Here is a 51,352-nt window from a genome sequence, read left to right as displayed (position 1 = left end):
CCTGACTGCTCTCCCGGATTCTAATGTCTCCCAACCCCAGTAAATCCCACACACTGCTGCCCGAGTGAATGAATATCCCTACATGGCACCCCTATTTAAGAAACTCCAGTAACTCCCTCATTCCTTTAGCATAAACATTCTCTCTCTCTCTCTCTCTCTCTCTCTCTCTCTCTCTCTCTCTCTAATCTATAAACACCCCTGTTTAATTTTTCATTTTTGTTTAGGTTTTAAAACCTAAATACAAAATAGAAGAGAAGAAAAAACATTGTTATGTCCCCTGTTTAGCCTTTAAACTCTTTACAAGGTGATTCTAGCCTCTTTTTAAAGTGTTAAACATGGTAAAAATATATGTAAGTCCAACACGTGCAGACATATTTATATAATTATCGTGTTGCAAAAGAAAAATCAAATCAATAAGGAAAAAATGGAGAAAGAAAATAAAATGCAGGCAAACAACAACAAAAGTGAGAATGCTGTTGTGAGCCACACTCAATTCCCACAGTCCTCTCTCTGGGTGTAGATGAAAGTATTCTCTCTGTCTCTCTCTCTCTGTCTCTGTCTCTCTCTCTGTCTCTCTGTCTTTGTCTCTATCTCTCTCTGTCTCCTCTCTCTCTCTCCTGTCTCTGTCTCTGTCTGTCTGTCTGTCTCTCTCTCTCTCTCTTTCTTTTGCTGAGGCAATTGGGGTTAAATGACTTGACCAGGGTCACAGCTAGGAAGTATTAAGTGTCTGGAGCCAAATTTGAATTCAAGTCCTCCTGACTTCAGGGCTGGTGCTCTATCCACTGCTCCCAGCTTATCTTATTAACATGATTCCTATTTCCACATTCTGTGATCCAGCCAAACTTTCCCTCTCTCTGTTTTTCAAGTACTCTATCTTTGTATTTGTCTTTCCCCATGCTTAGAATACACTCTATCTTTACTTCTACTTTAAAGAATCCCTGTCTTCAGAACTGAACTCAAGCACTACCTTCTAAAGCCTCAAGTGCTCTCCCTTCTGAATTACCTTGTATTGATTTTGTTTATATTAATTCTGTATGTCGCGCTCCTTCTGGCTTTACTTAATTCAAACTGCATGTGAATCCACAGGCTAGATCCCCAGAGAGAGGGTGACTACCATCTCCCTTGGAATTCTAAGGAGAATGAGAGTTCTCTAGTATTTTTGATCATGAACTCCTATCATTGTGTTTCTCACTGATTATCAGTCAGATTTAGTTTTTACAAAAGGGATTTATTAAGAAGATATAGCCAGGACAATTTTTTTTAATACTTTTTTTTTTTTAGCTGAGGTTAAGTGACTTTCCCAGGGTCACACAGCCAGGAAGTGTTAAGTATCTGAGGTCAGATTTGAACTCAGGTCCTCCTGACTTCAGTGCTCTATCCACTACACCAACTAGCTGCCCCAGAACATTTTTTTTAAAACAACAATAACAACAATCGCCCCAAACCAGAGCACACTTTACTGTTGTACATAATTTCTTTGGGAACAGGGGACTCAAAACTTATAGTAAAATAGTAAGGAAATAATAAAATGTACAGTGAAATCACATGTGGTGAAGGGCAACTCATAATGGTTCCTGATTAGTGGACGTTCTTTTTTGTCTTCATAGGTTCCTCATGAAGTTCTTAGGATATCTGTCTGCTAGGGGCCAAATTTGGGTGACTTTTGAAAGTCCTGAAGTAGTATATATAGATATATAGATATGTATATATGTATATATATATATATATATATAATGTAGTACATATATACTGTGTATATATATATCACACACATATATAATATATATATACACACTATATATAATATAATATATTCTTTTGGAATATGTTTGGTTTGTCCTTGATGGGTCTCTTAGGTCCTGATTCTCTTCTGCTTGTGTTAAATTAGGCCCATTAACACTAAGATAACAGAGGTTCTCCAGCAACCAGCACCATATGCTCCATTAGTGGAACCATTGGTTACAGCAAACAGAGATGTGGAAGGCTTACCTTGGCAATATATCTTCCGGTGAGATCCACATGGAAATGAAGCTGATGTCCGTGTCAGGACATTTAATCACTTCTTTCTGAATTTTCTCCAGAAGATTCTGAAGTTCACAGGGAAGGATAAAGTACCAGACACTGAGGGACTTTCTGGAGCTGAGCTGCCGGGTATTCAGACCGTAATTCAGAGAGTGCAATTCTGATGGTTGGCCACATCACTCAATGCCCAAAGTACATTTGTCTACAAGACAATTTTGTGGAGAATTTATACAGGGCAAGTGCTCACATGAAAGTCAGAAGTGATCAAGGACACTCTCAAGGCCCCTGAAGAATTTTGGAATTGATTGTGAAATGTGGGAGACACTGGCATAGGACCACTTAACATGGCATGTCAACATTGAAAAAGGTGCTGGTTGTTTTTTTGTTTGTTTGTTTGTTATTTTGCTGAGACAATTGGCATTAAGTGACTTGCCCAAGGTCACACAGGGTGCTGTTTTTTTTTTTTTAATGATAACTAACATTTTAAAAAATAATGGTTTTTTATTTTCAAAATAATGCAAAGATAGTTTTTAACACTCACCCTTGCAAAATCTTGTGTTGCAAATTTTTCTCCCCCTCTCCCTTCTCTCCCCTAGACAGCAAGAAATCCAATATAGGTTAAATGTATAATTCTTCTAAATATATTTCCACATTTGTCATGCTGCTTGAGAAAAATCAGATCAAAAGGGAAAAAAAATATGAGAATGAAAAAAACAAGCAAACAAACAATAACAACAACAACAAAAGTAAAAAACACTATGCTTTTATGCACATTTGGTCTCCATAGTTCTCTCTCTGGATGCGGATAACTCCATCACAAATCTGTTGGAATTGCCTTGAATCACCTCATTGTTGAAAAGAGCCATAGCCATTACAATTGATCAGCACATAATCTTGTTGCTGTGTACAATGTTCTCCTGGTTCTACTCACTTCACTCAGGATCAGTTCATGCAAATCTCTCCAGATCTTTCTGAAATCATCCTGCTGATCATTTCTTATACAACAATAATATTTCATAACATTCATATACCATAACTTATTCAGCCATCCCACAACTGATGGGCATCCACTCAGTTTCCAATTCCTTGCCATCCAAAAAGTCCTGTTACAAACATTTTTGCACATGGGGGCCTTTCCTCTTTTTTATGATCTCTTTGGAATACAGGCCCAGTAAGGACACTGCTGGGTATGCAGTTTTATAGCCATTTGGGCATAGTTCCAAATTGCTCTCCGGAATGATTGGATCAGTTCACAACTCCACCAACAATGTATCAGTGTTCCCGTTTCCCACATCCCCTCCAATGCTGGTCATTTTCTTTTCCTATCATGTTAGCCAAGGTGTGAAGTGGTACCTCAGAATTGTTTTAATTTGCATTTCTCTGATCAATAATGTTTTAGAGCATTTTTTCATATGACTATAAATGTTTTTAATTTCTTCATCTGAAAGTTCTCTCTTCATATCCTTTGCCTATTTATCAATTGGGGAATGCCTTTTGTTCTTATAAATTTGAGTCAATTCTCCATATATTTTAGAAATGGGGAAAGGTGCTTTTTTTTTCTCTGAGTGAAGCAGAATTGTGGTAGTTCCAAAGAAGTATGAGATACATAAACGTTCACGTGGACTATTTGGGCCTGACTTGTGGCAGAGCCTACCAAGCTCATGTTGGTCTGATCAGCCGTAGTTGGACACACTGTACTTTGACCCTGACATAGCGTCCTCTTTTTGGTCCTCTTCGATCAGGAAGAACAGCCACCAACCAGGCCTTGGTGCAGACTCCGACAACAACCACGGTTTCTTTAGGGGGGCTGCTTCCTCCTCGGTGGAGGAATTTGCCACCAAAATTGAGAAGAACTCCTTGTCTGTTGTTCTTTCAAAGTTCACAAGGCTATAATCTGGCCAGTCCTGTCTCTGGATACTTTGGTCTTTTCTTGGGATAACTTCTCTTGCTTTTCTGCCTATTTCCACTCCCAGTGAGTGAATAGTCCAGCATTTCTGTTTATGTGACAGAAGGAGCGAGGGGTGGGAAGTCTAGAGATGCACATTTCCCTTCTCTTCTCCCTCCAAGTGATTTCTTTTCAGGGACTTGCAGCTCAGCTCAAGGTCATATGGCTCAGCTCCCATATCTGGAGCTCCTTCCCCTTGGATCCACGGGCTTTAAACTAGTTTGGTTTTAGACACAGGTTCACTGATTCTCTTCAGCCAATCCCAAGATATTTCCTGTGTTGAATCATCTATTTTCATGCAATGACCCAAAGCCACTACGACCCTCTCAAATTCATCCAGGACTGATTCATGGTCTTTACTTCTGATTGAGTCTTTTGAGATGTCTGGATCTTCAGGATATATTGGGGTGGAGGTAGATCCCTTCCATTTATAGTTCTACATGTATCTTCTGTCTCTCCTGTTAGATTGAAAACTTCTTGACTGTAGGAACTGTTTTATTTTGTCTCTGTGTCCCCAATGCCTGGAATAGGGAAAGACTGTGGATGTTTGTCAACTCATTGTTCTCCTGTCTCCATGCTGTTCCTCCTCCCTGGAATGCCTTCCCTTCCCACTTGAACACCTCTTATTCCCTTCAAGAAGTCTTCCCAGATTTTCTCAGTTGTAGATGTCCTCCCCCCCCCCCTTATCACTCCTTTTTTAAGGAAGGGGACCTGCACCTATATTTCCTCGAGGCAGAGAACTCCAGATCAGAGAACTCTAACAAGTGGAGTAGCGGGGGGCACCATGAATACAGTGCTGGACATGCAGCCAACAAGACTCAGTTCAAATCCTATCTTTGATCTTAACTAGCAATATGATCCTGGAATAGTCAGTTAACTTTCCTCAGCCTCAGTTTCCTCATTTGCCAAGTGATATTGCTGGATTTTTGAAACCATTGTTTTTGCTCCATCTAGGAAATAAATATTCTTTGGTAAAAGCTATTAGTTATTAAACGGATAAATGGATTTACTGAAAATAGGAGGAATCTGGCCAGTGAGTGTTTGTGAGGCTGAACCAATCACAGAGGCTAAACTAGAGGGAAGTAGCCACAGCCACCCCTCTGGGGACCCAAGTGACCAGTGAGAAGGAGCTTGCATTGGCTCAATGAGCCCCAAGAGGGCGTTACATGAATAATAACAAGATGAGAATAGCTAATATTTAGGCAGAGCTTTATGATTTGTAAGATGCTTGACTGATATTATCTCGTTATTGTAATCACTGTATAGATTGTTTTCTGGGTCTTGATTAGTTCATTCAAATGACCTAACACCACAGGGGCCTAATACTGTCTCCCTCAATTAGGTCTGGGGGAAGCATGGCTCATTCAGTGTCTACATGCCTTGGTCTCCTCAAGTTCCTGTACAAAGGCAATGAGTCCTACCCCTGAGGTCACTCCCAAAGCTCACCCCTTGCTCTTGATTCTAAGTTGGGCTGATGGTAAATCCAGCCCGGATTCTGACTTTGGGATTCCTGTGGCTCACTCACCAATCTTTGTAACTCCCAAGGTTGGGGACTGACTCTACAATGAAAAAAAGATAACCTTGGCCTTTCGGCCAGGATGGTCCTTAGGGTCCATAGGGAGCCATATGGACTCAGTGAAGGAAAGAGGACCCAAGACCCTTGTGTTGACATCATGGTGTCACAGGATGCTGGGAATGATGGTGTCACCTTGCTTCCTCAGTGTGCATACAGCCAAGAGAAGGCTGGAGCTAACCTTTACACACACACCCCCCTTTTTTGTACAAAGTTGTTTGCATGTTGTCTGCTTCATTGGACAATGAGCTATTGCCCGGCAGGACTGCCTTTGCTCTTTGCTTGTAACTCCAGTGCCAGGCACTTAATGAGCATTTATTAGGTGTACATTGATTTGACTTGTGACTTGGTGACCCAGATACAGAACATTTGTGGTTACTCCAGTCATCCCAATTCTCCCAGAAGCAGCTCCCGGGCTCCAGCAGGAAGAAGCTAGGCTCTGTCCTCCCAGGCCCCTATTAAATAAACATGGAAAGCAGAAGGAAACAATTGAAACTGAATGATATGATATTATCAAGTATGGCTCCAGAAAGAGATAAGAAGAGGTAGCTTCCTCCTTTCTTGGCAGAGGTGGGGGGTCATGGGTGCAGAAGGTTGCTCCAAGAGTCACGCTATCTGATATCTTGATAAACTTTTGCAAATTCCTTTTCTTCCTGTTTTAAAATGTTTTATCTGAAGGAATGACTGGAAGTGGGTGTTAGGGAGACAAGGGAAGCTGGGGGAAACACAGGCATTCATTAGAAAAAATTAAAATTTCTTTTAAAAAACTGAGTCATCAACAAAACATTAAAAAAAGAAAACAATTTTTAATGAGCATTTACTGTCCTAGGTCCAGGGGATGTGAAAGCAATGGCAGAGACAGTCCCTTCCCCTGAGGAACTGCAGGAGGGGTGTGACTCCAGTCAGGTTGAGTAAGAATGACTTCAGAGCAAGGAGTGAGGTAAGTGTGACTCAGCACCCTTGGGCTGGGGCACCCTGGCCATTGCTACCTCTTGCACCTGCTTGGTTGGAGTCCGGTCCCCATCTCCCTCCTGCCCTCTTGGCTTCAGCCCCAAGAAGTCCCTTGTAGCCCCTTGAATTTTCCCATTTTGGCTCCTTGCCCACAATCAAGAGCTCTCGTTCCATCCTCTGGGGAGGTCCCCTTCCACCTCCCCCTTCCTCAGGGAGCTCATTACACCACCCAGCCTCTTTCTGCATTACAGATTGCCCTTCCTGGGCCAGCTCCCACAGGAAGCCAAAGGCCTCACCTGCTGGGTGAGAATCACAGAATCATGGCGCTAGAAGGGGACTTCCAGTGCACTGAGACCCATCCTTCTCATTTCACCAAGAAGGAAACTGAGACCCAGGGAATGGAAGAGACAGAGCAGGGGAGCTGGGATCTAAGCCACGGTCTTCCAGTTCCTTATCTAGTTCTTTGCTAAGCTGGGTAGATGTACCTTTCTTTTTCTCAGATGCAAAAAAGGCAGGAGAAAAAGAAAATAGTTGTTCAACATAATGGAGTGCATTGTAATCTCCTGGAAGTCAGGGACTAGAATAGCCTGTCTGACACATAGTAGGTACTTAATATTTTTAAAAATAGTATCTTATTTTTCTAAATACACGCATAGGTAATTTTCAACATTCACCTTTGCAAAACATTGTATTCCAGTTTTTTCTCCCTTTCCTTTTTTCTTCCCCCTCTCCAAGAAAATGAGCAATCTGATATTGGTTAAATATGACACTTAATACTTAATTTTTTTTCCAATAACAAAGTTTAACATTTTTTTATTACAGTTTTGAATTCTTCAAAATTCTCTCTTACTCTCTCTTTCCTCCCCAATCACTGAGAAAGCAGAAATTTAATATAGATCATACATGTGCAGTCATGCAAAACATGTTCTCATACTGGTCATGTTGTGAATGAAACCACAGACAAAAACCCCAAGAAAAATAAAGTTTTTTAAAAAGTCTGCTTCAGACTCCAGCAATTCTTTCTTTCTCTGGGTATGAATAACCCTTTTCACTGTTAGTCTTGCAGAGTTCTATGAGATCATTGTAGTGCTGAGAACAGCGGAGTCATTCACAGTTGTTATAATGTTACGATTATAATTGTTACAACGTTGCTGTTACTGTGGACAATGTTGTCTTCCTTCTGGCTCATTTCATTTTGCATCGGTTTGTGTAACTCTTCCCAAGTTTTTCGGAGAGCATCCCGTTCATCATTTCTCACGGTAGTATTTCTTCGCAATCATATTCCACATCTGGTTCAGTCATTCCCCGATTGAAAGACATCACTTCCATTTCCAATTCTTTGGCATCACAAAAAGAGCTGCTGGGAATTTTTTTGTATAAATAGGTCTTTTCTCTTTTCCTTTTTGGACATTTCTTTGGGATAGATAACAACGTTTGTTAATTGAATTTCAAAAGCCCTGGGTTTGAATCCTTCCTTGGTCACACGACACTTCTTTGATCTTGGGCTCATTATTCCCCCTTGCTGGGCCTTGGTTTTTCCATCTGTAAAATGAAGGTTTGGAGTCAAGGATCTCTAGCTCCTGGCTCTGTAGCAGTGAACAGCGGGCATTTAGGGTGGGGTGGAGGGAGAGGCAGGGGTGTCCTGGTATAAAAAGTCTCATGGTTTCCTATGTCTTTACTTTTTTTGAGGGGAGATGGAGGGAGGTCTACACTATCAAGATGTGAGAATTAGGGGGAGAAGAGCTTGGGAGAGGGGTGCATGTGGTAGGTTCAGGGGATCCTTATGGCTCAAGAAACCCCCTAAACCTGGGATGGGATGGGGGGGGGGTGAGTGGCCGGCCTCGGTCTCACCACCGGAAGGAGGAAGCCGCATTGCCTGAATCAGGCAGACTGGGTGTCCCCTTCCCCCCTGGGGACTTCCTCTTCCTCTTCAGGGGCAGGTGTAGCGGTAGCAGGGCCCGGACCGGCTGGGACCCCGGGAATGGCTGGGGGCGTGGGGCCCAGGCTCAGGGACTTCCTGAGTGGGAGCCTGGCCACCTGGGTGAGGTAGACGGGAGGGGAGAGAAGTAAGGGGGGGGAGACTGAAGGGGATGTGGTGCCGAGGTGGGGGAGGAAGGTCCCAGGATGGTAAGGGCACCACGAGAAGGGAGATCCAGGCAGTTCACGGCGCTGGGCAGGCTCCCCCGAGCCAGTTGGGTGGGGGTGGAGGAGGGTCCCACTGAGTCCAATCTTCTCCCCCACAGGTGCAGGGCCTGGCAGGCCTGGTTGGGGAGGGGCAGCAGGAGGAAGATGGGGAGGAGGAAGAAGACCTGCCTCTGGCTCCTGAGGACCGCTTCCTGAGGCTCAGTGACGGCACTCTGCTGCACCGGGTCATGGGGCTCATGTAAGGGGGTGCAGGGGAAGCCCCAGCCTGGGGTGGGTCCTGGATGTCGAGGAGGAGATCTGGAGGCCCTGGGAGGAGAAGGCCAGGGACTGGGGGGGAGGGGGTGGGGGGGAGGAGAGGGCCAGGGGCTGGGGGGGGGCAGGAAATCACCTGCCCCTGCCTCTGGGTGATGTCTGCCCCCCCCCCCCACAGAGCCCCCAGCTCCCGAGGGAGTCTCCACCTGGGCGGAGTTCAGGGGGGCCCTGGGGCTTGCCGGGCTCGGCGCCTGAGCCACCTGCAGGCTCGACTGAGAGATTTCTACCAGGTGAGAGGCAGCCGGGCACGGGGTGGGGGGAAGAGGGGGGGACATAAAGGGCAGGGGGGCAGGAGAAGTGGTCACTCCGACCCCCTTCATAGGGAAAAAGGCGTCGGGTGTCTGAACTTCAGGCCTGGCCGTGTGAGCTCAGGCCGCTCTCAGCCTCTCTGGGTTCTGTCCCCCATGGGGTCTGGATCTGGGGGTGTCGGGGATCCCTCCGGCTCCAGAGGCACTCTCCCCCCTCTCCCCTCAGGAAGAACTGCAGCTGCTGATCCTGGCGCCGCCCCCAGACCTCCAGATGCTGGGCTTGGAGCCGCTCTCAGGTACCCCCGCGCCCCCCCCCATGTCCCCCTCCCTCCGTGTCTCCCCCCCTCCCTCGGCCCCTTCCCTACTGGCATCTGCCCGGTGTCCCTGCTCACTTCTTGTTATCTGGGCCTGCAGAGGAAGCCATAGAGGAGCTGGAGGGGATCCTAAAGTTGATGCTGGGGGCTTCTGTGCAGGTGAGAGAGGAAGGGGGGCCTGGGGCCCAAGTCAGGGACTGGGGGAGGGGTCTGGGGGACCCAAGGGGAAAGAAGTGGGAGAAGTGGGGACATCTTTGCAGGCGGATTGGCCGAGGACCCATGCCCGGGATCCCCTCCCCCTCTTGTCACAGTGTGAGCACCGGGAGCTCTTCATCCGGCACATCCAAGGACTGAGCCTGGGCGTGCAGAGCGAGTTGGCGGCCGCCATCCAGGAGGTAGGTCGCCGCCGCTCCTGCCTGTCCCTCTGCTCCTCCCTCCTCCCCCCTCCCCCTCCAGCATCCGAGGGCCCGGCTGGACAGAGCCTACAGTCATCTTGCCTGCCCCTTCTTTTCTATTTGGGGAAACTGAGGCCAGAGGTGGGAAGGTCCCGGGCAGGGAGCTGGGGAGGGAGACCCAGCCCTGGAACTCAGGTTCTCTGACTATTGCCCAATGACCTCATGTCTCTCCGCCCTCGCTGTCTCCCAAATGCCCCTTCCTAGAGCCTGCCCCACACCAGGCCACGTGCCAGGCCCAAAGCAGGGGTTGTCTCCCAGGAGCTTCCATTCTCTGGGGGGGGGGGGGAAGAGTCTGTAGCATGTCCAGGGGGAGGGGAGACCCTGGGCCTAAAGTCACAGAGAGGGTTATAGGAAGAGAACAGGGGGGCCCGAGGGCCCAGGTTCAAATCCCAGCTTGCTGCTGGTTCCCTGTGGTCTTGGGTGACTGAGCCTCTACATGCCTCCATTTCTGTGGGAGTCAGAGGCCGGCTCCATGCCCTTCTTACACTAAAATGGAGGCTCTAAATCATTTCTTCATCTGCATGGGAGGAGTGACCCCTCCAGTCTCTGAGGCCCACTGAGGAGACAGAGAGGAGTCTCAGCTGGAGAAGCAGGGAGGGCTTCCTGGAGGAGGGGGCACAGAGCGGGGGCGGTTTGGGGCTCCAGCTGGGCTGGGGGCCAGGCAGAGCAGGGGGACGCCCAGTTGGGGCCGTGTCCCCAGCGGCAGAGGCGGGAGTTCTTGGGCTAGCCCCAAGCTGGTTCCCCTCGTCCCCAGGTGAGCCAGCCGGGTGCGGGCGTGGTGCTGGGCCTGGCCGGGCCCGAGCCGGGGGAGCTGGCGGGCCCGGAGCTCGAGCTGCTGCTCCGGAGTCACACGGAGGCTTTGGTGAAGCTGGCGCGGGAGCGGGACCGGGCCGCCCAGGTCAGGATGGGCTGGGAGGGGGCAGGGCGGGCAAAGGGGGGGCGCTGGGGCCCTGGGGAAGGGGCTGGGATCCGGCAGCGGAGGTTGGGGCTGCAGCAATAATCCTCATAATAACCAGTTATTTGGGGCATCTTGGGGGGCAGAGGGAGTGGTCCTGGGTCCAAGGAGAGGGGGTAGCAGTCTATGCATTGGGGTGGGGGGAGGAAGAAGTTCGGGGCGACTCCCGAGCTCACAGGGCGCCGCTTCCACCCTCTCAGCGCCTGGCAGAGACGCTCCAGGAGCAAGAACTGCTCTCCCTCCAGCCAGAGACCCCCAAGCGGGGCCCTCAAGAGGGCCCCCCCCACCACCTGACTCTGCAGCTGGCAGATGCCAAGGCCCAGCTCAGGAGGCTGAGGCAGGAGCTGTGAGTGACCGCGTGCTGGCAGCCCGAGGGAGGGGGGCCGGAGCTGGGGAGGGGGCCCTGAAGGGGAGGGGCCAGAACTGGGGATGGGTGGAGTTAGTGAGAAGGGTGGGGTCGAGTTCTCAGGGGTCTCCCTGGGCCACAGTATCTCCTCACAGCCTCCACCCCCCTTTCCCCAGGGAAGAGAAGGCTGAGGAGCTGTTGGACTCCCAGGGAGAGGTGCAGGGGCTGGAGGCTGAGATTCGGAGGCTGCGGCAGGAGGTAGGCCGCCCCCCCACCCTTGCTGCTGCGTCCTCCTGCTCGGGGTCTCCTGCTCTGCTTCTCCCTGCTCCCACTCAGTCCCTGCCCCCAGACCTGGCCGGCCTCCCTGCGGGACTTCAGCCCCCTGCGCTGCCCCAGGCCCAGGCTCCCCCTCGTTCCGCAGGCGCAGGTGCTGTCGGGCCAGGCCAGGAGAGCCGCCGTGTACCGGGAGGAGGCAGAGACGCTGCGGGAGCGGGCCGGGCGCCTGCCCCGGCTGCAGGAGGAGCTGCGCAGGTGCCGGGAGAGGCTCCACGCGGCCGAGGCTTATAAGGGCCAGCTGGAGGTGAGAACGAGGGTGAGGGGCTGGTCATTAAGTGAGGTCCAGGGGATCCTTCATTTGACAGATGGGGAAACTGAGTCCCAGAGAAGTGATCTGTCTGAGGGCACACGGCTGATTCAGCGCACGGGCCTTTCTCAGTGTCCCACTCCGGCTCGGGGGCTCAGGGGCAGCAGGGGTGATGGGATGGCCAGAAAGCCACAGGTCCGACTCCTGGCTCGTGCTGGGGGCGGGGGGGGGGGCGACCATGGGAGCAGGCACCAGTCACGTCATGTATGGCGGCTCTGCACATGTTCACCACCACTAAGTGGGAACTACTTTATTATGTGTGGGGCCTGCCGAGGGCCGAGCTGGCTTGTAGAGAGAACCCAAGAACTGAAGCCAGAGGGGTGAGTTCTCATCCCACTCTGCTGCTAACAGCACAAGCCCTCTCCTCTCGGGGCCTCGGTTTCCCCTGCTGCACAGTCAGGGGCTTGGAGTAGTTGCTCTCTGGGAGCAGGCCCGTCCCTGATCCGCCCCTTTCTCCCCAGGAGGAGCGGGCCCTGTCGGGAGCGCTGGAGGCTGCCCGCGCGTTGCTGGAGGGGCAGCTGGACGCCGCCCGGGAGCGCTGCTCTCGTCTCCACGAGACCCAGAGGGAGAACCTCTTGCTGCGGGCCCGGCTCGGGGAGGCCCAAGTGGTGAGGGCAAGGTGACCCCGACCCCGGGCAGCTTCCCCACCAAGCAGCTCCTTTCTCCGTGACCCCTGGCCCAGACGGACACCAGTGGGCTTCTGGGTGCCATGTGGGTGGGCCAAGGAGTCCTTTCTCTCTTGGGCGTCCCAGGAGTTGGAATCCACCCGACAACAGCTGGACAAGCTGGTGGAGGAGAACGTGGAGTTGGAGGCGGAGTTGAGCCGGACCTTGCAGCCCTGCCCCTGCTCTCCGGGGGATGGTGAGAGGGGTCTCCAGGGTAGAGGAGGGGGCGGGGAGCAGCTGTTCAGTCTAGTGGGAAGATCCAGTGGGATCTGCAATCAAAGGCCCATTTCCTTCCCTGTCTCTTCCTGCCTGTACACCCTGGGATAACTCACTTAGCCCCTTCTAGCCTCAGTTTCCCCTGTTGGAAAATTTGGTCTTAGCTTCTTTTTTTTTTTTTTTTTTTTTTAAAATTTAATAGCCTTTTATTTACAGGATATATACATGGGTAACTTTACAGCATTAACAATTGCCAAACCTCTTGTTCCAATTTTTCACCTCTTACCCCCCCACCCCCTCCCCTAAATGGCAGGATGACCAGTAGATGTTAAATATATTAAAATATAACTTAGATACATAATAAGTATACATGACCAAAACATTATTTTGCTGTACAAAAAGAATCAGACTCTGAATTATTGTACAATTAGGTTGTGAAGGAAATCAAAAATGCAGGTGTGCATAAATATAGGGATTGGGAATTCAATGTAATGGTTTTTAGTCATCTCCCAGAGTTTCTTTTTCTGGGCATAGCTGGTTCAGTTCATTACTGCTCCATTGGAAATGATTTGGTTGATCTCGTTGCTGAGGATGGCCTGGTCCATCAGAACTGGTCATCATATAGTATTGTTGTTGAAGTATATAATGATCTCCTGGTCCTGCTCATTTCACTCAGCATCAGTTCGTGTAAGTCTCTCCAGGCCTTTCTGAAATCATCCTGTTGGTCATTTCTTACAGAACAGTAATATTCCATAATTTTCATATACCACAATTTATTCAGCCATTCTCCAACTGATGGACATCCATTCAGTTTCCAGTTTCTAGCCACTACAAAAAGGGCTGCCACAAACATTCGTGCACATACAGGTCCCTTTCCCTTCTTTATAATCTCTTTGGGATATAATCCCAGTAGTAACACTGCTGGATCAAAGGGTATGCACAGTTTGATAACTTTTTGAGCATAGTTCCAAACTACTCTCCAAAATGGTTGGATTCGTTCACAACTCCACCAACAATGCATCAATGTCCCAGTTTTCCCGCATCCCCTCCAACAATCATCATTATTTTTTCCTGTCATCTTAGCCAATCTGACAGGTGTGTAGTGGTATCTTAGAGTTGTCTTAATTTGCATTTCTCTGATTAATAATGACTTGGAGCATCTTTTCATATGACTAGAAATAGTTTCAATTTCTTCATCTGAGAATTGTCTGTTCATATCCTTTGACCATTTTTCAATTGGAGAATGGCTTGATTTTTTATAAATTAGAGTTAATTCTCTATATATTTTGGAAATGAGGCCTTTATCAGAACCTTTGACTGTAAAAATATTTTCCCAGTTTATTGCTTCCCTTCTAATCTTGTCTGCATTAGTTTTGTTTGTACAAAAACTTTTCAGTTTGGTATAATCAAAATTTTCTATTTTGTGATCAGTAATGATCTCTAGTTCTGCTTTGGTCATAAAGACCTTCCCCTTCCACAGGTCTGAGATGTAAACTATCCTATGTTCCTCTAATTTATTAATGATTTCATTCTTTATGCCTAGGTCATGAACCCATTTTGACCTTATCTTGGTGTACGGCGTTAAGTATGGATCAATGCCTAGTTTCTGCCATATTAGTTTCCAATTGGTCTTAGCTTCTTAAATTTTTTCTGCTCCAATCTTTTTGCCTGAGAAATTTTACACGACTTGGGGTATGGTCCCACACATCAAATACTTACCGATAATAAATCGTGGTTTTGCGGCCCTCACATTCAGTCTGAGATCCCCTATGGGTTAGGGAACCAGTTGCCGAAGCCGGGGTCTAGAAGAGCCTTTCCCAGCCAGAGCTGTACCCGGCAGTTTTAGCTTCTGGGCAAGCAGCAAGAACCCAGATTGACTTTGTGACTCATGATGTGGGGAAAAAAGTCACACCACAAGTAGTTAGGACGTTTTGGTCAAGCGGGAGGAGAGATCAGTGACTATAGTGACTCACGGGTTACCGGAGTGCTTCACAGTTGGCTATTATCCCAGCCTCCCTTGCCTGAGGTGGAAGATGAAGGTTCATTTTCTGAGTTTTTGTTGTTGTTGTTTTTGCTGAGGCAATTGAGGTGTGTGTCAAGATCACACAGCTAGTGTTAAGTGTCTGAGGTCAGATTTGAACTCAGGTCCTCCAGACTTCAGGGTTGGTGCCCTATCCGCTGCACTACCCAGCTGCCCCCTGTTTTCTGTTTTAATGAATTATTCTTGGGAAGCTACAGATTCTCTAGCTGCCAAGCTCATTTGTTTCTACACAGTTGTTGTCGCTCTGTCAACAAGAACTTATTAATTTAAGTGTCGGGCACTGGGTTAAAGTTATGGGTGGTCATGGGTTCCATTTTTGCCAAATTTGGGTGCCTAAGAACGGGACTTTGGTGCCTTTCCTAGTCCGACTCTGCCTCTAAATCCGAACCCTCCCTTTTCTGGGCTTTAGCCAAAGGGGTGAAGAGAGGGGAAGACATTGAGTTCCGGCCAGGGCTCAGTCTTCCTCGAGCGGCCACCAAGGACTCTGGGCCCGTTTGGCAGGGAGGGCTGCAGCTGTGGGCAGAGGGAGGCAAGCTGCCTCTGGGGAGTGGGGCTCCAGAGCTCTCAGCAGGTCCTGATGTTGCCCTCTTCTCCCTCCCGTAGCGCCCCAGCCTTTCTGGGCCCCCTCCTTGCAGGACGAAGTGAGAGCAGTAGAGGCAGGACGCCTGCGGAGCTTGGAGCAGGAGAACCGGGACCTGCGAGATCAGCTTCAGGAGCTGAAGGCAGCGAGATGGAGCCAGGTATGTCAGCGGAACGCGGCCCAGTTCCCAAGACCCCTTGGCCCCATTTCCCAAACCTTGCCCTTCCCCTCTGGGCCCTTGCTACTTCTGGGTGTCTTTCCCAGCCTCCCTTGCCTGAGGTGGAAGATGAAGAATCAGAGATCACCAGACTGGAGGAAACCCGTCAGGTCTTGGGGCCTTCGGGCATTGCTCATGGCCATGAAAAATCCCTGCCAGTTGCAGAAGGGCCAGTGCTCCAGTGCTCTGGGCCCTTACACTCCACAGGGGCCCAGGCGAACGCCTCTGGGGAGGCAGAGAAGCCAGTCCGAGCTCAGGACCCGGACCCTTTGTCCTTGACCCCACCGCACCCAGAAGGGGAGCTTGTCCAAGAAGAGCTCCAAGGGAAAAGGCTAGAAGGGGAACTGGAGGCTGAGGCCGGGGACTTGAAAAGGAGGGTCTTAGAGCCCAAGCATAAACCCTTGGGACTGAGGCATGAGGGGCAGCCAGGGGACCAGCCTCCCAGTCCAAAGCCGGAGACGATGGAGGGAGATGAGGAACATGGAGGAAATGAGTCCCTGGTCCAAGATCAGAGACCAGAGTGCAAGCTCCAGGATGAGAAAGAGTCATTTCAAAAGGGGACAGTAGAGGAAGCTGGGGCCTGGGAAAGGGAACAGCAGGCTCTGAAAATGGAGATAGAGATTCTGAAGAGGGCTACGGAGGCTTTGGAGAAGGAACGGGAATCTTTGAAGGGAGAGGTGGAGGCTGGGGAGCAGAGGCTGAAGGCCTTGAAGGGGAAACATGAAGCTCTGAGAGAAGAGCAAGAGATCCAGGGACAGAGGCTGGAGGCTCTGGAAAGGGAGATAGAGAGCCTTCAGCAGGAGCGGGAAGCCCTTCGGGGTGAGCTGGAGGCCCAGGGGAAGAGGCTGGAGGCCCGGGGAGAGGAAGCTGCCCGACTTGGGGAGGAGCTGGCTCTGGCCAGGAGGGCTGAAGCCGAGGCACACTCTGAGGCTAAAGCTGAGGCTCAGGAACGAGATGGGCTTCGGGAGGCCCTAGAGGCTGCTGGGCGAGAGTTGGAGGCTGCTGGGCGGGAGCGAGAGGCTCTGGCAGAGGCTCTAGGAGCTGCTGGACGGGAACGAAGACAATGGGAACGGGAGGGACCCAGGCTGCGGACCCGCGCAGAGGTTGCTGAGCAGAAGCTGCTGGATCTGGAGAGTGAAGCACGAGCCTTGCGGGACCAGGCTGAAAAGGAGCGGCAGGTGATGGAGACAACGAGAGAGGTAATGGCACCCCTTCAGCCACACCTCTGGTCTGAGGCCTGCTGGATCCCCACTCACTCTTGTTCTTCTTTTTCTTGGGGACCCTCAGCTCCACCAGACTAGCCATGTCTCCTCTCTTCCTTCACCAACCAGTGCCAGGTGGTGTAGATACAAGAGTGTTGGGTCCAGACCTGGGCTCTATGATCAGCTCTGCCATTGACCAGCTGGTTGGCCTTGGACTGGTCATTTCCCATCAGGCCTCTGTTTCCCCATCTGTACAATAGGAGACTAGAATAGTTCTTTTTTTCCCCTAGCTTTTTTTCTCTTGATTTTCTCTTTTCTCTATTTTATTCAAGTAAGCATCTAGAGATAGAAAATTTCTCCTAATAACCACTTTGACTGCATCCCACAAATTTTGTTATGTTGTCTCATTATTGCCATTCTTTTGGATGAAATCATTGATTGTGTCTATGATTTGTTGTTTCATTCTTTAGGATTATTTAGTTTCCAATTAATTTTTAGTCTATTTTCCCCTAGCCTTTTATTGCATGTGATTTTTATTGTGTCATGGTCTGAAAACATTGCATTTACTATCTCTGCCTTTCTGCATTTGATTTTGAGGTTTTTTATACACAGTCAATTTTTGTATAAGTTCCATGAACCACTGAGAAAAAGAAACCTCCTTTCTGTCTCCATTCAATTTTCTCCAAAGATCTATCATACCTAATGTTTCTAAAATTTTATGTACCTCCTTAACTTCTTTCTTATTTATTTTGTGGTTCAATTTATCTAGTTCTGAGATCGCAAGGTTGAGATCCCCCACTAGTATAGCTTGCTGTCTGTTTTTTCTTGGAGCTCTCATAACTTCTCTAGAAATTTGGATGCTATACAACTTGGTACATATATGTTTAGTATTGATATTGCTTCATTATCTATGCTACCCTTTACCAAGATATAGTTTCCTTTCTTATCTCTTTTAATTAGATCAACTTTTGTTTTCACTTGATCTGAGATAAGGATGGCTACCGCTGCTTTTTTTATTTCACCCGAAGCATAATAGATTCTGCTTCAACCTTTTACCTTTACTCTGTATGTCTCGCTCTGCTTTAAATGTGTTTCTTGTAAACAACATAATGTAAGATTCTGGCTTTTAACCCAGTATGTTGTCCACTTCTGTTTTATGGGAGCGTTCACCCCATTCACATTCACAGTTAAAATAACTAATTTTGTATTTCCTGCCCTTTTATTTACCCCAAGTTATGCTTTCCTTTTTCCTTTTCCTCTTTCCTCCTCCCCAGTATTTTGCTTCTGCCCACCACCTCCTTCAAACTGCCTTCCTCCTTTATAGCACCCCCTTTCTTGTACCTTTCTCCTACTACTTCTGTTTTCCCTTCTATTAGTCTCCCCATTTCCTTTCCCCTTCCCCCTCCCACTTCTCTATAAAGTGAGACAAGTTTCTCTGTGAAATCAATTAGACTAGTTCTTTTTTAAGAAAATGTATTTTCATTCTGAACTTAACATATTAAAAAGAAATAAGCATTTCCACATACTAAAAGGACTGAAAAAAAGTCTCTTGTTATGTCCAGCTTGTCTTTTCTTTTTAAGTATATAACACATCCAGCCTGTAACTTTCAAAGCTGTCCTTCTAGTTTGTGCTTCCTTCTGGAAGCCTTCCTTCAGCTCTCTTTCTTTGTATTTTAAAAAAGAAATGTCTCAATGACCTTCTTTACCTTCTCCTTCCCTTCCTGACTCTCTTCTGTCCCTTCTTCTCCCTTTTCCTTTTCTGTCACTTCCTCTTCCTCCCCTTCCTTTCCCATCATCTCTTCTTCCTTTCTTCCCTCCCTTCGTTTCCTCTAATCCACTTTTCTATAGCTCAGAAGTTTTTTCTACAGTTCAGAAGGTTTTCCCTACAGAGTGGAAATTTGCCTCTCTGCTGTCTTCCTTTCCTTTTTGCCTTCTAGGTCTAAGCAGAAAAAGCTGTAGTGATGAGGAAACAACTTGCCCAGGTTCTCAGTTACTAAGTTGCAGAGTCTGGACTTGAATTCAGGTCTGCAGATTGCAGGGATTCTGTAGTTACTGCCTTGTTGGGGTTGCAAGCAGAGGCTTGCTGGCTACTTGATGGAACTGCTAGAGAGGGGTTGTAGATAGAGGAGGTGCTGCCCCAAAGCATTCCTGCTCCCTGAGGTCCTGGGGCTTGCCTGAGATCTGCCTATTTCATCGTGTCTGAGTTGGGACTTGAACCTGCCACCAGGTCCTGTAATCTTATTATTGCATAGTAATGATACTAATAATACTACTACTGTACTACTACTACTACTGTATTACTACTATTACTACTACTACTACTACTCTACTACTACTAATACTAGGACATGGCCCCATTCCTCCCTCTTTAATTCAGTCAATTAGTTATAAACATGCATTAAGTGCTCACTGCATGCCTGGCACTGTGCTAAGCCCTGGTAGTGAGGAGCACAAGGCAGAGACTTCTGGCTTCATTTTATAGACAAGGAAACACAGACTCTGAAGGTCTTAGAATGTCAGGCCCAGGACGGGCCTTGAAGGAAATCAACTCATCACAGTCTCTCCCTTGAAAGGCTCCCTGGAGACTTGATGATAAAGGTTCCACAGGGTGTGAGCCGCATCTTGGAATATCCAGTCCAAGGCTTGCCCTGGCTCCCGGCCCTCTCTGTTCCTTCACCGTCCTTCGGCCCAGCTTTCTTCCTATGGTCTCTGGCCTCCCTTTCCCAACAAGTTCCCTTAAGCTAAACTGAGTGGAATGGTGCTTGACCACTTTCCCTTCCTGGTTCTAAGCTTCTAGTCTTTGATCACGTAGGAGCTGCAGGGGAGAGTGGTCGAGAGTCAGCAGCTGAAGAGCCAGCTGGAAGAGCTGCGCTCGGAGCTGGAGCGGGTGACTCAGGATCGGGACAAGCAGCTGAGAGAGCAGGAGAAGCAGCAGGAGAGGTGGGTCTGGGCCCAGGAGGGATCTGGAGAATGGAGACAGGAAGGAGGAGAGAGCAGGAAGAGGGAACATCAGCTCTGTGCTGGGAGAGGGTGGCCCAGGGAAAGACATTTCAACTTGACAGTGGGACAAACCACCTGAGCTGTTCCAGTGTGGAACGGGCTGCTTTGGAGATAGCGAGTCATCCATCCCTGGAGGTGTTCACCTCTGCACGGTCGCCCAGTGGGCATGTTTGAGGGGGATTCCTGTCTCAGGACGGTCCCTCTTGCTCTGCAACACTTGAGTCGAGGCCTGGGGCTTCGGCCTGGGGCTTCGGCCTGGGGCTTCGGCCTGGGAGGGAGATGGCACAGGGTTTCGCCTTAGAAAGGCGGGACTGAGGTTTGGAAGTGAGCACGAGGGGGATGCATGATGTCCTTCCTCCCCCATCCCCGGACAGGGCGTCCCAAGCTCTGCAAAAGCGTCTGGAAGAAGAGACTCGCGTTGCTCTCGCTGCCAAGGACGAGGAAATGATGGCTCTGAAGGCCAGGATCCAAGGCCTGGAGGATCAGGTGAGAAGCCGTAACCCCACAGTCATGGCAACGTCAGCCTCCACCCCAAAGCCTCCCCTTCTGCCCTTTGATTTTCTTCCTTACCACCGTCTGGCCCTTCATTTATTAAATTTAATTTCAAAATTTATTTCTACATCATTACATATGATGTCAATTTCTTGATGTAATTCCTCCCCCTTCGCGATCATCATCACAGAAACAGTTCAGCCAAGACACCTGGGACAGTGAGCTTGTCTGACGATGTCTTCGGCATCCAGCCCCTCTTGCCCCCCACCTCTCTGCAGAGGCGAGAGAGCTCCGGCTGCTTTGTAGGCCCTAATGGTTTTTCAGCTGCTTCTTGGGGAACTGTTTTTAGGGGTCTCTTCATTTAAGTTGTTGCTCATTCTTTTGGCTCTGCTTACTTCCCTCTGAATCAGTCCATCCAGATCTCATGTTTCTCAGAATCCCTCGTTCATCCCTCCATTTTCCTAGGCTTAAAGTTCAGGTAGCTAGGTGGCTCAGCGGATACAATGCCAGGCCTGGAGTTCAAATTCAGCTTCAGGGTTTGCTAGCTGCATGATCCTGGGCAAGTCACTTTACTCTACTTGCCTCAGTTTCCACATCTGTAAAATGAGTTGGAGAAGGATTCCAGGATTTTTGCCATAAAAACCCCATTTCCAGTGATGAGGGGCCTGATCCGTTGGTGGGCGGTCGGTCCCCTTTGTAGGGTCAGTGACATTCAGTGGTTAATTATGATTCCTCATCGAGCTGACCGATCTGTTGACCAATAAGCACATTTCTATGTGTCATGGGCTGTCCCCCTCCTTGGTCCCCCCCCCCTTCCAGTGCTGACCCCCGGGGGCTGCTCTCCTTGCAGCTCCAGCAACAGGCTTCCTTGAGGCTGAAGGCAGAGGACCCCCCTGGGCCAGGGAGAGCGGCAGAGGCCCCCGCTGCAGCCGAGGCGGCCCAGGAGACCCTGAGTGGGCGGCTCATCACGGTGGAGCGCAGTGTGAGTCGGGGCCTGGCAGGGCGGTGCTGGGACGGGTGAGCTGACGGGACCTGACCTGCTTCTCCTCCCCGGACAGAACGCAGCCCTAGCGGCCGAGAAGGCTGCTCTACAGGGGCAACTGAGGCAGCTGGAGGCCCAGCTGGGGACTCTGCAGGGCCGGGTCCAGGAGTTGCAGCTGCAGAGCAGTCGGGCTCAGGAGCACAGCAGCCACCTCCAGGTGAGTCCCTGGCCCAGCCAGGGAGGACCCCTCTGCCTTCTGGGACGGTCCCTTTCTTCCTCTCTTCCCCCTCCCCCCTAAGTCAGTCAGGGGGGCTGGGCTCTGCTCACTGGGTGACTTTTGGCACATTTTTTTTTTTTTTATGTTTCATGTACTTTTTTTCTCTCTCTCTGTTTTTATTATAGCTTTTTATTTACAAGATATATGCATGGGTAATTTTTCAGCATTGACAATCGCCAAACCTTCTGTTCCAACTTTTCCCCTCGTTCCCTCCCCTCCCCCAGATGGCAGGTTGACCAATACATGTTAAATATGTTAAAGTATAAATTAAATACAATATATGTGTCCACGTCCATACAGTTATTTTGCTGTACAAAAAGACTCGGACTTTGAAATAGTTGGCACATGTTTTGATGAGCCTTCATTTCCAGGTGACCACTGGAATCCCTATGACCCCATGATCATCTTCCGCCTTCACCTTCTCATCTTTCTCATCTCCTCTCTGTGCTACACTCTTCTCTCTTCCACCCTCCCTCTTCCTTTCTCTCTCCATCAAGGAAAGCATAAGATCTGAAATAAAGGTGGGTCCCAGTGGACCTCTGTCCTGATCTGACAGCTTGTGGACACTTTTTTCTTCCTTTTAAAACGTTTTTTTTTTTTTTTCAAGTAACAAGTATTTAAAAAACAAATCTGTCCCTTCTCTCTCTCTCCTGTTCCTCCATCAAACTTTTTTTTTTTTTTTTTTTTTTTTTTGCTGAGACAATTGGGGCAAGTGACTTGCCCAGGGTGACACAGGTAGGAATTGTTGAGTGTCTGAGGGCAGATTTGAACTCAGGTCCCCCTGACTTCAGGGCCGGTCCTCTATTAGCTGCCCCATCAAACAAACTTTCAAAAATAAAACAAAAACCTCACCAAAAATAAAACTCGCCGCATCAGAAACAGTGTCTCTTTCTGCATTTGTCCCCTCTGAGGGAGGAGAATTTTGACATTTTCCTTCATTTGGCCTCGTGCCTCACCATTGTCTCCATCAGAGTTCTGAAGTCTCTCAAAGTCTTTTTTTTCCCCATAATGTTGTCATTGTATAAAGTATCCTCCTGCCTCTGCTCTCTTTCCTCTGCTTCTATTTGTACTACCCAGAATTCCCTGTAAACCTCTCATTATTTTTTTTACAGCACAATAGGAGTCCACTCCATACTACACCATAATTTGTTTAGCCGTTCCTCGAGAGGAAATCCCTTTTTTGGTGGCCAAAAAAAAAAAAAAAAAGCTATTGTAAACACTGTTTTTGCACATATAGGGTCTTTCCCTCTTACTCTGACTTCTTTGGAGTAGAGGCCTAGGAGCTAACTGGCTCCAGGGACATGCAGAGTTTGGTAATTGTTTTGGACATAGTTCCAAATTGCTTTCTCCGATGATTGGACCAATAATTCACAGCTCCAGCAACGGGGCATTAATCTGCCTATTTTTCCACGGCCCCTCCAACGTTTGTCATTTTCCTCTTTAATTATGTTGCTTCATCTGATAGGGGTGGGATGGAACTTCAAATTTAATTTGTATTTCTCTAACTCTTAGTGATGTAGAACATGGTTCTTAATAGCTTGAATTTCTTCCGTAGGAAATTGCCTGCTCATATCTCTTGATCGCTTACCTATTGAGGAAAGCCCCTCAGTGTTATAAATTTGAATCGGTTCCTTGGAAATGAAACTTGTAGCATGATTTGTTCCCTTATTACTTTCCCCCTTTCTAATCATCACTATATTAGGTTTATGCAAAAAAATTAAATTTGCAATAATTTAAATTGTCCGGTTTATCTTGGGCTAGCATCTCCATCATCTGTTTGGTCGGGAAGTCTTTTCGTTTCCATGGGTCCAAGAGGTAGTTTCTTCCTTGTTCATAAGGTGACTATTAATGTCTAAGTCATGTATTCATTGGGAGCTTATCTTGGTACATGGTATATGTATACAGTCAGTCGGGGGGCTGGGCTCTGCCCAAGTAAAACTAATTTCTGCTGCTCAGTTTTCCCAGCATTTTTTTTTTGATGTGGATGAAATACTTTAATTATTATGGGATTGTGGTGGCCAGTGTCTGTTTTTTTTTTTTTTTTAATAAAGCTTTTTATTTTCAAAACATACACACGGGTAATTTTTCACAAGATAATTGATAGCTTGGATTCTTGCTTCAAAAACTGCTTGTTTATATCCTTTGACCATTTATCTATTGGTTGAGAAATGGCTTTTATTGTTACAAATTTGAATCAATTCCTTTCATATTTTGGAAGTGAGAACTTTATAACTGCACAGATAATTTGACAACATGGACCCTTGCACAGCCTCGTGTTTCAGATTTTCTCCTCCTTCCTCCCCTCCCCAGATGGCAAACAATTCAATATATGTTAAATCCAATATGTATAAACATATTTATACAATTCTCTCGCTGCACGAGAGAAATCAGATTAAAAAAAAAAAAGAAAGTAAATGAGTTAGAAAACAAAATACAAACGAACAACAACAAAAAGAGTGAGCATGTTATGTTGTGATCCATACTCAGTTCCTACAGTCCTCTCTCTTTCCATTTTGTAAGATAGTTTCCCCAGTAACTGAGGTCTTTGAGTTTATGACGTGATGATTCTGTGTTTGTTTTCTGTTGTATGTGATATACTTAATCTGTTCTGCTTCATTTTTTTAAAGACCCAGATCCAATCATTTTAATGTCCACTGCTTTATGTTCCCATAGTGCTGTATTTGAGATCCTGCACTGATAGAATCCCTTCCTTCCTACTTTTTTTCATTATTGCCCTTGAGATTTTTGACTTTTTGTTTCTCCAAATACTTTTTTTTTCTTTTTAATTTTTTATGTGGATTTGGAACAGCACTGAATACATTTAGATAATATTGTCATTGTTATTATGTTGACTCTTCCTACTCATGAACAATTAATGTTTCTCTATCCAGGCTTCTTCCTTCCTTCCTTTCCTCCTCCTTTTTATTTTATATTTTGAGATCGGGTCTCTTTATCTTGCCCAGGCTGGAAATACAGTGTCCTGATTCCACTTCTGATTGGCACAGAGACTTTGAGCTACTCTGATTTCAACTGGGCTGTTTTACCCCTCCTTAGACAGCCTGGTGCCCTTCCCCCAACAGTGACTCAACATTTTGGTGCCAGACTTGAGAAGCTCATTTGCCTTAACCCAGTGCAATTTAGAACTCCAGAGCTTAAGTGATTTATAAACCTTGATTTCCCCAGGAGCAGGGATTATATATCTGTGTCACCATCCCTGCAGGTCTCTATTTCTGTTAGAAATAGTCTAAGTATTTTATACTTTATAGAATAGAATAAAGAATATACTTTATTCTAAATATCTAAAGTATATAAATTACTTAGAAGATAAAGTATATTCTTTATTCTATTCTAAGATTTTTTAGAATAGATTTTATTTTTATTTTATATATTTTTTATATTTTATAGAATAGAATAAAGAATCTACTTTAAGTATTTTATACTTAGAATAAAGTAGATTCTTTATTCTATTCTAAGTATTTTATACTTTATAGAATAGAATAAAGAATCTACTTTATTCTAAGTATATAAAGTATATAAAATACTTAAAGTAGATTCTTTATTCTATTCTAAGATTTTTTAGAATTTTTCTATTCTAAGTATTTTATAATTTCTGTATTTATTTCGAGAGGAATTTCTCTTTCCGGCTCTTCTTGTTATGTCTTGTTGGTTGTATGTATTAGAATGCTGATGATTTATTTGGATTTATCTTACAGCCTTCAACTTTGCTGAAATTATTAATTATTTAAATTAATTTTGGAGGGTGCTCAAAAATTCTCTCAGTATCCCATTATATGACTTGCGGAACGATCATTTTGTTTCTTCTTTCCCCATGCTTATTCCCTCAGTTTCTTTTCCTTGTCTTTTTGTTATAACTATCTCTCATTTCTAGCAGTAGTGGGGATGCAGGGTGTCCTTGATTTACCTTGATCTGATGGGAAAACCCTCTAACTTTACATGTAACATTTGCTCTTGGATTTAGATAATTACTATTTGCTATTTTAAAGAAAGTCCACTCATTTCTGTGATTTATGCAGATTTTTAATAGAAGTAAATGTTGGATTTTGTCAAGTCTTTTCAGCCAAATCATAATATTTTCACTTTTTTTTTTAACATGTTGATTTGTTGTTTTTTTCTTTCTTGTGGTTTTTCCCCCTTTTGGTCTGATTTTTCTTGTATAACACGACAAAGATGGAATATGTTAAAAGGGTAGCATGTATTTAGCAGGTCGCTTGCTGTCTTGGGGAGGAGAGAGGTAAGGGAGCAAGGGAGAAACATTTGAAACACAAAATCTCACAAAATGAATGTCCAAACATTAAAATAGTATTGAAAAGGCTTTTCAGCATCTCTCGGTATAATCGCATTATTTAAAATGTATATTATTAAAATGACTGGTTCTATTTATTGTCTTCCTTATGTTGCGCTAACTGCCTTCTTCAGACCAACACAGCCCGATCTTCCTAATGTCTACTGGGGTTCAATCTCATCTCTCACCCATGTAACCTGGGGCACTTAATTCAATTTTTTTCCCTCCAAAAAATGAGGGGTTTGGGCCACATGGTTTGTGGTGCCCCTTCCAGCTTGAGACCTGTATGCCCTTTGTCAGTCAGGTCAGCTGCAGCCTCAGTTTCTCTGTCTGAGAGCTTGACCACTACACTGCTGCAGGATGATTATTATTTTTTCTCTTCCTCCTCACCCTTTTCCTCTTCTCTTCCTTCTCTTCCTCTTCCCATCCTTCCTAACTCTTCCTCAGGCAGAGAAAGCTGTGCTGGAGCAACAGAGCCAAGAGTTAAGGGAGAGACTGGGGGCTTTGGACACGGAGATACGAGGGGCTCGGCGGGAACAGGAGGAGAAGTTGGTCCAGCATCAGGCGCTGCTAAGGGACCACGAGGCTTTGGGGCGACTGCAGCAGCGGCAGGAGGCAGAGCTGGAGGGCCTCCTGGGCCGCCATCGGGAGCTGAAGGCCTCTTTGAGGGAGCTGGAGCTGACCCACAAAGAGCTGCAGGGCAGGTGAGCCCAGCCCACTTGCCCCTTCCCATCCTTCCACTGGCCCCTTTCCATCCCTCTACTGGCCTCTTTCCCTCTCTCTCTACAGGTCCTTTCCCATCCCCCTACTGGCCCCTTCCCACCCTCCCACTGGCCCATTCCCAACCCTCTACTGGCCCCTTCCCACCCCTGCTCTTCCTCTGCCCCTCCACTGAAGTCTTAGAATATTAGAGGGGGGAGGGCCCCCATGGGGGGAAAATAAAATCAGTCAGCATCTAATAGTTATCAGCATCTAACAGTTACCATGGAGTGGCTCTGGGTAAGCTATTCCCTCCCCCCTCCTCGAGTCAGACTAGACGGCCCTGAATGTCCTTTCCAATATTAAATCTCCATAATCTGAATGTACCATCTGGTCTGACCAGCATTTATTATGTACCTACTGTGTACAAAGGTAGGGGTATACAGTTGTTCAGTTGTTTCAGTGTGTGACTTTGTGACCCCATTTGGGGTTCTCTCAGCAGAGATAGAGAAATGGTTGGCCGTTTCCTTCTCTGGCTCATTTTATAGATGAGGAAACTGAGGCAAGCAGGGTGAAGGGACTTATCCAGGGTCACTCAGCTAAGAAGTGCCTGAGGCAGGATTTGAGTTCAGGGAGATGAGTCCTCCTGGTTCCAGCCCCTCCGTGTACTCTATCCACCCAGCTGCCCAGAAAGAATATAAAGAACGGACAAATGCCCAGTCCCTTCCCTTGAGGAGCTTACCTTCTATGAGGAATGTCAGCTATCATCTAGTCTACTTTGCTTAGACAGATGGGGAAACCGAGGCCCCGAGAGGGCTCTGGGCCCAGATCCCGGTTTGTGCCCCCTCCCGGGACATCCTTGTTCACACACCTGTCTCCTGTTTCCCCTCCAACCCACAGGCACGAACAGCTGCAGGCCCAAAGGGCGCAGGTGGAGGCCCAGGCGGTGGTTCTGCAGGAAGAGCGGGAGAAGCTGGCCCAGGACAGGCTGCACCAGCGGGGCCTGGAGGAGGAGCTCCGGCGGCTGCAGAGCGAGCACGAGAGGTGCCAGCCTAGCTGACTCCCGACCTGGCCTCCCTCCATCCCTGCTCCCAGCCTCCCTGGGCTCCCTCTCCGGAGCCCCTCACTTACCCCAGACGCTGGGCCCGGGCTCTCCTCATCCTTGCTGGGGCTGCTGTGGGGGGAGAGGACAAGGGGAGCTCCTCCCCACCCACACCTTCTCCTCATAGGGCCCAGGTGTCCTTGGCTGAGGCCTCCAGGGAGCGCGGGGAGCTCCAGGGCGAACGGGGGGAGCTGCGGGGCCGGCTGGCACGGCTGGAGCTGGAGCGGGCACAGCTGGAGGCCCAGGGCCAAGGCCTCCGGGAGGCCAACCAGAGGTTGGACCTCAGTGTCTGCCGGCTGACCACCCAGTGCCAGGTGGGGCTCGGGGCAGCAGGGAAGGCGGGCTGGGGGCATGGCCAAGGGCTGGGGGCATGACCAAGGGCTGGGGGCATGGCCAAGGGCTGTGCCCTCACATGTGCCATCTGGGCTGGGTTGGGGGCAGCTGCTGACCGAGCTGAGGGCCGCCCAGGAGGAGGAGAATCGGCAGCTGCTGGCTGAGGTGCAGGCCCTGAGCCGGGAGAACCGGGGCCTCATGGAGCGCAGCCTGGAGAGCCGGGACCACCTACACCGAGAGCAGCGCGAGTACCTGTGAGGGCCCCCACCTAGGTCGTCCTGCCCTGCTCTCCCCAAGCCCCTGCCTGCTCAGATCCCACCCCCTCCCATTCCCCTAAGAATAGTGGGAGGAACTCTTAGAAAGTCCTGAATGCAAATCTGCCCCCACAGCCTTACTGTCTGTGTTTGAGCACAGTTTCCCATAACTAACTGCAAGCTATTTCACCTTTCTGAGCCTCAGTTTCCCCCTCTGTAACAGCAGGATCTGGGTCCCTTCCAGCTGTTTGTCTGTGATCCTGTGACCCTTCCATCGTCTCTGAGCCGGCCCCATTCTGGTCTCCTTGCAGGGACCAGCTCAATGCCCTGAGGCGAGAAAAGCAGAAGTTGGTGGAGAAGATTATGGACCAGTACCGAGTGCTAGAGCCTGGACCCTTGCCCCGGACCAAGTGAGTCCTCCCCTCTGACCTCAACCTTTGCTCCTCTTCTGGCTCCAGGATCTGCTCTGGACACCTTTGTGCCCTGCAGGCCCCTGGCCAGAGATGCCCCTAGTCTTGGGCCCTTGACCCCCTATTCCCTGTGCCCCATCTCCGCTCCTTCTTCCTCCCCCCAAGGAAAGGCAGCTGGCTGGCAGACAAAGTCAAAAGGCTGATGAGACACAGGAGGGAAGGGGGTCTCCATGGAGGACCCCGACCAGGGGCCGAGGGAGCCGGCAGCACTGAGAGCTTGGGAAGCCCCCTGGACGTGGAGCCCCCTGAGGGCAGGGAAGCCAGTGAAACAGGTGGGTCTGGGACCGAGTTGAGACTGGGGCTCATTCTGTGTTGTCTGTACCTTCATCATCACTCTGTTGTTCCACCATTACCTCCAATCTGAGTCTCCTTCCTTGGAAGCCTCATGTCTCTGAATACCGAGAGGCTCATATCAGGGAACTGGCCACCCAGGACCTGTGACTCCCATGCCCCGGGTGGCCTGGGCTTAGAGACCCGTCTGAGCTGGCATCGGAGGCAGGAGTGGTAACAACAATGGTGCTAATTTGCCATTTGGTGAATCACCGATCATTTATCACTATTACTAATAATAACCTTGGGATACTTCTCGCCTCTGTGGTTTTATGGGCACAGGGCATAGCTGGTGGGGGATTTCCTCTGACAATGCAAACTGTTTCCTCTGCAGCTTTAGGGCTGGGGCCCTGAGAAGTTCAGAAACTAGCCTAGGGTAACCAAGTCACCGCGTCAGAGAAGTGACAGGAACCTTGGCCTTCCTGGTTTCCAAGCCAGCCAGCGATCCAATCTGTTAGCAATAGCGGCAGCAACAGCCTCCAGAGAAATCCTCAGAAGTCAGAGAATAGGGCCGGCTCACAGAGAAGCTAGCATGGTTACTGGCTGGTAAAAGTTATTATATATCATATATTATAGATCATATATCATATATATCATATATTATATATTTTGTATATATATATATACAAAATATATAATATATATACATTATATATTATATCTAAAGTTATATATATACTTTCTTTTTCATCTTCCTATAATTATTTCTTTTGTTTTTAAATTGCTGTCATTTCTGAATATATCAATCTCCCTCCTTCCTCTGTGGAACAAAAGAAGAAGGAAAAAAAACCAGTTAGTCCAGCCCAACCAATCAACCCTTAACCGTTTTTGACAGTGTATGCAGTATTCCACACCCTCAGTCCCACATTTCTGCAAAGGTGCTTTTTCCTCAGCTCTTCTCTCAGGTCAAACCTTGTACGATGGGAGTTCATGTTGTCCTGTGGGCAGATGAGAGGCTAGAGGACTCAGCTCTGATTTGAACGCCATCTCTGATGGGGAATAACTGGTTGATTAGGGTCCTTTTTCTTCATCTATAAAACATGAGAGATTTGTTGGGGGATAAAGCAAGAAAATGGGTGTGAAGTGCTTTACAGACCGTAAAGTACTCTGTAGATGCTAACTTTTAACAAAATTGTCGGGTCCAAGAACACGTGCGGCTTTCCACTTTTCCAAACGCACCGGTTTTTAACGGAAAAGGAAAGAAGGGCGTTCTGATCTCAGCCATCCGGAGCCAACTTTGCCCATCGCATTTGGTCAGATTCTCTTGCCTTTCGGTGTTGCATTCATTTTTTATTGTCGTCATTAAGTGTATTGCTCTTCAGTTTTCTTCCCTCTGTATTTCCTCTCTTTTATTGATGTGAGCATGTAGAGAGAGAAATCTCCCCTTAAGCATTACTTTAGCTGTATCCCACAAATTTGGCTGTGGCATCTCATTTGTGTCATCATCTTTAATGAAATTATTGATTGTATCGATGGTTTGTTCTTTGGCCCACCTAGTCTTTAGGATTAAGTAGTTTTGTTTCTAATTAATTTTTAATATACGCTTCAAAGGCCCTTTATTGAATGCAGTTTTATTACATTATGATTGGAAGAGATGCATTGAATATTTCTGCTTTTATGTGTTTATTTGTGAGTTACAAGCCTAGATCTGTTATCTCCAGGAATATCATATTTTAAGCTTCTGCGTATATAGTGGTGGCTGCTAAATCTTGGGTAATCCTGACTGTGTCTCTGGGGTACTTGAATTCTTTGTTTCTAGTTTCCAGCAGTATTTTTCCCTGAGTTGGGAGTTCTGGATTTTGGCTATACTATTCCTGAGAGATTTTATCTGGGGGTTTCTTTAATGAGGTGATTGCTGAATTCTTTTAGTTTCTGCTTTGTCCTAAGTTCTAAGATATCTGGGCAGGTTTCTTTAATGACTTCTTGAAATATTATGTCAGGGCAGCTAGGTGGTGCAGTGGATAGAGGACCAGCCCTGAAGTCAGGAGGACCTGAGTTCAAATCTAGTCTCAGACACTTTTCATTTCCTAGCTGTGTGACCCTGGGCAAGTCACTTAACCCCAATTGTCTCAGGGGAAAAAAAAGAAAAGAAAGATGTTGGTGTTCTTTTTCCAAAAACACAGCCAGGTGATAAAAGTTCAGATCTTTTATTGTGTCTTTAATATAGCCCGGTTAGCTCAGAGGCCTATCTCTCTGCAAGGCTCTTGCAGCTTTGTCCTTGGCTTCTGCCTCTGCTTTCTTTAGTCTCCAGCCAGCACCAAGTTGGAAGATGCAATGAATCTCTTGCCTCAAAGATAGGGCTTGTGGGCTTCCTCCCAGAGTGCTCTTTTCCAACTCCAAGTAAAAACCTCTCCAGCTCTCAGAACTTCCTGTATATATATATGATCTCCCAAAGGTTAACTCCTCCTTCTGGAGGGAGAGGGATTCTGGGTTATCTCCCAGAATGCTCTCTGGCCCTAAGGGAGGTGTGAATTCGGATATCTCTTTCTAAATCCTAAACTCTCCCAAACGTGTGAACTCCATTGAGTACTTAGATACTTATGAACTCTTTAAAGGTGTGAACACAAGCATCTTTTCCATCAGTTGTACTTAGTACCTTGTTTCAAATTCTGGCCCAAAATATCTTCTTCTAAGATCAAATCAATCATGTTGAACCATGCCAAATTGGATAATTATTGTCTCTATCAACTCCAATGGCTTAACAGTTTGTAAAGATTCCAACAGAAAGAGATATTATATCTAAGCTCTTTTTGTTGTTGTTCATAGTTTTCAAGTAATCCAATCATTCTTTGTTGTTGTTGTTGTTCTCCTTTTATCTAGCATTTTATTTTATTTTATTTTTTGCTGAGGCAATTGGGATTAAATGACTTGTCCAGGGTCACACAGCTAGGAAGTGTTAAGTGACTGAGACCAGATTTGAATTCAGGTCCTCCTGACTTCAGGGCTAGTGCTCTGTCCACTGTGTCATCTGGCTGCCCTCTAGTATTTTATTTTCACCCAGCTACATGTAAGAACAATTTTTAATATTCATTTTTTAAACTTTGAGTTCCAAATTCTCTTCCTCTCTCCTTCCCTACCCCCCTATTGAAAAGGCAATAATCCAATGATTCTTAAATTATCTCTCCTCACTCTGTTTTCCAGATCAGTTTTTTTCCTATAGAATAGTTCACATTTTTTCTATTTTTCTAGTCTTTTAAACTATGTTATTGTTCTTGCTGTCTCATCAGCTTCCACTTGGCAATTCTTATTTTTAAGAGTTATTTTCTTCAATGAGATTTTAAAATCTTTCCGAAGTTGTTAAATGTCTTATCTTTTTTTTTTTTTTTCTTATAGCTCTCATTTGGTTTTTAGGTTTAAAAACAAAAACAAAAACCTCTTCTTTTAATTGTTCTAAGGATTCTTGTTGGACTTTTGTTCAGGCTGCATTTTTCTTTCAGGCTTTGCTAATAGATGCTTTTAGATCATTCTCTTCTTTTGGACTTGTATACTGAGTTTTCTTATCACTAAAATAACTCTTTATGGTCAAGTTCTTTTTTTTTGTTTGCTCATCCTTCCAGTCTATTTTTGATTTTGGACTCTAAATGTGCCGGGCTTTATGCTCTTCTGAGGGAGGAAAGAGTTGATTTTTTTATGTCCTTCTGCTGCTTTCATAGCTCAGGCTGGGGGCCTGCAAGTTTTCAGTGTGTGATTCAGGAAGAGATCTGTTTGTTGTCCTGCTCTGAGATAGGCAGATTTCTGACCCAGATTTGGGCCTGTTGGCTTGTGTGTGGCTGAGAAGACTGCTACTGGACTTAGTCACTGTTCTGTAGGTTCAGATGACTGAACCACTGGATTTCCTTTGGTCTTGGTTTCCTGACTTGGTTTATTCCATTGTGGGCTTTTGTGCTGGGCTAGAGATTAGAACTGTCTTTCCTCTGTTTTTGTGCTCAGAGCTATGGTTCTGTAACTTAGTACATGGTGAGAACTCCTGTTTCCTTGTGATGGGGACCACTACTCTCTGCCCTAGATCTATGATCCAGAATGAGGTTATGCGTGACAGTTTCAGATGGCACCTGTTTATTCATGTAGTGCTGGTTCAGGAATCCTCTGAAATCTCTTTTTAAAAAATCTTTATTTATTTCACTAAATATTTCCCAATTACATGTAAAAAAAATTTAACAATCTTTTTTTAAAATTTGGGTTGAAATCTTTTTCTTCTTTGCTGTCCCATTCTCATGCCCTGTCTTGGTCCTCTTTGTGTCCCTGTGCACTGTAATAATTCCTACTGTTGTTGCCATGAGTGCTTCTGGTCAGCTTCTGTTCCCAATATCTGGAGCCTTCTTTGTCTTCTTAAACTTTACTGAAATGACTTATTATGACTTCTCCTTGACTTTCCCGGTCAGACTTTGGTCAGCGTGGAAGAAGAGTGCTGGGTGAGCTAGACAAAAAGGCTTTTTCTCTCTCCGCCATCTTGATTCTGCCCTTTGTATCAGTTAACATTGGTCTTCTTGTGCTTCTCTGAATCCTTTCTATTTCTTTATATGCCTTTCTAGAGCAATACTATTTTATGACATCCATATAACATATTTTGTTTAGCCATTTATTGCCTTTTCAATAGACACCGACTTTATTTCTTTTTTTGTTTTGGTTTGGTTATCCCCCAAAGTGGTGGTAGTTTTATTTTTTGCTTTTATTATTGCTTTATATTAGTGTGTTACTTTCTATCGTCAATCAATTTGGAGTAAATGTCCAGTTGTAGTTTCACTGGATCAGGTACAGGATAATTCCAACCAGAAAGTATTAGATGCCTATTATATGCAAGGCACTATAGTTAGCCAGTGAACATTTATTAGGCCTTATTAGATGCTAAACTCTATCCTAAGCACTAAGGATACTAGGAAAGGAAAAGGCAAAAACTCTCCTCTAGCTCACAGTCTACTCCAAGACTGCTCTGGAGATCCAAAGACAAAACATTAAATAGACCCTGCCCTCAAGGGCATATATGTTGTGGGTCAAAGGGCATGAATGATAGTCACTTTTTTTAGTATATTTTCAGCTTTTTTCCAGAATGATTTGACCAATTCCTAGCTCTGCCAGCTCCATATTAAAGTGTGCCTGTCTTTTTACAGCCCCTCCGACATTGAATGTTTTTATATTTTATTGTCTCACCAACTTGATGATTTAATTTTCCCTTCTCTTATTATTCATGATTTGAAGCTGTCTTCCTTTTGGTTATTGATGTATCGCATTTCTTCTTTTGAAACTGTTCATCTCCTTTAGCTGATAATCTATTTAATTCAATTCCATGAATATTTATTAAATACTTAATATGTGCAAGGCACTCTGAAACAGTCCTTACCCTCAAGAAGCTTAGTTTGACAAGTGAACCCTGAAAATTTGTGTCAATTCCTCATAAATCTTAGAAGATCTTGTTATCATCATCCCCATCCTTATCCTCATCATCCTCACAGGAAGGAACTTCCTGCAAGTACTCAGTGGAATTGTTTTGAGTGGGGAAGAAGAGCCTGTGGGTGCAGGTGCCCAGGCTCCTGACCCATCTCTTCTCTCTCCTTTTGCCCGGCCCCTGCCTCTCCTGTGATCCTCCTCCTTATTGCTCTGTCTTCTCCCGGTCTAGCTTCCCCAGGGCCTATGCGCAGGGCCCAGAGCTCTCTCTCCCTCCGGGATGAGACCTTGTCGGGTGGGCAGCGGAGGAGGCTGAGCTCCCGGCTCCCTTTGGTGAGGGGCTCTGAATCCTTCAGCCCCGGGGATTCCCCCCGCCAGCGGTTCCGCCAGCGTCGCCCTGGGCCTTTAGGGGCACCCAGCTCTGGAAAGAAAGGTGAGATGGCCACGTTCCTTCCCTGCAGACACTGGCTCTCCATCCAGCTCCTGGTGGACCCTAGTTTCCCTCTTCCTTGTCCCTGCCTCTTTTTCCCATTTTGGTTTTTACACTTCCATCCTTCTGTCCTCTGGCCTCCCCTTCTCCCAACCACACTGTCCTGTCCCCTTCAGGATGGGATGGCTCAGATAACATCTTGGAGGGACCAGAGCCTGCTGCTGACCAAGAGGGTGAGGCGGGCCTGGGAGCTGAGTGGGAGGAGTGCCTGTGAGGCAGAGGGGAGGAGGGAGCCTGGGCTGGGTAAGAGCGTGAGAGGGGCAGCTGGAGGAACATGGGGCCTCCCCTGTCCCAGCACCGTGTCCTTTCCTTCTGTAGGTCCTTTGGAGCAGGAACCCAAGAAGGCTCCCCTTAAATCATCCCTCAGTCAGTGAGCCGTGATGAGCTCCGGAGCCCATTAGACTGAGAGGCAGCATAGAGCGACATCCCAGAGCACCCGTGGCCACAGGGCTCCTGGCATGGCTGGGGATGGGAGTGGTCTCTGTGGTTGGCTTGGGCTGGGGCCTGAGGCCTGGGGAGAGGCTGCTGGGCCCACGTGCTTGGGCAAGGGTAACCTCGGGAGCACCCTTGGGGCCCCCTGGTCATTGGAGAGGAGGGCAGGAGGGGCTGGAGTCCCTGAAGAAGAGCAACATGGGAAGAAGAGGCGCCTTTGAGGAGAGGGCCCCGAGATGAAGCTTGCCCAGCTTTGGGCTCCATTCCTTCCTATGGGATTCAGCCCTTGTGTGTGAAGCAGTGCCCTGGGCGAGCCCCCTTTTCTGTTATTTAAACCTTGGCTTTGTGTTTGGCAAAACAGGAATAAAGCCTGTGATTGAAGCGAACTCTGCCTCCGGCCTCTCCCGGACTGTCCGATCGGACGCTGGGGGCCCGTCGGAGGAATGTTTGGGGCTCCAGGACAAGCTCGGCCCCGGTGCCTGGCTATGGGTGTGGGGTGTGCCCCGGCACTCACAAGCGTGATTGTATGTAGCATGTATGTGTGTAGCATGTGCATGTGCATGGCATATGTGTGTAGTGTGCTTGGTGTGTGTGTCTGGACAGGGCCATCAGGGTGGGACTTAGGTGTGGGCAGGGGTTTGGGGAGAAGGTTCAGGGCCCTTCCACCTAGACACGGGCCCTGAGTGGGGGGCAAGCCTGACCTTGCAGCTTTTTCTGGCCCATGTTCTGAATTGGCAAAGGGTCCTAAGTGCAGCATGGGGGTGGGCCTGGATTCTCTGAGGCCCCGCCAGATGGGTGCAAGCTTGGCCAGGCTCTGTCTTACCGGGAAGAGGTCTCCGGGAGCCCCTTGGCCATGACAACTGGTAGAAGAGGGAAAAATACAGATGGCCTTGGTCCCCTCTGCCCTTGTGCAGTGATCAGAAAAGCCTCCAGAGGAGGCTGGGAAATCAGAGTTTCCAAACTTGGGTGTCAGCGTGCTAAATGGAAACTCTTCAACCAGAGGTTGGGGGCTGCCCATGGGGCTCAAAACATCACAGCATCACAAGCTTCGGGCCGGGCAGGAGCCTTCCTGTGGAGGCTGCAGAGTGGCGTGGTCTCACTTAATGTGTGAGGAAACAGAGGCACATCCAGGTTAAGTGACCTGGAAACACAGCAACTGCTCCCCAGGGGCTATTCTCACTAAACCCATCTAGAAGAAAGGAGGAGCTGGAGTTTAGGGGAAGGAAGCCTCCTAGGCTCTCAGGACAGAGGCCTTAGAAAGAGGGGGAAGGGGGGTTAATCCTGCATCCAAGGGCAGCAGAACATGATCCTCTCATAAGGAAGAGCTCTGGACAAGCATTTGTATCTAGATTGGCATGAAAATAATTGCAGAGAATGAGGAAGTAGAGAAATTCCCTGAAGAACTAGAGCCAGTGGGCAGTTAGGTGGCCCAGTGGATAGAGCACAGGCTCTGGAATCAGGAAGATCTGAGTTCAAATCCAACCTCAGCCATATGGCCCCACTGGCCTTAAAACAAAGAAAAAGAACTCTGTAGCCCTGCAAAGCAAGGCAGCAAATAGTCTGATACTCTATGACCGCGGCATAAAGGTGGAAATAGAGGAGGATGGTGAGAAATATCCCAGAAGGATGAGGTGTAAGATAAGCCATAGATGAGCAGAGTATGGAGGAAGAAACCTCACCTAGAGAGACTGTAAATGAGCATTTATTTTCACGAAAAGTTTTGGCCTAAGGCACTCCCCATACATTTTGGGTAGAAAATGCCATCTGCATCCAGAAAAAGAATTAAAGAGACTGAATATAAATCACTTCATGCTAGATTCATTTCTTTTTTCTGTTTTTTTTCCCTTTTCTGTAGTTTTTTCCTTTTGTTCTGATTTTTCTCTCTCAACATGATTCATAAAGAAATGTGTATTTAAAAAGTCACTATACATGTATAATCAGAAAAAAAAAAAGAACTAAAAAAAAAAAGCTTAGGGTCTCCACAAGACATGAACCAGCATCGAGAACATTCTATTTTAATAAGCGGGAAATGACTCATCACCAACGTGGGAGTCAATTCCTGAACACACTGTGGTCAAGACCACCAACTTATAAAATTAGTATAAGGCTAAAAGAAAGAGTAAAAAATGAGAAAAAAAAAGGTTTGCCAGGCAATTGAAACAAATCGATCCTGACCCATTCAAACTTTCTACTGAAAACAAAAAAATGGGTAACAGGCAGAAGAAGGGCCATGGGACAGATTGTAGTCATTTCATCCAGAAATTCAACTGAAATGAATTAATTACCATATAATCAATGACCATAGCAAGAACCTAAAAAAGTACCTTCATGGTCAAAAATCAGATTGACTTGTTAAGCGGAGCAAGATGGCACCTGAGGTAATGTTGGTTTCTAATTAATGCTTGTTCACAAAATCTTGTGGGCAATAAAGCAGTTATGGTATTTGTTATATTTTTATTACATAATATATAATATAATAAATACATAACTATACAATTTTAAAATAATCATTATAATAATAAATTCTAATTATAAGAGAGAAGCAGGGGTGGGTAAAATCGGTTGAAATTGGGGAATCCAAGTGAGTCAAGTTATCCTGAAGGCACATAAGGATAGGAACAGAAAGGGGACAGCAAACAAGCAGAAAAGATCTGCAGAGTTTTTTTTTTTTTTTTTAAGTAACTCTTTTCATTAAGGGTAACTGAGTCTTCATATTTGAATTCTAATATCATCGATTTGGATATACCTCTAGAGGGGGTAAAATAGCATCAGAGAGAACAAAGACAGGAAAAATTACTGGATTAGATCATGCGTATAGAGAGGAAATCCATATCCCTCTGAGGGTTAGAAAAGATCAATTTACAAGGTATTGGAAAAAGGGAAAGATAACATCATGGAAAAAATCTTGGCTCTTTTTCATATATTAAAAAAAAAAGATGAGCTATGAAATGCTGGTCTCAATCCTCTGTTAAATAGTTGATTGTGCCTGACTTTTTGTGACCCCATTGGGGGTTTTCTTGGCAAAGACACTGAAGTGGTTGGTCATTTCCTTCTCTAGCTCATTTTACAGGTGAGGAAACTGAGGCAAACAGGGTGAAACACAAGTGGTTATTGTCTGGACCCAGGGAGATAAGTCTGCCTGACTCTCGCTCCAGCACTGTGTCTGTTTGGACAAAAGCTGCCCTTTTGAAAATTTGTCAAGGAATCTACTCTATGTCCTAAATGACCTTAAGGGGTTTTCAGTAGAACAACATGTAAGTGGATTAATAAGTACAAAATGTATCACATAGGCTAATGGGGTTCCTAAATTAGTCACTTCCTAGATTCTCTTTTTCTTCATAGTAGGATGATGGCAAGCTTGAGGCAGGAAGGAACCACTGGGTTCAGCCACAGAGAAACGCTGCTGCAGTCTCTGCAGTCCCCAAAGGTTGGTTCAGCAGTCCTGGTCCCAGAGAAGGGCACCAATGGCATCCTGCCTCCCTACCCGCCACTTTTCTAGCGGTGTCCCTACTTGCAAAGGTCATCCTGTCCATCCGAGCGGTGCACAGCCCTGGCACTGGGCTCCCCTACTAGGCAGGCCACGGAGGCGGGGCTGGATCTGGGCAAGGCTAGACTGCCTTGTGACTGAGCTGCTCTCCTGCAGAGTCGCCCATTCTTGGTTTCCGTCCAGATGGCAAGAAGCTATCTTCCCAAGATGTGTGGCCCCACCCCTGGCGGGCCCGGGGACACGACTGGGGTGCAGGGCTGGCTTAATAGTAGGGAGTGTCCCGGCTGGGCAATGGAGCTGGGACTGGGGTGGGGAAGGAAGTTTGGGGATTGGCTGGGCTGGGGAGCTGGTCTAGAAAGGGATATAAAATCTCAAGCTGGAAGAGACCCAGAGGCCATTCGGTCAAGTCCAAATATTTTTTTTTTTTTTTTAATTATAGCTTTTTATTTATGTTACATACATGGGTAATTTTTCAGAATTGACAATTGCAAAACCTTTTGTTCCAATTTTTCCCTTCCTTTCTCCCACCCCCTCCTCTAGATGGCAGGTTGTAGATCCAAATCTTAAAAAAAATGTTTTTAATTTAATTTTTTCAATGAACAGAAATCTATTTTTTCTCCCCCTTGCCTCCCCTCATTGGGAAAATAACAACAACCCTCACAACAATCATATAGTCAAGCAGAGCAAGTCTGGGCTTTGGTCACATCCAACAATGCAGCTGAATTTCACATCTCCGGTCCCTGATCTCTCAGTTGGGGGCAGCCGTCAGGCTCCCCAAGGCCGCTCTGGACTTGTGGTCGGTCCCTCCAGTAATCGTTCAAGATCTTGTCAGAATATCGTTATTGTACAAATTGCCATGCTCCTTGTTTCCTTTTGCATCAGTTCACGTGAATCTTCGCCGACCTTTCCGAAACCCAGCCTCCATCCTTTTCCCACCACTGCAGGATTCCATAACATTCATGCACCCTTCCAGCCACACCCCACGGATGGGCCCTGCCTCAGTTTCCAGTTCTTTGCTTTCATGAGAACATCTCTGAATATTTTTGTACATATGAATCCCTTTCCTCTTTTTTTGGGGGGGCGGGATATTGGCTTAGCAGTGGCGTAGCTGGATCACAGGCTAGGTACAAGTTAGTAACTTTTAGGGGGACGGTTCCAAACATCTTTCCAGGTTCCAAATTGCTTTCCAGAAAGGCCAGACCAATTCTGAGCCCTGCAAATGGAGCATTCGGATGTCCATTTTCACGTACCCCCCTTTGGCTTTCGCAAGTCTCATTTTAGAGCTGGGGAAGCTGGGAAAATGGAATGATTTATTCACGATCACGTGAGGGCTCTGGGCCTGGAGTGAGTGCTCCTTCCGCACTGTGGCATTGCTTCTCCATGGGATTTTAGATTGTGACCTGGAGGGAGACCAGCTGGGCCACAGCATTCTGTTTTTGTATATCTCCATGTCTCTAGCATCTGACACAGTACATGGAACCCGGTAGACTACGCAATCAAGGGCGGTGCCCATTGCACTTGGGCCTCAGTTTTCCCATCTGTAAAAGAGGGTTTGGCTGAGTGCTTTTTGATGGATTCTTGTTGATTCAATGTACGTTCTACCTCTTATAGAAACTTGTTTTTGATTTGAGAAGTGACAGATATAAATAAATGACTATAAAATAAGGGCGGAGGTGCTGCTGACAAAGGGGGGGGGGTCAGAAAAGGTCTCCAGAGAGAGACGCTGGCGTCCCCCCGGGGACTACATCTGGAGGGCCTGAGGGGAATGGCTGTGCTGGAAGGAACCCAGTCCCTCTCTCCTCTCCCCTGTAGTGCTCTTCAGAGTGAGGTTCGGGTGCTGGCAAGTCCAAGACATCAGCAGATCCTCCTGCCAGAAACCAGCAGCTCTCCCGTTTCTTAGGCTTTGGAGTTAGGGCATCAGACTCCTGGGAAGTCTGCAGATGATCCTGGCCGGAGCGAGGTCATGTCCTGAAAAGCTTATTGGCCGCTGCTAGTTTGGCTTGATAACGTAGTCTCTAGTCTCGCCCTCCCATCCCTGGAGGTCATACAGACATTATTGCCATTTTATGGGAAGTGAATTCAAACTTTGCCCAACCAGAATGGCTCATCTTGGGTCAAGCAGCATGTAGCTGTTGGATTAGAATTCAGGTGTCGGCCCTGAGGTCAAGAGGACATGAGTTCAAATCTGGCCTCAGACACTTAACATTTTTGGTTGTGTGACCTTGGGCAAGTCACTTAACCCCAACTGGGAAAATATAAAAATAAAATAAGAGCTCATTCTAGGTCCCGTGCCCTTTCTACATCACCTTGGCAATTTTTATGAGGGAGTTTATACAATCAGGGGCCCCCACAGGTGGGGTGCCATGGACCCCTCAGTTTGGGTAGATGTAGAAGGGTTGATGGAGGGGAGCCTTTCTCCCTTGTTACGGAACAGAGAGTTCCAGTGAGTTTTACTACCTGCTGCCTCTGGGCTGGAGGGTGGCACCCGCCGGCCCAGGAAGAGGCTTCTCTGCCATCGGCATCCTGAGATCTCCCAGCTGAGCTCTAAGTAACTCCGGGGGGCGGTTCCAACTCGCTTCCCAGAAGGGCCAGTTCTGAGCTCTGGCGTCGGGTGCCCAGAGAACTCCCAGGGAGGCTTCCAGCGGGGAGGGAGGTACCAAAGGCCGGGGGCTCCGGTCCCGTCCCTCTCAGCGATATCCCCTGGCCAGGCTCTTTAACTGGGCAGGAGTGAAGGGCTCCCGGTTTCTGATCCCAATCCTGCTCCCGGGGAGCCTTAGGCAAGCTTCCTTTGCTTCTGTAAAACAAGAGGCATTGGCTTAAAGGGCCAACTTGTCCCGGCCCCTTCCCTCTCCTAATCTGCGACCGTCTGGTCTGTCAGGTCCAGCTCTGATGTCCTGTGATCCAGCAAAGCGCAGACTACACGATCGAGGGCGGTCGGACTCGTGCCTCAGTTTTCCCATCTGTAAAAGAGGGTTGAGCTGAGTGCTCTAGCCCTGACATCTCATGCTCCAGCAGGCCAGCTGGAAGACTCCTTTTCCCTCTTGCACTGATGTTTCTGTATGTAAAAGGATGAGTTGGAGTGGAGGGTCTCTGAGATCTCTCCTTCCTGACCTGGGACCCTTAGGAGTCACCGGCTTTGCTCAGCACCCCTGCAGTGCCCTCTGCTGGAGAGGAAAGCCTCCAGCTCCCTCCCCCATGAGGAGGGGTGAGGGTGGGTGTGGGGTGTGTTCAGGGCTGGCAGCCACCCCAAGTTAGGTAGAGCTCTTTCCAAGCCTCTGGCTCTTGGCAAATAACCAATAAACTAGTCTTCTGTTGGAGGTGCCCTGCTATCATTATAATCATCCCATTTTACAGATGAGAAAACCAAGGCCAGACTTGTATAACTTTAAGTACCACGGGCAGGATTTGAATCCAGACCCGTCCTTATTCTGGGGGACTCGTGATTTCTCTATTGTCCCTGGGTTAGCTCTAGTACAGAAAGTCATCTGGAAAGAGAGAGAGGCTAGAGGTCATGGACCCCAGCCCCAGCCCCGTGGGGCCCGGCGATTGTGGTCGGCGTTGGGAGCCCTCCAATGCTCTGGGCCACAAGGGCAACAGGAGCCAGGGCTGGGAGGGAGAGGCCGAGGGTTGCCTTCTGGCGAGAGAAAGGGGTGGAAAGTGCTTTGGGAGCTTTAATGCGCTAGGGAATGACAGTCAGTGCTCTCACTGCTAATTCTCTGCAGCCCCAAACATGTAGGTCCTCAGTTTCCTCCTCTGTGCAATGGGGATAACCTATAGGTCTGACCACCATTCTGGTCCCTCCTGCCGGGGAGGTCCGGGCCAGCCCCCGGGCACCAGGCATGCGCTGACCCCACCATTCCGGGCTCGGGGGCAGGGAGCCAGGCTTGTAGGGCCCGCTGGGGGGCGGCTCCGCTGTGGCTCCCAACCTGGCCCTGGCCTTGGTCTCCATCTCCTTCCTGGAGCAGCTGAAGTCGCTCCCTGTTGCAGAGCCCCGAGTGGGCCACAGTGGGAGCTAGGACCAGCCTGGGCCCTGGGCAGGTGCTTCCGGCAGCCGGGGATCCCTGTTTCGGGAGCAATGATTGAACTGCAGAGAGCTCAGGGTGCGTGGCCTTGACCAGGGCAGGGGGTAGGGGGGGATGAGGGGGTAGTCCTAGGGCCCTGGGCTCCCTGGCTGGGCTCAGTCCCAGTCCCGGTCCAGGCTCTGCCTGGTCCCTTCCTTTCCTGGGAGGGGGGGTTGGTGTGGTGTTGGGTGGGGGGGTGAGTTTTAGTTGGTTGGATTAGTTTGTTGGGTGTGTATTTTATTTTTTTTGTGAGGGGATTGTTTTAGGTGGGGGATTTGGAGGGTATTTGGGGATGGGGTTATTGTTGGTGTGGAAGTGGGGGAGGGGTGAGTGAGTTTGGGGGGAATTGTGGGGTTATTGTTGGGAGGGGAGGGGGGTTGGAGGGGAGGGGGGTGGGTTGTTGGGGAAGGAAGTGTTTGGGATTTAGGTAGGTGAGTGTGTTTGATTTGAGTGTGTATTTTGGGGATTTAGGTTGATTTGTTTGGATTGGAGGGGAAGGGGTGTGATTGTGGGGGAAGGGAGGGGTTGTGGGGTTTGTGGGTGTGTTATGTGGTTGTATTTTTGGAGGTGGGTTGTGTTGAGGGAGTGGGGTGGAGGTGGATGGGGGGAGGTGGTTTTGGGAGGGGATTTTGGGAGAGGGGATTGTGAGGTGTGTTGGGAGGGTGGGGTGGAGGGGGGTTGTTTGGGTTGGTGGTAGGTGTGTGGTTTGGGGGTTTTTTTGGATTGTGAGGGGTGGAGAGGGGGTGGTGGGGAGGTGGGGAGGAGGGGGATTGGTGGATTTGGGGGTGGATTGGAGGGGTGGATTGGTGGTGGAGGTGGGGTGATTGGGAGGTGATTGGTGGGGTGTAGGTGATTGTGTGGTGTGGAATTGGGGTAGGATTGGGTGGATTTAGGTAGGTGGAATTGTGGAGGTGATTGGTAGGTAGGTGGATGTAGGGGATTGTGGAGTGGATTGGTGTGGATGTAGGGTGTGGTGTGAATGGATAGTGATTTGGTGGTGTGGATTGTGAGGGAGTGGATTGGTGGTTTGGGGAGTGGATGGTTGGGTAGGGTGTGGATGTGTGTGGTGGATTGGATGGTGATTGGATGGGTTTGTGTGTGTGTGAATGTGGGAGGATTGTGTGTGTGGATTGTGTGATTGTGGGGGGATTGTGTGTGTGGATTGTGAGGGAGGTGAGTTTGGGTGTGATTGTGTGGGTGGGGGATTGTGGTGTTGTTGTTGAGTGGAGTGTGTGGATGATGGCCCTGGACCCCAGGCCCCGGGAACCAAAACAGGGCATGACTGGGGGGCGCTGAGCCCTGGCTCAGCTGGGGCCCGCCGCCGGGGCGGGCGGGTGACCGGGCCCCCAGCCCCCCCGGGTCCTGGGAGGAGCCCCCACCCGGCCCCCCGGGGAAGGGTCCCAGCGGCCCGGTCCTGGCTGGGCATTTCCGGGTCTCACTTTAGCCGGCGCTGGGCTGGGGACCCTTGGGGCTCAGCTTGCTGCCTCTGCGCGGGAGGGGCCGGTTCCGGGGCTGGGGCCAAGCCCTGCTCAGGCTCAGACTGGCCTGGGGGCTCTGGCTGGGGCACCACGTGGACAGCCCTGCGGGCCTGGGTCTGCGGGGAGGGGGAGGGGAGGAGGGCTCGGGCTTTCACAGCAGCGTCTGTGCGCAAGGACCCGGGAAGGGCCGGGGGGGGGGGGCGGCGGCCCCGGGGCGGGCTCCGGCCCTGAGTGCGGCGGGGCGGCTGCGCGGGCCCCCCGGCCCGGCGGCGGCGGCGGCGGCGGCGGGCTGTCACATTCCCCCGGCCTGAGTCAGGCCCCGCGGGGCGGGGCGCGCCGGCCGGGGCGGGCGGGGCGGCCGCGGCGGGGGCGGGAGGGGCCCAAGCCCCCCCGGCCCCAGCCGCCATGTAACCGGCGCCGCCCGGGAGCCCCGGCGCGCCGCCCCGCCCCGCCCCCGGGCCCGCCGGGCGACGAGGACGAGGACGAGGGCTGCGCCGTGGAGCTGCGGATCACCGAAGGTGCGCGGGGGAGGGCGGCGCGCCCGGGAGGGAGGCGGGGGCGCCGGCGGGGAGGGGGCGCTCGGCGTGCCGCGGGGTCCGGGCCTCCAGGCCCAGCGCCGCCCGTTCTGTGTCCACAGCCAACCTGACCGGGCACGAGGAGAAAGTCAGCGTGGAGAATTTCGAGCTGCTCAAGGTGCTGGGCACGGGAGGTGAGGATGCCCCCGGCCCCGCCCCCGCGGCCCCCCCCCCCCCTCCCCGGCCCCCAGGCCCCCGGCCCTGGCCTGGTCCCGAACCACCCCGGTCGAGCTCCCTCCCTGCCCAGCTCCCCTCTGGGGGCCGGGCCCACTCCAGCCCCCCTCCCCCTTCCCGGCTCTTCCCGGCCTCTGCACGCCGGCCTGCATCCCCAGCGGGGTCCACACGGGGGGCTGCGAGCGCCCAGGCCTCCCCCTCCCCGCTTGTGCAGCATTCTGGCCCAGCCCGGGGAAGGGCCCGGCAGAGGGGGGCGCTCTTCCGGGACACAGACCTGCCCGCCAGCACTGCCCCCTCCCCCCCGCAGCTTTGCCCGGTTTCATGTGGGGTCTCCAGGTTCGCAGGCTCCCCTCGTGGGCAAGGCCGCCGTGTGTGCAAAGCCAGCTCCCCGGTTTGCTTCACCTCCCCCCCCTTTCCTGGCATTGGGGCTTGCCCTTCTTCCCTGGGTTTGCACACTCACTAAGGGCTCGCACACTCCCCTTTGCCCCTTTCCTGATTGTGCATCAGCTTTGGGTTGGCACGTTTCTGCCCTGGTTTTGCACCCCCCAGATTTGCACGCTTAGTCCCTAGGCTTACATAAGGGCCTTCGGGCTTTGCACAGTTCCCTCCCTCCCAACAACCAAGGTCTGGCCCACTGGGTGCATTCATCTTCTGGGCCCCTCCTTCCCTCCTTGGGTTTGCCCCCCGATGCTGGCCGGATGCGGGCCCTGGAGGACCTCACCTCCCCTCTCCTCCCCTGTCTGTCCCCTGCCTTCCCTTTCCTCCCCTCCCCCGGCCTCCCCTCGCCTGCCCCCCAGCCTACGGGAAGGTGTTCCTGGTGCGGAAGGCCGGCGGGCACGATGCAGGGAAGCTTTACGCCATGAAGGTGCTTCGCAAGGCCGCCATCGTGCAGCGGGCCAAGACGCAGGAACACACGCGCACGGAGCGCTCGGTGCTGGAGCTGGTGCGCCAGGCGCCCTTCCTGGTCACGCTGCACTACGCCTTCCAGACCGATGCCAAGCTGCACCTCATCCTGGGTATGGGCCTTGCGGGCCGGGAGGGCTGGCCGCCCAGCCCCGCCCGGGCCGTCTGACCCCTCCCAACTTGCCCCTCCCAGACTACGTGAGTGGGGGGGAGATGTTCACCCACCTCTACCAACGGGAACACTTCACGGAGGCCGAAGTGCAGGTCTACGGGGGCGAGATCGTGCTGGCCCTGGAGCATCTGCACAAGGTAGGGCGCTCCTGTGGTTGAGGCTTGAGCCTCTACGACCCACCAGAGCCCGGGGCACCGCTCCCCCTGGGAAGGGATGGACGGTCGGGACTGGCCGGGCTTCTCTGGGATCCACGGGGAGGCCCCGGTGACCTGGATCTCCTTCCCCCCCCCAAGCTGGGGATCATTTACCGAGACATGAAGCTGGAGAACGTCTTGTTGGACTCGGAAGGCCACATCGTCCTCACGGATTTCGGCCTGAGCAAGGAATTCCTGTCTGAGGAGGTGAGCGAAGGGTTAAGGCTTGTCTGGGCCTCCTCCCAGGAGAAGCACCCTCCTTCTTCCAGGAACTCCCTCCTCCCTGGCCCCACCCAGGCCTCCCTGGCCTCCAACCCCTATAGGGCAGTTGGGGATGATGACCTGAAGGACCAGGGCTGTTGTGGGGCAGACCCAGGGACCAGCTCCAGGCTGAGTGCGGTGCTAGACCTTGGCCAGGGTGGGAGGGGCCCAAGGGAGAGGCGGGTGTCGGGCAGGATGGTGTCCAGACGGCAGCGACCCACTGTGTGACTCCAGGCAAGTCTCTGGATTTGGAAAATGAAGAACTCTGAGGAGTCCCTTCTGGCTCAGGAATACAGGGCATTCTGGGATATGCCATTGTATACTGCCCAGATGGAATGTAAACTCCTTCCAGACAGTGCCCGGTGCATAATTAGTGCTTAATAAACGTTTGTTGACAGACTCATCCTATGAGAAGGGAAAGGGAATATATGGTTTGTGTCGGCACTTAATAAGTGCTTGTTGATTGTCTGAATCTATGAGAAGGGAAGAGAATACACTTTTACATAGAGCCTACTATGTGCCAGATTTTGTGCTAAGCGCTTTACAAATATCATCTCGTTTGAGCTGCTCGATAATCCTGGGAAGTAGGTTCTGTGATCATTCCCATTTTATAGATGGGTAAACTGAGGTCGTATAGATTAAACATTGTGCTACCAGCTGCCTCTGGTGATAGGCAATGTGGTGTAATGGGTAGACACTAGCTGAATGACTGCGGGCAAGACTTGGACCCCAGTTTGTCAAACGGTGGGGACGGCTGAGCGAACGAGCTCTCGGCCCCTCCGGTTCTAACTGTGTCGTTCTGTGATAACACGCTGCCGCCCTGCTAGAAAGAACGTACCTTCTCCTTCTGTGGCACCATCGAGTATATGGCTCCCGAGATCATCCGAGGGAAATCCGGCCACGGCAAGGTCAGCGGGGCTCTGGGATGGTGAGGAAGCTGCGGGGGGCGGGGCTGGAGGGCAGCCGGCCTGGGCTCTGACCTCACCCCTCTGCCCCTCTGGCTCCCCTAGTCTGTAGACTGGTGGAGCCTGGGAATCCTTCTTTTTGAGCTGCTGACCGGGGCGTCCCCCTTCACTCTGGAGGGTGAGAGGAACACGCAGGCTGAGGTCTCCCGGTGAGGCGCGTGGGGCTGAAGGGCTGAGGAGGGGCATCAGGCCGCCGAGGCCCCGGGGGGCGCAGTGTCCCAGCGAGGCAGGGTGTCCTAAAGAACAGGGAGAGGGTCAGGCTGGTGGGGAGCCAGGCTGTGGGGCCGGGGGGGAGGGGGTTGCGTAGCAGAGGGTGAGAAAGGAAGGAGGCTTGTCCGTGATTCTCCTGCCCCCTCTCCTCCCACAATCCCAGGCGGATTTTGAAATGTACTCCTCCCTTTCCCTCCCGGATCGGGCCAGTTGCTCAGGACCTGCTGAAGAGGCTCCTGGAGAAGGACCCCAAAAAGCGGCTGGGGTCAGGGCCGCAGGGGGCCCAGGAGGTCAAGGATCACCCCTTCTTCCAGGTGAGATCACCTGGGTCAGAGGCGAGGGTCAGGTTGGGGATGTGGTGGAGGAAAGATCTCCTAAAGCTCTCAGTCACGTCGGGGGCTCCGGTCAGCTCCCGGGCATAAAGGCGGTTACGTCCCTGGCAACCGGGCAGGCTTCAGTGGCCACGGTGCCGTGGGGGCTGCCATCGGAGCGCCGGAACGCCGCGCTTCTTAACCTCCATATCTGAAAGCAAAGTCTGCTTGTTGGCTTTGTTCTTTCCATCAAACGCATTTATTTCCCAGGATCCTCCTTCCACCCCCAACTGCCATAGAAAAGGAGCTAATAATATCTACGCAGTCCTTTGCTCACATTAAACAGATGATTCTAATTACTCTAATGAATAGAAATGTAAGCATCATTAATAAGTAGTGCGACAATAATTAATAAAATACAACAATACGATTAATAAGATGATAATCACATATCAGTTAATGACATAAAAGCATAAGTGTAGGAGCTGGACCTCTGATTTCATTAATAGAAAGAACTTCCTGATGAGCAGATTTCCTCCACAATGAAAATTAGTCCCCTCCCTGAAATTGAGACTTACAGAACTCAGAGATGAAGTGATGGGCTCAGTCACTGCGTGTCCAAGGCAGGACTTCAACCCCAAACTTTGCCTCCAAGGTCGTCTCTCTCCACCATATCATGGATGCCTCCGTAAATGTAATAAGTAACAAAATATAATAATAATAATTTTTAGTCATTTTTTAGGTATAGGTCCTTTCTGTTCTTATTGACCCCTTTGGGGTGAATCCCAATAGTAGGATGTCTGGGTCAAAGGCTATGAGCAATTGATACTTTATTCTTAAAATGGAGGCATCTGCCATTAAGATGGCGCTGCTCTGTAAACGTTTGCTCTTGTCCGTCTCTCCCGATATGCGGCCGCCTATGAACTGGTAGAGCTTCCTAAGGAGAACATGGATCATGTTACAGAGGGACCTGGGGCTGGGTCCAGAATGGAGCGAGAAGTGGAAAGCAGGCTGGACGGCCTTTGGGCGACCTTTTGGCCCCGATTTTGAACGGAAGGGCCCCACTGCGCTGTCTTGTCGAAATCTACGGAGAGCTACTGCCTCTGAGGAGTTACGGTCACCCACAGGCAGTGGAGGGGCCTGAGGCAGGAATGACCGGTCTGGGATCTTGTAGCAGTAGCCTAAAGCTTTGAGATCATCGAGAGATCTGAGGAACGAAGATGGCCTGGTCCCGTAATGAGAGAGAGAAGCCTTAGCACTGGGCAGCTCCGTGTTTGGCGAGAGGCCGCTGGTCCGTTGGGTGGACCCTCTGCTGAACTTGCCAAAGGTCACGTATGGTGGTCCCACGGGACGCTAGACGTGGATAGCCACCACCTTTGTCCCTGGAGGGAAGGTCCCCCCAGGAAGATCCCAGGTCCATCCCAGGATTGGGACCGTGGGCACCTCCCAGAGCACTCACTGAGCATGTTTTGGCCACTGTTCTCGAGTCGGCGACATAGGTCACGAAAATGTCAGTAGCTGGCCGAGGTTTAGATATTCCCAGCAGTGGATCCGAAGGAAGCAGGGCTTCCTTGTCGTTCACCTCAGACCTTTGGCCCGTCTGGAGCACAGATTGGGATCCACGTTTTAGGAAGGACATGGGCAATCCAAAGCGAGGCTGGTGGGATGTGTGGACGCCATCCTCTGGGGCTACCTTGTTTGGAAGGATGGCCTTTTTCTGCTGTGCCCCAGAGGGCGGAATCTGGACCTTGGCGCAGAGATGGATTTGGACCAGTTTCCAGAGAGTCAGAGTTGGCTAGCGGGGAATGGGCCGCTCTTGGAGGGAGCGGGTTCCTGCTTGCTGGCGGGACCGCCGGGCTGGGCTGGCTGGAGGGATGGTTGGGGCCTCTGCCTGTCACCTGGAAGATGCTCTGACCTTGCGATCTCCCCTTCCCAGGGTTTGGATTGGGTAGCTCTGGCTGCCCGGAAAGTCCCAGCCCCATTCCGGCCTCAGATCCGCTCTGAGCTGGACGTGGGCAACTTTGCGGAAGAATTTACGCGGCTGGAGCCTGTCTATTCCCCCCCTGGCAGCCCGCCCCCCGGCGACCCTCGCGTCTTCCAGGTCAGTCTTCTTGGGGGGAGGATGGCAGGAAGCCCCCACTGAGACCAAGCCGTTCTTTCCTGCAGCCCGAGGCCCCCGGGCTGACGGCTGCGTCCTCCCCTGTCCGCCTTCTCCCCCTGCAGGGTTACTCCTTCGTAGCCCCTTCCATTCTGTTTGACCGGAACAATGCCGTGATGACCGATGTCCTGGAGCTGCCGGGAGGTGGGGACCGGCCCGGTCGGGCGGCTGTAGCCAGGAGTGCCATGATGCAGGTGGGCCTGGCATTGTCTCCCCGGTGGGGGGGGTGGTGGCGTGAGGGAGGGCCAGCTTGGGGAGAGCAGGGGCAAGGCCCGGGGGACTCTCGGAGGCTGATGGGGCAGGAGCTGGTCCTGCTGCATCTCATGGGCTCTTGACAGTCAGGATCCACCACCCGTGGATTAGTAGTGGCCTCTGAGCCTCTGCAGGCAGCTCTCTGGGTGCGCTTTGTGGCCTGCGGTGTACGTAAATCCAGCAAATACGTGCACTATGTCCTGGGGCGCACGGCGCTGGGGATCCCAAGGACTTGCTCTCAAGGGGTTCACATTCAGGGGGAAAAATCCATCCCCAAACTGGCAGAACCATTTCTGGGGCAAAGAAGGGGTAGTATTAACAGCTGGGGGATCGGGAAGAGCAAATGTGGCATCTAGAACTGAGTTCTGGGGTCTTCTGCCTGAGGAAGTGGAGGTGAGCACAGAGCGCCGGTGAGGCAAGGTGTCTGGCCCACGCGTGGAGGCTGGAGATGACATACTGGGTCTGGGGAGCAGGAGAGAGCCCCGCTCTGAAGGGGGATCATGAGACCCTGCAGAGGTCTCCTGGAGCCGGAGCACGGGGGGCTTTAAATGCTGAGAGTTGGGTCTAAGAGGAAACGGGGGTCGAGGCTCGGGCCTGTGATCTCCTACTTGTTTCCCATGTGTCTCACCTGTAAAATGGGGGTGGGAGCAATGAGCTTGGGGCCCATCCAGCTGTGAGACCAGGCCCCTTGAAGCTCTGGGAGGCTGTGGGAGAGGCGTGGATGGGAGGGGACTGTGATCTTGGAAGCGGCTCCGCTCTGGGGGTGATGAGGCTC

At 49.7% G+C, this 51,352-nt stretch overlaps 2 protein-coding genes across 3 annotated transcripts in view; both read left to right on the top strand.

The window, feature by feature from the left end:
• The first annotated feature begins 8,426 nt into the window (after positions 1–8,426).
• Positions 8,427–35,781, top strand: CCDC88B (coiled-coil domain containing 88B). 2 transcript variants are annotated; one of them, XM_031941405.1, is made up of 27 exons: positions 8,427–8,532; positions 8,735–8,874; positions 9,067–9,178; positions 9,423–9,492; positions 9,611–9,669; positions 9,822–9,905; positions 10,720–10,863; positions 11,121–11,266; positions 11,443–11,524; positions 11,688–11,846; positions 12,371–12,517; positions 12,662–12,770; positions 15,435–15,571; positions 15,676–16,827; positions 19,643–19,770; positions 20,205–20,316; positions 21,173–21,304; positions 21,381–21,521; positions 26,332–26,588; positions 27,484–27,627; positions 27,813–27,999; positions 28,127–28,272; positions 28,584–28,682; positions 28,848–29,014; positions 34,687–34,887; positions 35,061–35,117; positions 35,263–35,781. In XM_031941405.1, exons 1-27 carry the CDS (start codon positions 8,473–8,475, stop codon positions 35,316–35,318), a joined length of 4,428 nt encoding a protein of 1,475 aa, XP_031797265.1. In that variant the 5' UTR covers positions 8,427–8,472; the 3' UTR covers positions 35,319–35,781. The 2 variants fall into 2 exon arrangements, with proteins under 2 accessions (XP_031797265.1, XP_031797266.1); XM_031941406.1 differs by having other exon boundaries at positions 8,458–8,537.
• A 9,085-nt stretch (positions 35,782–44,866) lies between these two features.
• The window catches only part of RPS6KA4 (ribosomal protein S6 kinase A4), a 15,127-nt gene continuing 8,641 nt past the window's right edge, over positions 44,867–51,352 (top strand). Inside the window, exons 1-10 of the mRNA XM_031944271.1 lie at positions 44,867–44,920; positions 45,040–45,111; positions 45,949–46,167; positions 46,248–46,363; positions 46,520–46,627; positions 47,509–47,589; positions 47,692–47,795; positions 48,020–48,170; positions 50,104–50,268; positions 50,391–50,519. Coding sequence (XP_031800131.1) covers positions 46,011–46,167; positions 46,248–46,363; positions 46,520–46,627; positions 47,509–47,589; positions 47,692–47,795; positions 48,020–48,170; positions 50,104–50,268; positions 50,391–50,519 — 1,011 coding nt within the window. The 5' untranslated portion in view covers positions 44,867–44,920; positions 45,040–45,111; positions 45,949–46,010. The remainder of the gene's footprint in view (positions 44,921–45,039; positions 45,112–45,948; positions 46,168–46,247; positions 46,364–46,519; positions 46,628–47,508; positions 47,590–47,691; positions 47,796–48,019; positions 48,171–50,103; positions 50,269–50,390; positions 50,520–51,352) is intronic.

Source organism: Sarcophilus harrisii, chromosome 6, assembly GCF_902635505.1.
Source record: "Sarcophilus harrisii chromosome 6, mSarHar1.11, whole genome shotgun sequence".
Classification (NCBI taxonomy): Eukaryota; Metazoa; Chordata; class Mammalia; order Dasyuromorphia; family Dasyuridae; genus Sarcophilus; species Sarcophilus harrisii.
The sequence above is the reverse complement of the archived record's forward strand: the minus strand, read 5'-3'. Positions and strand labels throughout refer to the sequence as shown.

Excerpts from the sequence above, each read along its gene's own strand:
- CCDC88B (XM_031941405.1), top strand. The coding sequence starts at position 8,473 with ATGGCTGGGGGCGTGGGGCCCAGGCTCAGGGACTTCCTGAGTGGGAGC. Across the intron at positions 8,533-8,734 it reads GTGGGAGCCTGGCCACCTGG|GTGCAGGGCCTGGCAGGCCT; the intron begins GTGAGGTAGACG and ends TCTCCCCCACAG. Across the intron at positions 26,589-27,483 it reads CACAAAGAGCTGCAGGGCAG|GCACGAACAGCTGCAGGCCC; the intron begins GTGAGCCCAGCC and ends TCCAACCCACAG.